General features: G+C 39.1%; 3 protein-coding genes across 3 annotated transcripts; all 3 read left to right on the forward strand.

Annotated features, from left to right (window-relative positions):
- Positions 1-11541: 11541 nt before the first annotated feature.
- SNX6 (sorting nexin 6) lies at positions 11542-41918 on the forward strand. The gene is made up of 14 exons (XM_083863299.1): positions 11542-11593; positions 11748-11795; positions 17278-17382; positions 19129-19239; positions 20792-20913; positions 22875-22998; positions 24215-24310; positions 25624-25729; positions 28186-28261; positions 29523-29562; positions 30694-30780; positions 31689-31848; positions 32877-32962; positions 40108-41918. Exons 1-14 carry the CDS (start codon positions 11588-11590, stop codon positions 40159-40161), a joined length of 1221 nt encoding a protein of 406 aa, XP_083719425.1. The 5' UTR covers positions 11542-11587; the 3' UTR covers positions 40162-41918.
- Positions 41919-42203: 285 nt separating this feature from the next.
- EAPP (E2F associated phosphoprotein) lies at positions 42204-47200 on the forward strand. Its single transcript, XM_083863300.1, has 6 exons — positions 42204-42308; positions 42758-42939; positions 43575-43673; positions 44004-44127; positions 44960-45079; positions 46575-47200. The coding sequence occupies exons 1-6, from the start codon at positions 42235-42237 to the stop codon at positions 46837-46839; spliced, it is 864 nt and encodes a 287-aa protein (XP_083719426.1). The 5' UTR covers positions 42204-42234; the 3' UTR covers positions 46840-47200.
- Positions 47201-51950: 4750 nt separating this feature from the next.
- SPTSSA (serine palmitoyltransferase small subunit A) lies at positions 51951-56595 on the forward strand. The gene is made up of 2 exons (XM_083863632.1): positions 51951-52107; positions 54754-56595. The coding sequence occupies exons 1-2, from the start codon at positions 52005-52007 to the stop codon at positions 54855-54857; spliced, it is 207 nt and encodes a 68-aa protein (XP_083719758.1). The 5' UTR covers positions 51951-52004; the 3' UTR covers positions 54858-56595.
- Positions 56596-71739: the final 15144 nt, after the last annotated feature.

Raw genomic sequence — 71739 nt, forward strand, 5'->3', positions numbered from 1 at the left:
ATCCCATCCCATGGAGCTTTAATTCCAATCACTGGCTTTGCCTGCAATCAAACCATATTGCCTTTCTTCTTCCACCCCTCTCTCAAATGTATCAAGTGCAACTTAATTTCTTTTTTTTCTAGTACTATGATGGAGATGATGTTTCAGAATCCTGCATTGATATCTTGAGGCCTTATTTTAATACTAGCCAAAATATATTCTTGGGCATTTTATTTTGTACCTGTATTGTTCTTTATTTAGAATAGCCTTTCCTTTCCCCACTTTTTTTTTTTATCCTCTGATGTTATATTCCCTTCTTTTATATGTTCCCACCAAGATATTTCTAGTAAGATAGCCTTCCTCATATCTTTCATTGATCTAGCAGCACCTCTTGGTACCTGGGCCAGTCTGAATCTCTCTTTTCCAGACACATTTGACCAGGCTTTAACACTACAGATTACGATGATATTAATGCATTGCTTTCTCTGCATCACAGGATCCTCTGCCTTCTTCCATAGAAGACTGGTTATATTGCATGACTAGTATATCTAATTCTTTTTTCTCCTCTGCTCTTACAGAAATTTCTTTTGGCCCCTTAAGATCATCACTTTGCATTATCTGCTAAAATTTCCATCCTATTTCTGTTACTGCAGTCCCCGAGGTCTTGAAGGTCATCCTGTGTGATACTCCAATCCTCTTCTCTATTACAAGTACCCTCCAGTTTTTTGTTTTAGCAGGTTTCACTTGCTCATTTACCTCCTATTTTTTATGCCAAGATCATTAATGAGAAGATTAAATAAGATTGTTCCCAAAGTGAATCTAGGAAACTCCATTAATAATTCTCCTTTCTCCTGAAAGAAGAATCCTCTCCAATCAGTTTCTTATATGCTTTACAGTTCATATGTTAATTTGGATTTTCATCTTAATGAATATTACACAAAATACCTTCAGGAGTCCAGCAAGATTAGGTCTAGAATCGATCTCTGTAAAGAACACAAAATCAAATTTATCAAATAAATATATCAAACAAGTTTAAGATAACTTATCTATGATAAGTGGTGTATTTTAGGGTTATCGTACTTTTATCGTACTTCTGATCATTCTTTATCTTTTATTATGCTTCCCTTCCAAATGTGTCATAAAATCCTGATCATTATTCAGCTCAGAGATACATGTTTTGGCAGCTGCCTAGTTAATTTTTTCTCTTTCTTGGTTAAATCGAAAAACTAATATTAAGAGATTTATATATCAATTTTATTGTTAATAAATTAAGCCCCAAATATTTGATATTTCATTCAAAATTAAAATGCTAAAATTAGAACCAATTATTTTCTAATATTTTGTTAATAATTATTAAAGTGTCTCAGAAATATACAAAGAGGAGAAATATGAAAACAATGAAACAACTATGTTATTGTGGATGGCATTTATAAATTCTGTGAACATCATATAGCCAAATTTCAATTAAGGGCCGTGCTGTTATCTCACTGTGGAGCCCTACATGAGACTGCCTTGTTTCCCAATATAAATCAATCAGACTCAACTGTGACATTGCACATCGTTAAAATGAATTTCAGCATTGATGTATTTTAGATTCAGGACCAGATGCAAACAGCAGGTGGCCCAAAGAGGAGGGGGTTAGAAGAATTTGTAGAACATTAGGATGGGACTTAACCTGAAAATGTGTAGATTTAACAAAGAGCCTTACTGAATCTGATTGAACCTTACTTGCTCTTGTGATTTGATTTAGTTCATCACAAAGTTTACAGGTCACACACAATCATATCTCAAGAGCAGCCAAACCATTTTATGACTCATGTGGAAACCAGAGAGCTGTGTACCTTAGGGCATTGGTTCAGGAGCATTGCAGAGGTAAGTGTCACCTCATGAATCACCAGTATGGCACATTTTAGTGTTCTTTCCCATTAGTCTGTCCCACAGCTACTGACTTGGTGTAACAGTTTTAGTTTGTCTGCAGGATTCAATACAATCTTGTACCACTACAGAATACTGGTGTGTTTTATGGATCAGAAATTAATGTACACACTGAGATAAAGTAATCATGATTAGGTAAAATTCTTAGCTGTTGGTGGCTCAGAGTTGATTTTGTGACTATATGCCCGGGATGCAGGATTACATGAAATCCAGAGCTAAGAAAAATCAGCCCAGACTGGAGGGGGAATCCATTGCCAGGACATATTACTGTAACTCCTCAGTCTGCAGTGCTACAGCTGGGTGATTATTTGAGATGTAAAAAAGGAAACACAGGAGGAAAAAAAAAATTGTGAGAAATGAAAGGCAAAATTTAACAAAGACCTTTATTAGGAGCATTTGCAATTGAACTTTACGCTGATTTGTAAAGGCCTACCTTTGTCCTAAGCACTGATTCTCTGGGTGGGGAGATTTCAAAGTTTGAATTCCAAAAATAGCACTGCCTTAAATGCTGGGAAATAAGCTGCATTGCAGGTTTGGTAAATCTGAAGGTTTTGTTCAGCCACTTAGTCATAGCTGCCCCCTCAAGCAAGACATAACAAAAGGATATTTTTTTTTTTGAGAAGGTGGGACTAGAACAAATATAATGACCTGAAACTGGATGGGTCCTTTGTATTTTATAAAAGAAGCAGAGGTAAAAGATTTCTTATTGTAGAGTATTATAAAATTACTAGAGCCAATAAACTGTACATAATGATTTTGACTTCATGTAATCAGCAAAGCTCCATTGACTTTAATTGAAAAACATTGATTTGCATTAGTAGAAAAGCTGAGTGGAAGGAGTTGCATTACTGATTGTCTTGTTAATGTGGATAATATTCCTGAAATAATTCTCAGAAATAGAGATTATTAAGGGTTTGTATTTCTTTTGTAGCTCCATTCTGCAGGTTCTTACACTTCCAGTGCCAAAGCTGACAAGGCTAACAGCACTACTGCACACAGTGCAAGGAACACATTCCAGAAAGGCCCCTGAATTTATTGTCTTCTTTTTCCTTTATCCCTGGCTTTGGCTACATGTAAAACTCTCAGTGAGACTGGTTCACCTGTTCACCATCAAATCCACCCACTTAGATGCAAAAATCCATAAGTCAAAAGGCATTAATGTGGAAAAAGAACAAAAGAAACTCAAAGCACCACTTCCTTACACATTACCACTTCCAATACACATTATCCAGCTGGGACAAAAAGCATCTGTGATACTACTCAGTTCTTCACTGAAGAGCAGATCCTGGACCTGCTCATGAACATTACAAATTTCTCTTCGTCTGACCACATGCAGCAGAGGTCAGGGGCTTAAATACCAAGCATTTCAGTTCCCCACATTGCAACAAAAGGCTTGTTTGTGCTCAAATACACAGTTATAGTTTTGACTTCTACATATAACCTCTCCTAGTGTCATATTATCTTTGCCTTGACCATGGGACCATTGCAAATTGATTAAGTGCTAATGGAAACCCAAATGTTATTTCATTAACTTTCATTCCAGATTATAGCCTGGCCTGGACAACATAATGAAGTTGTACTGGCTAGAGCCTGATGGACAAGTGCTTTTGTTATCTTTAGCCAGGCATGCTTTGTGCAGGCCTCCCTTGTCTATCCCAGCTATCCCAGCTGAGTTTGTGCTTAGATGGGCTCAGCGTGTTTGCCTGATGGCATGTCCTGTCCACCAGTGAAAACCTCTGCACTATTCTAAACCACCACAGCAGAAGACACTCAAATTTTTCCTGGTGTGCTTACTGGATTTTCACAGTAGGGAGCTTTACTGTAACATACCTGAAGTGCAGGATGAAGTAATGTATTAGGAATACCACAAGATGTTTCCTGATTGGTTTGAGCCAACCTAAAACTGCACTCCTGCTAAAAAGCATTGTGCTACTGCTGCTAAAAAGCATTGTGCTACCCTTAATACTCTCTCTATGTTCTTATTATGCTGGCCTAAGTGAAACTGCTCCTGCAAGAAAAACAGGTAAATTGGATCAGCTTCCTCATCTCTCTGCCCCTGGGGCTGCACTGAGGGAGCACTGGGACAGCAGAGAGAGTAGGGGCATGACATGGAGAGATGTGACTTCCCTTTTTGGTAGCAGCATGGCCTTTGATATGTGTTCTGGTTTCAGCTGAGATAGGGTGAATTTTCATCCTAGTAGCTGGTACAATGCTATGTTTCAGATTTGGTATGAGAATAATTTTGATTACATGGTGATATTTTAAATGTTGCCAAGTGGTGCTTGCCCCAAGTCAAGGACTATTTACTGTTTCATGCTCTGCCAGTGAGGAGGTACACAAAAAGAGGGGAGGGAGCATGGTCAGGACAACTGACCAAACTGGCCAAAGAGATGTTCCATACCACAGAACACCCATTATATAAAGTGGAGGAGGTACCTGGAAGGGCACCGAGTGCTTTTGGTGATGTGTTGGGCATTGGCCAGTGGGTAGTCAGGAATTATATTGTGCATCACTGGTTTTGTTTTGTTGTAGGTTTTTTTGTTTTGTTTTGGTTTTTTTTTTTTTAATTTGAGTTCTATTTCTCTCTCTTTTTTTGTTATCTACCTTTTTATTGCAATTATTATTATTATATTTTACTTTATTTCAAGTATTAAACTGCTCTTATCTCAACCCTGTGGTTTTACCTTTTTCCGATTCTCTTCTTGATCCCACTGGGGTGGGAAGCAGGGAGTAAGTGAGCAGCTGTGTGGTACTTAGTTGCCAGCTGGAGTTCAGTGATGACAATGAGATTAATCCAAACTGAATTCTTGGTTGTTTTACATTCAGCATCTCCAAATTGAGAGAACTGGCCTGTCTGGAAGCATGGGCTACAGCTCAAGTGCTGGTGGTCACACTGTGGGAATCAGTTATTCAGTGCAGCTATTATGATCAACCTGCACATCTTGGCTACTTGCAGTGATCACCATCAGTTGAGTCAAGCTGTCTCAGGAGATGTTAACCCAAAAGCAGACAGCTGGAAGTAAAACTGCAGTAAGCTAAACAGTGAGTGCTTTCTGTGGCTGTGCTTTAATCCATACCTCTTAATGCAACTGGCTGTCCAACACAATTTAAAATTAACAAGCATCTGCATGACCATAGCTGTTAAGTCAGAAAAAGAGAACCAAGAATGTGATTGGTTGGCCAGCCAATGTCTGTGTGGCCCAATTTTTTCTTTTCTGACTACTCCTCAAGTCCTAATGCCTTTGGCTCTGCAGATAGATAGATAGAAAGGAGCACATTTGGATGGAGCATAGAATTGTATTTTTTACTGGACCTCTGAGGAAGCAGGAGTTTGAGACCATAAATGAAACACAGGCTATATCTTAAGGCAGCTACTCCCATGCAACTGTGCTGTAATTTGAATGTCACAACAGATTTACCTGGAGATGGAAGCAGCTTTGGTTTTGAGTCAGTTATTGTCACATTTGAAGAGCTGTTCCTGGCTATTAAATCAGGCCTCAGATGATTGTTGGTTTAATGCTGCTTGATGCCATCTATCAAACTAAGCTTTTTTCTCTGGTAAACATATCAGAAATAACGTGTTTGGTTGTTTTTTTTTTTTCCTTTACTTATCTTTGATCATGTCAAATGAGACCACTTTGGTCAGAAAATCTTTAGAATGTTGATCAGGTAAGGCTCACCTGATATGAGCAGGAAGATAGAAGAGCACATCGTTGTCTTTGGCTGGCTTGTGAATGTTGCCTCAAGCAGAACATGTTAGTGGTCATCACATCCTCTCACACGGCAAGTGATGCCCTACTACTACTGGCATTCAGAGGAAGCACTGGGAGACGTCCAAGGTTTTCGGATGAGAACTCAGTTCAAGAGCACAACAGCAAAAAACAGTGACCACAAAGCCAGTGAGGAGCAGAATAGGAGAACAGAAGACTGAATCAAAGACTGATACTAAGAAGAGACAAAAATGGAATAAGCTGATTACACAGGGGACCTAAAGGTTTGGGAGTGAAGGGAAAATAGTAATTTTGCAATAAGCTGGAGAGAACAGACAGTTGCTCTCAGTCAAGACGAAAGGAAATTGGGGTATGGAATGGTGTGGTCCAACAAAGAGAAAGGAAGAGACAGATTGGAAGAAGAATAAAATATTAGGAAGGAAAAATGCTAAATATTAAAAAAGGCGGAAATAGTCAAAAAGAAAGCTAAAAAGTATTAGGATAAAATGAAATAAGATAACAGGGAGCAAAGGACTAGAAGTCCCCAACAATACTGATATATACTGAATTAGGCAGAAAGTGTCATTCAGTCTGTTCTGACAAAATAAGCAGCACTGTGCAGTCCCTCCTGATACCCACTATTGTACCAGTGACAAGACATGACAAGAGCTGCTTTGTCCTCCCTGCCTGGTGCTGCCCTGCTGGGGCAGAGCTGGCCTTTGAGGAATGGCGTGTATGAGGTCAGTCTTAGCAAATCTGCATTTTATCCTTCTTGGTCGCACTTTCATCAACAAGGCCTTATTTATACTGAGAGTTTTTTCTATTTTACTATTCCCTAGCTGTGACAAGCACTACTGTAAATGGTCTTCTGGTATTTTTACCTCAGATTCATCTCAACATCTGACACAAAAAGAGTAATAGCACTGCTTTGGAGAAGTCTCCCATAATGCTCTTACCATTGCAGTTACTGGCTGACAGAGCTGAGACTGCTGTGATGTTGATATCCCAAAGCATTCTTATTGCCCTCTACAGCGCATGATTAAACCAGGCAGCTCTAAAATTAAAAACCTGATAACCAACATAAGAAAACAATCTCATTTTTTAGCTGTCATGTCACTAAAAAGGTTTTTCTTTTTCTGTTATAGTAATACGTTTTGCTACAATAAAGAATTAAAGAATTTTGCACTATACTTGGTACAAGTAAAACCCTTAGTCTGGAGCAAAGGTGAGGCAGGAAATTCTGGCTTTCTCTCTAGAAAAAGACATTAAGAATCAGGAAGAATGATCAAAAAGGATTGTCTCAGAATGTTCTCTGAAGTACTCCATGTTTCAACTGGTTTATAAAGATGGAACTGGAGTTTAGGAAAAGAGATGAGTTCAACTGCTTTAAATCCCAAGTAGGTAGCTGTAATGTTGATCAGTCTGTAACTTGTTTATAAACATTTCATCCCTGTGAACCAAGGAGGAGAGAACTTCTTTATAGACTCCTTCCTAGACAATCCTATAGGAGCTCTGGGAGATGCAGTCTCCTTTTGCATCCATTTGTAATGAAGAATTTGTGCAGATCAGTGATGGCCTACAATCTGTTATAGAAATATGATAGGTTAATAACAGCATGAAATCCAAAGAAGAAAAAATATGTCAATATGTTCAGAGCTCAGAATAAGTGAATTGCCTGTGTGTACTGCATAATATATCCTTCCCCTTACAGCTTCTTGATGTTAGTTCATGGCACTGGTGGAAAAGGAGGCTTTAGATAGTTCAACTTTCTGCATCAGTGTAGCTGTATATGGACATTAAGGCATTCATGGCAGATAAGAACAGTGTCTATAATACCACGTAAATGGATTTAAAAAAGAAATTATTTGATTCTTTCCTAGGGAAGAAATGTGATGAATTGCATTACAATATATCTGTATACATACAGTCTGCATCTTGCACAAGGAGGCCAGGATTTTTAAAAGTGCAGAGCAAGCCTTTTCTGGGTCCCTGCAGTCTGAATAGAAACCCACATGTCCTTATTATTTGCATATGTCCCCATTATGCTATGGAATTCACAGAAGACTATTCCACACTGAGAAACAGATTTTTTTTCTTTTCTTATGGAAATTACTGTTCCTCAGAGTGTCTAGAAGTTACTGTGTGATACTAAGGCATGTTTCTCTTTCTTCTCTATAATATTATAAAATTTTCCCCGTCTGTTCTTTTAATCCTACATATCACACTCTCTTTGTATTTCTAAGGAAATATGATCAGTTTGATAGTAATTTTTTGCTGTAAAGTGATCTATCTCCATAACAGGTAAAAAGTATTGCTAACTGAGCTTTTTAGACAGGTTTTATAATAAGGTTTTGACCTTTTTCTCATTTGGCCTTAAACTTCTGAGAATATTACACTTAAACCCCTAGTTTTTCACAGAAATAAAAAGTGATAAATATTAATTAATTTTTTACAAAATCTAATTATCTGCTCTGTCACAAAAAAGAAAAAAAGCACCACCATAAAGCTTTAATGATATGGTTCCTTAATACAGTTTCAGTTAACATCAGTAGAGAAAATTTAAATGAAATACATAAGGGAATTTCATCTCAACGATAAAATAAAAGGAAGAATCAATCTGTTACTGAGATACAGGAAAGCTGGTCCTTACAACCACAGTTTGACTGTGAGATGCTGTATTTGAGCTTCACATGAACAGGAGTACATGAGGTAGTTTTAAGGAAACTTTTGAGTAATTAGGTTTAGAAAAGGAAGTCGAGAAACTTCTCAGAAAGAAAAAAGTGCATGAAGAATAGTTCCTCACAATTAAAAAAACCAAACCTCTCAGCTAATGAAACAGCAGAACTACAGTTCCTGCCTATATCAAACACTAGTATCCGTTGAATCACTCCATGATGAGTCATCTAGTGCAGACAGTGCTATATGACATGATGCCATGGAGTGGGAAGACTTAAGATCACCCCAGAGATCCTCTGATAAAAGCCAAATACTTCTTAAATTGTATGGCTTCTGATTTTCCAGGGTGCACACGTTCAAACACAAAGGAAATGTTATGAGTTGGATAAACCTCGGCCGAAAAGAATTCCGAAAAATACGGAAATAGCACCATCTACTGATATTATGGGTCTTTGCAGGGTAATGTTTTTTAAAAATCGGGAGACCTACTGGTTACAATAGCACAGCAGCGTTCCCCTAACTGCTACGGGATCGGTTCCTCTTTGTATTTACAGCTCTGTAAACTCAAGATAATGCTGATCCTTGTGTCAAGCATTTAGCAGCTGAAAATGAGACTAAGAAAACGTAGTATCTGAATGGAAAAAATGAGGAAAAAGGGAGGAAAATGAGACCAAAAATGAATAGCTGAGTAAATCGAAGTGTGTCCTGGACCTAAAGGAGGATGTTACTAGTAAAGGGAGTAAGTTCTCAAGACGTCATTTGAAAGCCCCAAGACTTTCCTTTCTTTTGGTTTTGAACTGCATTCTCCTTTGGGCCACCCACACAGTTTATCAGAGTCAGTGGAACTCAGTGTTAAAAGTTTCCCCTTCCTTTATCCCATGTGATTTTCCAGCTGGTGAGGCAGGTTGACAGGAGTAAGGGCCTGCTTGAAGACCAGAGTTGCTGTAGACAGCCAGGTGAGTGCAGGAGGGTAGGAATGCGGTCATACCAAAGGACTGTCAGATTGTCTCAGTTGCAACTTGTAATTTCATTCTTCCTCGGTTATATTTAGTACATTGACTTGATTTACTATTGTTACGTAGACATAGAAAAGAGTGTGCGAGCAGCCAAAATGGAAACTCGTTAGGTAGGGTGAGCTCAGCTCTCAAAGGAAACTGCTCCTGGAGCTGCAGAGCAGGTTTATTATGTTGAGTCTTGACAGGAGAGGAGTGAGAAGAGGTAATGCTCCTCTCCCACCTCCTAGGCAGGCTGTCCCCATGGCGTATATGATCTGTCTGGACTGCTGAAGCAGAAACAGCAGACAGCATGCATTGTGCTGCAAGCGGGGAGGAGCGTGGGGGAAAAAGTAGGGCAAGACATGGACCTGGCATAATCAGGGCAGGATGAAATTGATCAGGGCAGGATGAAAGATTAATCCTTTGGGTATCAACTTTTAGAGCCACAGCACTGCTGTTGATTTGGAATACCACAGAGTGACAGAATCACAGAATGGGCTGGATTGGAAAGGACCTTAAAGATCACCTAGTTTGAATGCATCTGCTGGGGACAGGGACACTTTTCACTAGACCAGGTCCCTTACAAGCCTCTGTGCCATCCAAAACATCACCAGACTGCTCCCAGAGCCACACTGGAAAGCTATATAACCTTATTTTTTTGTAGATGCAACTGAGATGGTCATCCTGCTAGATTCATACTCGTCAGGTGATATACTTAGCTCTCCCCTGTAAGAAAAAATTGTGTCATTATTCCTTGTGAAGCACTTCCTCAACTTTTTGACCTGGATTCTTTGGTCCTAATAAAATGTATCAGCAGTAAATAATAAATATTAAAAAATAAAACTCAATCTGTCACAAAATTTATTTTTTCCCACGGAAATAGATGTTTGCTGAGTGGAATAGTAGATGATACTGAACCCAGATCATGCAAAGAACAGGATACTAATGCACGTGAACCCCCAGAAATCAGTTTCCTGTGTGACTTTGTCTCTACTCCTTCAGAAGGACAAGTTGGTGTTTAACCAGAGGTCACATACTCTTTCTCTGTACTTCATAAAATATTTTTATTTCTCTCAACCTCAGCAGTAAGTATTTTGGGTGATGTTACACATGTCTGTATCAAGACAGAAAGAGGCCGCATACTTAAAAATTGTTTAAAGAACAGCTTTTAAAATTATTTACAAAATGCATACTCAAATACCTTTCTCCACACTAAGAACCATTTTCAAGAGATGATTTCCTTGTCTGAGTCCTAAAGCACCCTTCTAAGCAGTGCAGAGTTCAGAAAGCATTATCTTCACATATCTTGAGGCCACTTGAACACCATTTCTCAAGGTGCAGTTTCCTGATGGGTTTAATTCCACCTAAACACACGGTGCTGCTGTGGCAAGTGGTGCTCCTGTCCCAGAGGTGCTTGTGTACCTAACTCCGGACTCGGGTAGGGAGCCGGCTAGGGTGGGAACTGCACATTGCTGCAGTCTTCATTTGCAGGTGGGCTGGTGCTCTCCTGTGTGAGCGCAGGCCCACGGGTGCTGATGCCCACACCGGCCCACATCCTCCACCAGCACCGAGATTACAGTATGTTGATCACAAAGCCCCACCCTGAAGCTGCCTCTTGGCCATCCTAGCTCTGATTCGCACAAAAATGCAGTTTCAGGCACAGACTCCCTCCACGCTCACATCCGCTTTAGTGTGCTGACCTTTTCCACTTTCATTAGACAGAGAGCCATTTAAAAGCTCCACTCTTTAATGTGAAACGGGCAGTTGTCAAACTTTTATCACGTAACTGCCCAAACCCCAAAGCCATATTATTAGCCTATAAATTTCCCGCGCTGCCATGGCACAGTTTCACACCCCGGCTTGTACAAACGTGGTAAGCCCACACCGGGAGCAGCGCGGGGCGGCGCCAAGGCCGCGGCCTGCGGACGGACCCTGGGCACACCTCCGGGGGCCGCGTTCCACCGGACACCGCCGCTCCTCCCCACACGGGGCACGCCCGGCGCTCTCCACACCCGCCTCCCGGTCCCCGCCGGCCCCAGCACGCACGGGAGCGCCGCGCGGCCGCGACACGAGCCACCACCGCCCAGCCGGGCCCGGCCCCGCTCCCCGAGCCACCACCGCCCAACCGGGGCCGCCCCCGAAGCACCGCCCTGCCCTGCCCTCCCCTCCTCTCCTCGCCTCCCCTCAGCGGGCGCTCCCTCGCGAGAGGCGCCGCTGGCCGTCCGCCCCGCCCCGCGCTGCGCAGCCCCGCCCGGCCGCGGCCCCGGCGGGCGCAGAGCGCCGCGAGCAGCCATGATGGTGGGTCCGGGGCGGCCGCGGAGCCGGGCCGGGGCGGGGCGGGGCGGCCGGGCACTCGCTAACCTGTGCGCTTTGTCTCCTCTCGCCCTCCCTGCCGCCGGCCCTGCCCCGCCGTGCCCGCTGCCCGCGCCGCCGCCGCCTCGCCCCCGAGCAGGAAGGCTCGGACGACGGCCCAGATTTCCTCTCGGAGGAGGACCGAGGTGTAAGTGCCGCGGGGAGGCGTGGGGACCCCGGCGCCTGGGGCCGGGCGGGGAGAAACGGGCCCCTCTTGGGGGCCTCCGGGCGCTGCCGGCCCGGGCCCGCCGCGTGGGTGTCGGGGGAGGCGGGATGCTGGCGGCGAGCGGCCGGGCCGGCCGTCTGTGTGTCTGTGTGTCTGTGTGTCTGTCTGTCTGTCTGTCCGTCCGCCCGCCGGGGTCTGCTCTGGCACAGCCTCCCGCTGATACCGGCCTCCGTCTGCCTGTGCTGTTCGTTTTTCTGTCACCCGAGTTTTGGAAGGACATTTCTTTCCCGCTGTCGTTGGAATAGCTCGGGAGGGCGTTGTGGCCGGGGATGATGTTCTCCCCGCGGCCCCTGCCCGCTGCACACGCCCGGGGGCCGGTCCTGCCCTGGGGAGCGCCCGCCGGCCGGCCTGAGGCCTGGCTGATGCCGTCCTGCCCTCCCCTCTCCTTTCAGGCCCGAGGGCTTCTCCCATTGATAACAATGGGACATTTACATTGCAGGCAAATGTTGTGTAATAAACTCTGTATTGAACAGAAGTTCTGTTGTTGGGACAGAATGCCACAATTACGTTTCTTACTGAGAAAACCTTTTTCTCTGCCTTCCTGTTTCTAGCCTTAGTTTCTTTTCTGACTGCTGTATCCATCTTTCTTTAACTTGCCTTCCTTACTTAAGCAACCAACCAGCTAACCTAGTATAATTTAGTTAGACTGATTACCCCTGTCACTTAGTATCTTGAGAAAGACCAACTGTGAGCAAGGTGGGAGAGCAGCTTCAGGGTCGCTTCGGTTCTCTTGGCTGTTGGTGGTTATTGAAGTGCCTGTATACAGTATATTACTAAAAATACAAAAATCTGAGAAACACTGTGTTGGCATAATGTTTTATCATGCACACCATAGTCACATGTTAAATTCAGTGCATTTTATGTTCCAGTTTATCGCCAGAAATTTAGAAAGGTGTTCTAATATTGTATCAGACCAATTCTGGCCACTGTAAAGCTTTCGTTTTTAGGTACACAGCTGCTTTACTAAGAATATTGGATAAAAGAGAGAGGAGGTTTTTGTCTTTTGAGTGTCTTCAGAGCAATGACTGAAGAGCTTACTAACTGTGAAATTTTATTTACATAGGTATTTTGCATAAGTTGTCCCTGGTACTTAGGAACAGCCTTTGATGCACACAGTTAAGTTGCCCTTTATCTGAAGATGCAGGTAGAACATAACAATGCGGATCTGACCTCCTGTGACACTTGTCTGTTTGGCTGGTTATTAGTATTCCCTCTAAGGCTACAGGTCGTTAAGAGTTCACAAGGTAATTTGAAGACCTTAAGAAATCTCTTTGCAGTCTTGTTTGTGTGTTTGTACTGTTGTACAACTTACCATCTCAGTTGGCCAAATGCAGTCTTGTTTTTTCTCTCCCGCATCTTCATCCAGCGTTGAGAAATCAAATTGGAGTAGTAGCCTTCTCATTTCCCTATTTTTTTAGGGTTTCTTATTTTCAATCACCGATCACTGGGGAGGTTTAATTTTTTCTGTTCTGTGTAAGTGCTTGGGGTTAAAACAGAGGTTTGTTATCTGCATGATTTTGTTCGTGATACAGGAAATTAATCGGAACCAGTATGGCAGTCTATTCATGAATGAATTCTCTGTGCTTTAATCTTCAAAACTGTAATACTTTTTTTCTAAGTAGAAATAGTAAAAATAAACGTCTTTAATAAAGTGATTCCCTAGTTCTAATTTGTTTCCTTTATCTGCAATTAAATAATGAGTAGGTCAAGCCTTTATTTGAAAGCATGGATGGCAACTTCTGGTTGGAGTAATTGAGCTTTTAGTTTTGAAAATCAGTTCTCTTGCCTCTGTTGAATTCAGATATTGCTGTGACAACTGTACTTCTAATGCCGCAGGAACATGTTTGTTGGCCACAGTCACGTTAAGTTTAACCTTGGGGTGATGGGGTGAAAGAGGGCTGGAATTTGTGCTGATGCCACACAGAAGAGTAATTCTCAAACAATGGTGTTGCACCATATGGAGCCTTTTCTGGAGAACTGTAAAACAGAGCACTGAGAATCATCTTTGAGGAAGTAGCAGTGGGTGGTCTGTAGAAGGAACTTATTATAAATGGTCTGCATAAAATGAACTTGTGGGAATTGCTTTTCTGAATTTCACTTAGGAAATAGGATAGGATTGAGTTTGCTTGGTGTAACTTGGGTGCTGTTGGGATTTTTGTGCTCTCTCTAACATAAACAATACGTGCTTTGAAAAGTGGTGTAGTATTGCTCCATTAGTACTGCCTTGTGTATTTTATATCTATATAAAATCTTTAGCTGACTTGGCTAACACTCATTCAGGGGAAATGAGCTACCCTTTAGAACAGGTCCTCTGGAAACTTAATGCTGTGAAAACACTTCGAAAGCTTTGTCCCCTTGCTCTGTGTATTTATCTGCCTGTAAAGAACCAGCTGAAGAAAAGGTCCTTTTACTCTAACATTTTTGAAAGACCTTAGAGCAGGGAAGTTAGTGTTAATGGATGACATTACCTAGGAATGTAACACTTGGTTGTTTCCCTTGTCTGTACCAGATTCCTTCCATTATCATTTGAAGTGTAATTGATCCTTAAGCAAGAGCTTAGATGTTAAATCCTCTCCTTGTGTTGTGTTCTCGTTTAGTACTGTAACATCTAACATGGCTTGGCCTGGGTTTTGGCTTCTGGTGTTTCCTCGACCCTTTGAATACAATAGGGACTTTCTTGGTAAAGCATAAGAAACTGAAAAGTAATTAAATCAGGTTTTGCTTTGCAAGTTGTTCAGCAGGGTTATAGATTACATATGTAAGCAGGAAATTATTATGTGATGTTGTATGTGTTTGACTTGAAGGAGGGCAGGATAAAAAGGGACTATCCTATCTTTATTTCTCCATGCTTTAAGGTACTTTCACATCAGTTTTCATCTGTTTCAGACTTGGTTTATTTTTTCATTTTCTACTTCCTTTGTGACTAAAAAAAGATCCATTGGTAGCAGTTTTATTTTGGAAGTAGTGATGCAGAGTTTGTTTAAATTTGTGGTCTGTGGTGTTTGTGAATTCAATTTCCAGTAGTGCAATGTGAATCGTTGTGTCATATGAATACATTTAAAGTCCTTCAACTTTCTGATTGTCTTTGACACCTTTCATAAATGCTTCATTACCATTACAGATGAAAACATTCCCTGTTGGCAGTCAGGCTACATGGCATAATTTAACATGTAATTAAACTCTTCAAAACTGTTACAAACTTAACTCAGTATAAATCAAACAAATAGTCCTTCACAGCTGTATGTCATGAGTGAAGTTGTCATATTTAGTTCTTAATTTTCTCAGCACACATAGGACTTTTGTATCTGAAGTTGTGAATAGTGCACGTTATCAGGCTGCACTGCACTGGATATGCTCTAATGACAAACTTGATCAGCTGTTATACTGAATTCTAGAATTTTGTATAGTACTACTTAGAAAAATTAAAAAAAAAGGAGGTGCAGAAGTATTTTGGTAGAAATATTTGTGACCTGTGAAAGACTACAAAAATACCATTTAGATAATCCAGATTATTTGCTGAGATTACTCAGTCTGTTAATGTATTCTGGGGGGACCAGAGAAAAACAAACAGTACCCCAGACAGTGTAACCACAAAAACCTTTTTACACACTGAAAAATGTGGTGTCATGACATAAGGGAGACATTGGTATGTCATTATATTTTTCTTTCCTAAATTAGATGGTAAGCACATTGGAAACTCAGTAGGAGCTAGGAGATGCTGTCTCTGAGAAGTGATCTGCAAGGAACCATTGCATGATAATACTCCTTTGTGTGAGGTGGTGACCCTCTAAACCTTGGAGAAACAAAACAAAAGGCAGTGCCTGAATCACATGGTGTGAATATGTTACTGTGCAGTCATTTTAATGATTTCCAACTTCACTGTAAGGAAAAGCTATTACTACTTGTGTGAGAGCTATTGAACAGTTAACGTTTTGTTAGCCTTAGCAGAATATGCTAGACTGCATGATTCTGGTTTACTTTAATACATTAATTGTAAGATCCATGAGTCTGGTTGCTGCTAGAAAGGTAAGAGTTGTCCAGGCCTCAAGGTTAACAGCAAGACTAGAGTGGGATCTGACCATTGTGATTTAAGATAAAGGTAACTTATGGGAAGTGAGGTGTGGCAGTTGATGCTTCTGTTCTAGAGCTTTTCCAGTGTCTCACAGCATTATCTTCAAAATTTGCTCATGTGTACTCTATACCATGTGTTATGAATACTTAAAGCATTCTTGTACTCAAGTATTCCTTAGAAATGCAATCCTGAAAAAAAATTATGGAGAAAGAGTCCAAATCTCTGTATGGTAATGCATTTTTAATACTGTCGAATGGGATATTTATAGAAAAAATGCAACATCGAGAAAAATACCATGTCTGAGTGAAAATATGCTTTGTGAGCATGATGTTGAAATATTTTTTGACAATGTGATTGGAAAAGATTTCAGGGTAAGCCTTAGTGCTTGTAAAAGCATTCCAAATGATGATGAAATTGTCATGGGACAAATTCCTCTTGAACAACAAGGGTACAAGGGTGAGGGTACTTGAATTTCCAGTTGGGCTCTAGATGAGGTTGCACCAAGTACTGAAGTCTTGGTCCAGTTATGCCAAGTATTGTCGTTCTCAGATAATACTTCAGTTTTGCTGTATGTGATCATTGTCTCTCTTTTTGTTTTTTTTCAGTGTGACTGGAATTATTTTGTGAAAGAGTTCAGGTTTCATGTCTTGTAGAAAAAAAGATGTGTATTCCTTGCTCTTTTGCCATTTTTCGTGCTCATTTTGAAGACATTAAAGGGTTTTTTTTTTTGTTTGAGATTTTTGCTTTGGGATTTTTAGAAAAATATTTCCAAGACTTAGCTCTGTGGAGTTCAGGATATTCTTTGTAAGCTTTTTAATTATATGATGAGATATGTTGAACAGAAGAATAGTGTAAGACAGTGCGAGTAAATCAGGTCTATTTACTGCTATTGCTTCTTTGAAATATAGAACCACTTTTCTCCTTAAAAGTACCTTTCCAACTGTTAATGTCTTTATAATTACCTTTATCAGTATTTTTTACTTAGAGAGCAGCTTGTCAGTTCATAAGAGTGGGGACAATAAAGAGAAAAACCTACCAAACTTGTTGCTATCTGTAGAAGTACTTTGTCTTGAGCATCTCAATTACTAGCAAGTTAACAATCTACAGAAATGAAAATAGTGCACTAACAAGGAGTACTGTAGATTATTATTTGTGTGATTGTTTGTAAGGAGTACTACTGGAATTTCTTTTTCAGCTGGAAATAATCTTTTAATGTTGGGGGTTTTGTGATCTGTCTTCAGCATTACAGGATCAGGGTTCATTTCAAAGGAAGAATGGTGGAAATATAGTTTGTCTTTTTTTTATAAGCTAAATATATATTTCTTTCTTTAGCTTAGAGCAATAAATGTAGATCTCCAGACTGATGCTGCTCTGCAAGTGGATATCTCAGATGCACTAAGTGAGAGGGATAAAGTGAAATTCACAGTCCATACGAAGGTAAAAGCCTGGGTTTGTTCACGCAACACTTCTTAATTATGTACAAAAGAGAGTTTGCTCAAACTATTTATTGAAACAGCATGTAACACAATCCAGAGGAAATGAGAAAGTAAAATTATCTCATATTTAGGAGACTGTGTAGCTGCAGTGCATAAGAAAAAGATGACTAAGAGTTAAAAAACTGTTTAGAAGAAAGTTATGTTCATTTTTTTGTATTGATGTGTTGTCATACCATTCCCATTGTCATACCATGTCTATTAATTAGTCTATTTGCATGAATCTTAAATATACATGAATATACTTCAGTATAGTTTTTAAAATTCGATTAGGTCTTATTATAGTTTCAGATTCTAAAAGCATATTTTGTAATTGTATTACATTCATGGATCATTTTAAATTACCATTATTTATGGCTTTTTTTAGATTTCAATGTCTATCGATTGCAGAGTAACAGAATAATTAAAGTTGAATTAAATATCTGGACATCATTAATCCTATCTCCTCACTCACTCTCACCTTTAAATTAGAGTGCACGAGAACACATTGCTCAGGATTTGTCCCTTTGGGTTTCGATTATAGAATCATAGAATAACTTAGGTTGGAAAAAACTTCTAAGATTGAGTCCAACCATTTACTCCAGCACTGCTGAGTCCACCATTAAACCATGTCCCTAGGTGCCACATCTACATGTGTTTAAATACCTCCAGGGATGGTTGCTCAACCATTTCCCTGAGAAGCCCCTTCTAAAACTTGGCAACAATCCTTTTAGTGAAGAAATTTTTTTAATATCCAATATAAACCTCCCCTGGTGCAACTTGAGGCCATTTCCTCTTGTCCTGTCACCTGTTATGTGAGAGAAGAGACCAACCCCCACCTGGCTTCAGCCTCTTATCAGATACTTGTAGAGTGATAAGGTCAACCCCTGTTTTTTCTCCATACTAAACATCACCAGCTCCCTCACTACTCCTCATCAGATTTGTGCTTCAGAGCTGTCACCAGCTCTGTTACCCTTCTCTGGACAGGCTCCAGCACCTCAGTGTGTTTCCTGTCATGAGGGGCCCAGAACTAGACACAGTGGCCTCACCATTGTCTAGTGCAGTCACTTCCTTGGTCCTGCTGGCCGCATTATTTCTGATTCAGGTCAGGATGCCATTGGTCTTCTTGGCCACCTGGGCACATGCTGGATCGTGTCCAGCCACTGTTGACCATGTTCTTTTCCACTGGGCAGCTTTCTGGCTGCTCTGCCCCAGAGGCCTGTAGCACTGTCTGGGGTTGTGACCCAAGTGCAGACCTGGCTCCTCGCCTTGTTGAACCTCCTACAATTTGCCTCAGCCCATGGATCCAGCTGGTCCAGATCTCGCTGCAGATCCTTCCTGTCCTCCAGCAGATCAACACCTCCACCCAACTTGGTGTCATCTGCCAACTGACTTAGAGGCACTTGGTCCCCTCATCGAGATCATCAATAAAGATACTAGAGAGAACTCCAGGATTAAATTGATAAAGATATTAGACATGTCTGTGAGAGCAGACACTCCACAACCTCTTAAGGCAACCCATGCCAATTTATTGCTGCACTAATTAAGATGAGGGTAATTACTGTGGTATGAACTTTTTGGGGACATTTTTGTTGTTGCCTCAAGGTTTTTTCTCATGTAGTAATGAAAAAGCTTGTGTTTTTTTTTGTTGAGCTTTTCAGCCTCACTACCTTCTTCCTTGCCATAATTCTACCTCCTTTTACCCTTCTAGAGTTCCTTACCAAATTTCAAACAAAATGAATTTTCTGTTGTGCGGCAACATGAAGAGTTTATATGGCTTCATGATTCTTTTGTTGAGAATGAGGACTATGCTGGCTATATTGTAAGTACTGGTATTCTTTTGGTTTATATGTGCTGTTTTCTCTGGGTTGGATCAAAACTACTTGAGACTGCTTTTAAATGCAGTGGAAGCAGCAGGTGTTCATTCCTTACAAAATCAGATTAGCTTCTCTAACAATTTTACACAATTACACAAAACTAATGGTTGAAGCAAGCTTGGAAGAAAGCTGCAGCAGCTGTCATACTTTCTTGCCCTTTACTCCTAAGAAATGAGTAGTTTATTTTGACTCCAAGTGTATTTTTATGCCACTGTGTTAAAAGTGTGGGAGAGGGTTGAGCTATGTAGCTTGGTGGTATTGTTTTTGCAAGCTAATGTTTAACTTAGTTACAAGTTTCATGTTGCCTTTGTTTTAGCTGGAATGGCAGAGTGAAGTAATTAGACTTTTCGAATTCTTATTATAAAGATCTGAATCATTTTTCCATAAATGAGAGGAAAGGAAAAACTAATTTAAATGCCCTGTAGAACTAGAGGGAACCTCAATATATAATAACTTACAGTTTGAAGTTAATTTCAGGCCTTCCAGGAACAGAGGTCTCAAAACAGGCACCGTATGATGCTGCACATTAAAAATGGTGCTGCTCTTCATACATTAATTGCAAATAGGAATATTTGTCATCTTGGTGTGAAAGGTATTAGTTTTGTGTTTGGGGGGGTGTTTGTTGATTCAGAGGGTAAACAGATACTTCTGATTGATTAGTGGATATATTAAAATGAGTATAATTTGTGATGGTCATATCATTCTTGAGCTAGTCTTTTCTTAGTCAGAAAAGCTATTTGAAGTGACTAGACCTTCAGTGTGGTAATAACTAGTTTCAGATGGTTGACTCTTAAGAGGCTGGATTTTTCTTTTTTTTGTAGTGTGTTAATGCAATGGGCCAATATCAGTAAACTAAAATTTAAACATAGTTGGTTCTGTGTTTCTTTCCTGGCACCAATTCATGTTTAGATTGACTGATGTTTTCTCTTTCAGTGTTGATGTACTGTATTATAAAATTAACCTAGAGCCTTGTTTACTGAGGGCTTTGTTATTTCAACACATACATCTTTAATGTCAGCATGCTGTAAGAAAGAGCTAGTGCCTGCAAACAATAGGAATCGGTTTTCTTGATTTAAAGTTTTGGGGAATTAGAAATGGATGGTATGAAAACAGTTGAGGAATTTGTTTTTATTTTTTTCTTTTAAACAAGAAGTAATTCTTACCAAATAAGCTAAACCAAAACTAATTAAAGAATAATTATTTCAAGTTTTAAGTCATTGTCATGGGAAATGAAGTATTATTTGGTTTCTGTTGTAATTAAACAGAAGCCATTAGTTAATACTTCAGTAATCTTCAAGGACTCTTGACCAAAATTGGTATAGTAATGCAGCACGTATAACTCATGAATGAGAGACTTTATCCAGATATGCTGTAATGAATGATGAAAGAGAGAAATATGTATTAAAAAGCTGCAGGCAGTCTACAGTTCCTGTACTGTGAATGGGTGTTGTTTGACTGAGAAAATGAGAACTTAAAAAAAATTGGATTAAATTCCAGATTCCACCAGCACCACCCAGGCCTGACTTTGATGCCTCCAGGGAGAAACTGCAGAAACTTGGAGAAGGGGAAGGATCGATGACTAAAGAAGAATTCACCAAGATGAAACAAGAACTGGAAGCGTATGTAGATTTGATTACTACTTTATTAATTTATTTATATTCCAAAACTTTTAATGCTGTTTGCTGTCCCATGTTTCCAATTTCATTGTAATGGTTCTCTGTGAAACACAGACTTGAGAATCCAGTTGCTTTGTAACCAAGGTTTATCTTAGTGATCATGATCAGTGCCATTAGGAAAATTGTAGAAATAATTTCATGGAAGATCTTCTGAAACAGGAAATGAATCAGCTTGTTCTTGAGCATTCTTTTGTAAGAATAAAGTACTTAGGTCCTGTTCTTTACAGGACATCTGCAAAGGGAGGAGATAACTTCTATCTTTTTTAGTTCTGGTGTTCCACATTTTATAAGTGTTATTAGACTTTAGGGTAATACATGCAGTGACTGGGACTAGGGGGTTGTGCATGTGGTTGATGCTGTAGATGCCAACCTTCTGTTCCCCAAGAAATATGAAGATTACTTGAAAATTTCATTTTTGACACTTTTTAAAAAAAATTTTTGCACAAGGAGAATATACTTCCTGAAAATACTGATTTCCCGTACTATGAATTTAATTTATATTGAAATAACTGCTCTGAAGCTTCTTGTTCCATATGAGTTACACAGTGAAGTTTCTCCTTGCTTCGTCCATTTTCTTTATCATGCATTCACTTCTTTGATCTTTTTCCTGTCATTGGTTTCAGTTTTCAAGTGTATATTTACGCTGCTTCTAGACTGCTTCTATCAAGAGCTCTGAATTGGCAAGAAAAGTACATAGAACTCTTAGAACTGCTGCTTTCTCTCCGAACTTCAGCTGCTGTGAGCAAATGTCTTAAAAAGCTCTGTATTAGTGATATGTACAACATAATTTATAGCAGAGTAGATATACACTTCATATGCAGAAAACTGGAAATTAGCAGAACACTATAGATTTTAAAGAATCTGGTTTTCCAGCGGCCCTGATCATGATTCTCTTGTGGTCTGGTTAGGGGTTGGATAACACAGAAAACTTTGGGTTTCTTCTACTGCCACCTCCATCCTCTGCATCCTCCTTTTTTGTCTTCACTGAGTGACTACTACTCTCACTGAGATCAAACATCTCCCAACACTGGCTCTGCTGGTTTGCTGGTATGTAAATCTTAACCTCCTTGCACATAGTGGAAGGAAAAGCGTTGACTATAATTTCACTGTTTGACCTCAGAATGGGAAAAAGAGCCCTTTCCTCATTTTCAGATGAGTTGCATCTTACTCATTGAATTTGCAAAGCACAATGAATTCTAGCAAACGTCTGTTGATAAGAGTGCCTTCCTCTTAATTAAATTGCAAGTGAGTAATTGGTTTGAAGTTGAGTTGGCTGAACTGGGCAACTGTGTGATTGTTATGGTTAAATGTGTTTTTTTTTTGTTGTACCTACCAAATGCAGCTCTTAATTTCACTTTTAGAACCACTGTGATTTGAGACATCATTGTGAGCTTTGGCTCAAAAAGGTTAGGTGCTTTAACACGAAATAAAAGACTGTCTAAAGAGCTAACAAAACTACATGAACATATAAATAAGTAAGGAGGGTGCAAATGGGCAAGGGGATGGAGATGGGGAGGAAGGAATTTGCACATCAATACACAGTGCCAAGGGACTGTAGTCTGTACCTCAGTTTCTTGATTTTTGGGGTGCTGGGGAAAGGACAATGAAATGAGGTTACACTTTCAGCAAACCAGTGTCTGTTAAATTAGTGTATAAAATTAATGTATTTGTTGACTCTTCATTAAAGGTCTCTCTGTAATGTGTTCAGGCTTCAAATTTCTCCCTAGTATTAACATTGCAGTGCTTATTTATGTCTATATCAAACATTGGAGTGATAAACTCCATTATATTGGCTTGTAATTTTGTACCCTGACTGAGGATTTCTTAAAGCTGCTCACTAGGTTTATCTCAAACTTTATTGCTTCATATGGAATTCTTATGTCTGTCTTATTTCTTGTTTTTAGTGAATATTTGGCAATATTCAAGAAGACAGTTGCAATGCATGAAGTGTTTTTGTGTCGCGTGGCAGCACATCCTATTTTGAGAAAGGACTTAAATTTCCATGTATTCTTGGAATATAATCAGGATGTGAGTATTGAAAACTGAATTGCTGGTGAGAGAAATCAAGATGTACTTTTATGGTAGGATGGAAAATTGATTAAGAGGGAATTACCTCCTGGAGCAAATTACATCAACTCCTTCATGCCAGACATATTTGTATTGTAAAAGTTAGAAATTCATTTAGTCTGTAGGAGTTCATTTTCTGCCACCTGGGAAACCAAATGCACTATATGCTGTAACCTCAGCATCAAAAATAAAAATCCAGTATATTTTGGATTTAAAAGATGTGCTTTTGCTGGTGATTTCACTTGACAGTACTTAGTTTTTCACTCTGAATTTTTTTTTTTTTTTGCCTCAGGGAAGAATAATGCAACAAAATGGAGCACTAACTTTTAGGATTTGGAACTGTAGTGTAAATTCTCTTGCTAACAAAACTAGAGAGAATTTCTGATGAAATGTTCTGATAAGTAAAACCTTTTTGTAAATGATGTGAGTGAAAATGTGGTTAATTTTTTTCTGAGTATTGGTCTAGTGTAGCTATCCACATGTAACATACTGAATTGAGATAATAGAGAGTACTTTTGGATTCATAACTATTCAGTGTTGGAGACAGTGCTTGCTCCTATTCTGCAAAGAGTTTCAGTTACTTTTTAAAATTGCAGGAATCAACATTGAGTGGAAGAAATTAGTACAAAGACTGGCTCAGTTGCATGCATACTTAATTCAAAGTATGTTACAGAGATTCTCTGATGTAGAAATGCTTACAGGTTCAGGCACTCAGTTTACCTAAACTGGGCGAAGTTAGATGGACAGGAAGAGTGTGAGGAGGCTTAAATCAGCATTATCCTCTGGAGATCAAAGATCTGCTATTCACCAAAGTGAAACATGGTTATATTAACTCAACTATTGCTACATCAACTCAGCTATACTGTACATGATAAATACTGAGTTATTGATAACTGAAATGTACACTCTGTACATTTGGTACTATCTGCAGGTGCTAGAATGTTGCTGATTTTTTTTCCCCTAGAATGATATTTTAGGTGATAATCTAGTAAATGAGGTAGTCTTCATTCTGGATGTAAGGTGCCCTGTCCCCATTAGTGCAGAGTATAAGAATAAAGAGAGAACAGGAAAACTGTTTTAAGTGTAGCAAGTAGGGCTATGTAGTTCTATTTAATTTTTTTTTTTAAACTTGAATTGCCTCCAAAAAATTAATAAACCTGATAAATTTGTTTTTCAGTTGAGTGTTCGTGGGAAAAATAAGAAAGAAAAACTTGAAGACTTCTTCAAAAATATGGTTAAATCAGCAGATGGTGTCATTGTTTCAGGAGTAAAGGTGATTACTGTTTAACATAGCAAGATTTAAAATATATTAACATTGTTGTCGCCTTTTTAAAATGAATCTTATATAGGTACAAAAATGAGATTTTTACAATGATCTCTGACTTAAGAATTAGTGGCAGACCATGTGTGACAACTTGTGGCCTAGATGCAAAATAAGTAGAAGCTTTCTTGTGGGCTTTCAGTACTCTATGGATTTAAACACCTTTTTATACATAGATAATTAATAGTCTGGTTGCTGGTGGCTGGGTGGTTGGGGTGGGTTTTTTTTTTTTTTTTTTTTTTTTTTTTTTTTTTTTTTTTTTTTTTTGTTCAGACCTGCCATTTCATATAGTGGAAAGGAGAACTAGGTCTGGCAACTGCTTCTGTTCAGAAGTTACTAATGGAGTGAATTTTCCCAGTCTTGTAGAATCTGATCTGTCTGCTGTTTAAAGGAGCAGCAGTAGAGGTTATATGATTTTTCCCAGTAGATGTAAGAATGTAAATGAGGAAAAAAAAAAAAACAGTAATGAAAATTCCATTTAATTTTTCCTTTTCCAAAAGCTACAAGATTGCTTCTACAGCAAGCAGAAATTCTGCAGAGGATGATTTTTAATCTCTTTTCCTTCCATTTGGTAGCAGCTTTTACAAGAATTAAAAGTTTCTAGGTTTAAAATCTTGTTTTTTTGAAACTGCTGGAAAGTGGATATAACCATGGATTAATTATGACTTGGAGAAAAATAAGTCCAAATAATTTCCAGTTTCATAAGAACATTGTTCAAAGCCCATGTTGTAGGCTATTCCATGGTATTGAGCGTCTGTGTTGTCTTAGAGGGTTTTTAAAAATAAGTATAAACCAATTATCTCAAATTACAATGCAGACAATGTTAGCATTTACCTGTGCTTACCAGATTGAAAAATGTCTGTCATTAAGATTAGTGTTTTGAGCTAGAGTTCAAATCATCTTGTCTGAGCCCACAGTGTCTTGTGCTACTGGACGACTTTCACCCCTTCTCCCCTTTTTCTAGGTAGATTACGCATATTCTATTTTTCTGTCACCCTTGGTGACCCTTTGCTATTCCTTCATGTTTAGTTATATAGACCTTTAGGTTGCTTGTTGCAAATTCTTAATTCTTACTAAATTCTTAATAAAACTTAATACCATGATATAAGTGGAGAAGAAATCAGTTCATATCAATGGTGTTTTAGACAACAAAACCAGATGCATTTCCTATCACAGCAGCAGTGAAATGTACAAATTTACTCTGCAATTGCTCTGTGGAGACTGGGTGAAATCCTGGTTTTTTTAATTGTTCCCCTTTTTTGTAGGATGTGGATGACTTCTTTGAACATGAGAGAACATTCCTTGTAGAATATCACAACCGAGTCAAAGATGCCTCTGCCAAATCTGATAAAATGACAAGATCACATAAAAGTGAGTTTTTTTTCTAGGATGAAAATAGTACTAGTTAAAGTGTACAGAAGTTTTTCGTGAGGAGAAGTAATTTTTAGTTTTCTTTTTGCATGTGAAGAGTGAGTTCATTTCTCCAAGTGTAGCCTTCAGAGTCTTAAGAAGTTCAATCTGACTTTCTAAGTTGAGGCTTTGCTGCCGTAGACTAGATGGAGTAAGAACAGCCTGGTGCAACACTGAGGATATATTGATTATATTGATTCTTCACGCTGTCTGCTTGAAAAGAAATGGTCTTTGAGTATTAAATTTTTTTTGAAGTCTGACTTAATCATTTAGGTGTAGAGGTGGATAATATGGCAGTACATCTGATTTTACTCCAGGTGCAGTTGTTCTTTTGATTGGATGTGGTTGATTCCACCGAGTGCAATTCTAGGCAAACTGGGCATTGCATTACCTTGCTGACAAAGTTACTTTTTCCCGTAGCAAACTCCTATTTGGGCCATTAGTTCTAGATTAGGTTTCCATTTTTTAGCAGCTTAGGGTAGAGACTGGAATGTGGACATTCAGTAGCCTAGTTTGCAGGACCCCTTTTCTTACTGACACAAGATTTACCACTTGCCCGTTGATTTGTCTTTTTGAGCTGAGTGCTAGCTAATGTGATTTCAGAATGCTCTAAATAGTCTTCCCAAGTGCAGTTCTTTTATTTGAGGAAATGAAAATTTCCTTCCTTTGGGTTAGGACTACTGTGTTTGATTTAGGATTACTGTGTTTAGAGAAGTTCAGAAGAAATTGACCTGTGTTGCCCTTGATTTTAAGTTTTTCTGCCTAGATAAAACAAAATGGATCTTTCAGATTCTGTCTACTTCCTTGAAGTTTGGGTCTGATTTACAGTTACTGTCTTTGCTGTCTACAGTAATACAGTTCATACAAAACCAGCTCACAAACCTTTTATGAATCTCCATTGATAAGATCTCTAAAATGAATATTGGATGAGATGTTAAACTGAGAATTTTCTGAGTTCTTAAGATGCTTCTCTTGCTGTCGTATGAACACTGAGTCTTTTGTAGTTTTCGTATTTATGCTAGGAGATGGAAAGAGTCAGTTATGGCTCAGTCAGCTAAGGGGGCCTGTGTCTGCATTCAGTTCCACCTGAAGTGGTTTCTGGTGATTTTGGTTGCTTTCTTAAAATGAGAACTGAACTTCATTCATGGTAATGAAGTGCTAGGGTTTATTTACAGAGCGAGAAGGGCTTTTACGTTGGTTGTAGAACCGGGAAAATCCTTTGAAACGAGGTTGTAGAGAATCTGATGGGAAGGGATTGATCAAACTCATGACAAAGCTTCATTGGTTTCCAGGCTCAAATCACATACGATTTTTATTGACAATTTCTGCCAAACTGTGAACTGGGACGAATGGCTCCTTTTGAAATTCTGGCTAGAGGAGTAGAGCAGTGACCTGGGAAACCTGTGTTGGAAATGGGCAATCTATAGTTTATGGCTAACATGATCAAGAGAGAGCTGCAGGGCTTGCAAAGACACTGACTTGCTATTTCCAGCAGAAAATCCATTTGAATGTTGAAATGGGAGGAATAGAAGGGGAGATTAATTGCTTCCTAATACCATTCTTCACTGTAACCATCTGCATGGATGACGTATGGAGTGATGAATTACATGGAAGTTGACCCACTGAATCTGCTAAGGCTGCGCTATTAAGAAAAAATAATTATGCTTAAAAGCATATAAACTTCAAAAATAACAAACAGATGTATTTTCCTGTTCATTGCTTGGACCTGTTAGTTTTCATCATCCATTGAGTTAATATGTAAAGCTTTTTTAAAAAGCTCTGTGTGCAAAGATTTATTTTTTGTTGATTATATAGCAATACCTCACTAGTTAAATTATGCAGCCTTCTTACAAATATTGCTTCTGATTTCATTGTTTAAAACGATTTAACACTACTGCTACTTTAACCAGTGACTGCTTGTTGAGGAGGTAAGAGTTTCCTAAAACAAGGATGTGCTGGGAAAGGTGTTGTGTATATAGTGCTGTATTTTTGGTAGTTTGGGGTTTGTAGTTAATTAACTGCTCTCAAGCACACAGGCTTTTTGTTACTGTTAAACTGTGATTTTATTTTTTCCAAATAGTGTCAAGATAAAATTTAAATTCAGACTTTAACCATTAAGTTTGTACATCTTCCACCAAAATAAAACCAAAAGAAAATTGCACAATCAATTCACCTAGCAGATTCTGATTGCATAGAATACTCTAGGTAAATTACAGACTGCACAATTTGGTGAAAGCACTGTTTCTGTTGTGTAAAGTTATCCTTCCTGTTAAGTGATGCAATCGCAATTTTATTTCTACTTACGTGTTAAAGCATATCCTTTTAGAAAAATAACCTATTTTTGAAGAAAGGAATTTCAAAATTTTCAGAAAGAAGAGGAATGAAGTAGTAAAACAAGTGCTTGTTTGTTTTTCTAGATGTGGCGGATGACTATAATAGAATTGGTTCTTCATTATATGCATTAGGAACGCAGGACTCCACAGATATATGCAAGTAAGATATTGTTAATAACCTATGGGGTAATTTGCTCAGTCTTAATGGTGACCTGCTGAGATTGGTAGCTCTTCTTAGGAGAAAACCAGAATTTATTACAGCTGTATCACATTAAGACATTTTCTTCTCTAGTATTTAATTGCTTTAGCAGGCTGCATTTAACACTTTTGTTTTAATATTTTTCTGTTAAAAAATGCTACTTTCTACAGTCTGTAGAAAACTGCACAGTTGAGATGAAAAAGTCCTTATCAAATAGGGAAAACCCCACAATTCTTTCACCATTTTTAAAAAAAATGTTACAGATGCTTTGAACATATGCAGCAAGAATAGGTCTCAGTCTGTGGAATTTTTGAAGTGTAACAACATCTTGAAAAATAGTTCTGCTTTTCTGGCAAGTTTACTGCCCTTAGGAAAACAAAGGAATCTACAGAGATCCCTAAAACTTTAGAAGGGTGTCTTTACATACAGATGTTTGTCCTTCAATCTTTCAGTGATTTGCTTGAAGATAATGTCTGGTGTATCTGACAATAAAACTTAGTTAACTAGCTTAAAGATGTCAGTGCTTGTCAACATACAGACATAGTTAGTGTGATGGTGTTAGTGTGACAACAGGTAGGACATGAATATGAAAAATAGCTTTCTAATTTATCTGAATTGCAGTGATATACTTCCAAGTATGGTGATAGCTTATATACCAGATACTTTGATGATAGTATTGTTATTTGTTGGAGTCCATTAGGGTGTGTCAGAAATCACATCTGTCTTTTGTCAAAATAGTATAATTTGACTGTAATCCAGTCTGCTGTAAGACTGAAGCCGTGTATTGTCTCCTGCAATGGAGATGTTGCCACACTGTTGCTCAGCATCCCTGAATTCTAAGTAGGACATATATTGTGTTTAGTGTGTGAAGAAAAAATTATGTAAAGGACACTTGATAACAATGTAAGACCATTGACCAGGGTGCTGCTGTTTGGGGTTTAATTCACAGAAGCATAAAGAATCCTTGAGGAGCTGAACAATTATTCTTCACTTAAAAATATCCGTTATGCTTTGTGTGTCCGTTGCCTTTCTTACATTGCACAGTTCCCACACGTTTGAAGTTTGAAACTAGTATGCTCTCTGAGTTTTGTAAATTATAATTGTAAGCAATGCCTTTGCAATCTTTATTGCCAAACAGAGACTATTGTGTGAGTTCTAGAAAGTAATTATAATTAGACTGTTCAGAACAATGTTGTAATATGAGCTGTTTCCTTTTGCACAGGTTTTTTCTGAAGGTGTCGGAGTTATTTGACAAAACAAGGGTATGTACTATGAAATGGACATCATGTGTCAACAAGGCATTAATATGTGGATTAATATGGGTGCTTCTACATGGAGTGTTTAAGCAATGTGTAGTATGGAATGCGAAAGTGTAAATTTTCAGTCATGTTTTGTAAAATGAACCTTAGGACTCTTCAGTCTACTAAATATTTCTAGGCAGTCTGCTGTAATACCCTTGTAAAGCTGCTGTTCCACTAAAATGCATAGAGGTCTTCCATACTTGTTACTGAGAATCACAGAACTTGTTATGGATAAAAGAAATGAAGAAATGCAATCCTTAATCCGAAAAAAAAAAAATGGTGATCGTGCTGCTTTTTTTCTGGAGCCAAGGTCTGTTTCTGCAATTATTTGACTCAAAAGTAATGTTGCTTATGCTTTTAACCAGTTTTTCAAGTATCTTCTCTTTTGCCTTACTTGTTTGGCTTGGTAGATAGAAGATGTATGCTATGTATCAGGAAAACATCCAAATGAAAAATGTGTGCATTTCCTAAACTGATAATTATATCTGCATAAACAAATTTTTCTTTAAAGAAAATTAACAGAATTACTTACTTTGACTCAAAATGTTGCATTTCAGAAATAATTTTATTTAATTAGGGTTTAAAAATGTACTTGCAGACTCTATTTCTAATCTGTTTAAAATGCAAGCAAATTAGTTTATTGATTTTTTTTTTTTACCATTTAGTACATGCAGTTACACAATTAGTCTGCAATGGTGCCTTAAAAATTTGTTTTCCTTTGATTTCAACAGCATAAAACTGCTTGTGTAACTCAGTTTGTTTCTCTACATTTTTTGTAGCATATGACAAATATAATTGTTATTGGGAAAGAAAGCAGTTTTTAATATAGAAAGCCAGTTGTCAATTACTGCTTGCAGAGTAGCTTATTCCTTACATCTTAATACAAAGTCCTAATACTGCTTCTCATTTTGCATCTTTAAGTATCCTGTCATTAATGCCTGATCTTAGCTTTTGAAAAAGACCATCTGTTGTGTACTGTATATTTTCAATTGAATTTGTATAATACAAATGAATACCCAAAGTCTGGATATTTTTAAGTTGATACTTTTGCTTACTGTTTTTTTATTTGGTGGTGGTATTTTGTTTTTCCAGAAAATAGAGGCTCGGGTATCTGCTGATGAAGATCTTAAACTTTCTGATCTTCTGAAATACTACCTTAGGGAATCTCAAGCTGCTAAGGTGAATTTATGGGGTTTTGTTCAGTGAAATTGTGGTTTTTTAACATAAAAAAAAAAAGAGAAAGTGACCCATGGGATGATCAACTCACAATATAGATAGATTAAAATGCTGCAACCTCTAGCCTGCGGTTTTTCCCTTAGCTGTAAAACCTGTCTCTGTTGAATATAAGGAGTAATAAAGCAGTTGCTGATGTGGGACTGACTGTGTGGAACTGAGTGAGCCACTTGTCAAGGCCAAATCATGCAGTAACTGGAAACAGTGCAAGGGCTGTTTGTGTGTTTGGTGCTTGTAATTGCAAGCATTCTGCTTTTCTTTAAATATTAAAATTGGGTATTCCATATAATCTACTAGTGCTGATACAAAAACACATGGGCTGAATTTGATATTCTGTGCTTACAGAAAATTTCATTCTCACTTTTGTTTGATGTGAGATGATGAAATAACATCACAGAATGAGCAAGCATTTGACAGAGAATGTCTGTAGTTAGAAGATCATGAACTGTTGCACAAAAAAATGCTACTACTGTTTCTTGGGCTCTGTATGTATTTCAAATACATAATCTAAATGTAGTTTGTGTCTAATTTAAGAAGCTGTGAAATTTCCCATGGTTTGCCTTCTTTGGCTTTTTGGAGTTTGATCTAAGCCATCTGTTCCTAGCTCTGTCAGACAAGATGGAGAGCAAATAGTATAATGTGGATCTGATCTAGTATGGACATTCCTGTGACTTGCAGGATGAAGTAAAGTGAATGCAAATAATTTAGCAAAAATTGAAATACAGCAAGAAGGACTAACATTAATTTGACTTTTTAATTACTTGAAATATAATAAAAGCCTTGGGTAGAGTCTTAAAAACTCCAAAAACTCCTTACAACCTTTTTTTTTTTTTTTTTTTTTTTTTTTTTAATAGGATCTCCTATATAGAAGATCTAGGTCACTAGTGGATTATGAAAATGCTAATAAGGCATTGGATAAAGCAAGAGCAAAAAATAAAGATGTGCTGCAAGCTGAAACTACTCAGCAAATATGCTGTCAGAAATTTGAGAAAATTTCTGAATCAGCAAAACAAGGTATTTGGGTGGTCCTTGATCCTATGTTACTACTTGAAAATTAACATATTTTAGTATGTTATTTTGAGAATTAATGTAATTAATGAGAATAGATTTTTGTACTGTTTCTTAAGCAGGAATATGATACTTAATTTTTTTTTTTTTTAGAAAGTTCAAATTCTATTTTTCTTTGGCTTCTCATAGCTCTGATAGGTAGAGCAAAGTCTAGGTGCAAATTACTTATTAAACTTTTTTTTCACATATGTAAGCTAGGATACAAAATGATAATTGTTAGCAGTAATAGCAAACAAGTATTTTAATGTTGTTAAAATTCCCCTTTTGGTTTTATGCTTTCTTCTGTGAAGGCAACAATCTGTCACAGATATGATACTACATTAGAGAAGGGAGAAATAATGAAAGGAGATTTCACTGAATTACAGAGTTAATAGAGGAAAAGGAACCTTATTTGCATGTTTTTTTTCCTCTGGAAGCTTACTTAGGTTAATACTTCAGTGAGTTAGTAGGTATCTGACTCATCATTTGTGGCAGATCTGTTCAAGGTTTAAACACCATGCTCTCCTCGTTTTATCATTAAAGACTTGTTTGAGCCTGTAAATCTGGTTAATGATTCCTATAAATGAGACAATAGAGAATGAGTGATCCTGTTAGCCACAAAGGTATCTGCCGAAGGCATACTGTTGTTCATCTTAGTTTTAGTTTAGTATATTCCCTGAAGACTTTCAAGTATCAGCCTTGAAAGAACAGTGCAGATGGAATAAGAGAAATAAAAGCATCCACTTGGCAGTCCTTTTCTCAAAAGAGCTTTGTGTCCACAAAAGGTTATCTAGAGGTGAGGAACTGCAGTGATGGTTTGCTTTCTTCTACTGAGTTGCAGTATTTTTGAGCCGAGAATATGCTGAGATTAAACATGAGGTTTTTCTTTTTTTCCTTCTCTCACCCTTTACCTCTTCCATCCTAAAGGAATGTCTGTTAATAGCTGAGGTCACTAACAGGGATTCTGTTAATGAGTAAATTTTTATTTTCTATAGAACTGATAGACTTTAAGACAAGAAGAGTTGCAGCATTCAGAAAAAATCTGGTGGAACTAGCAGAACTGGAATTAAAGCATGCTAAGGTAACTGTGATCCTTTTTGGCCTATATTTCAAGTGATTATGAATATCATATGCTTGGTTAACCAGGATGATGATACACACTTCACATTCAGGAAGGTAAAGTTTAAGTTAAGCATTGTCCAGAAAGATGAACTTTCTTTAGAACAGAGAAAATGAAGTATAGGTGAAGTGTCTTTGAGAGATTGGTATGCTTGAGGTGCCTTTACAAAACTCATATCCTGGAAGACAATTTTGCCTTCAGTTTTATGTTCATTTGGCTGTTTGATATTTGCAGCTGCAGAATTTGAAAACACTACCTATTTTTAAAAACTTCATCTCACCATTTCATTATGAGATAGGAAGCAGTTTTTTCTGTTAGCCAGAATTTGGGACTTGATGTATAGGATATAAAGCATGAGATCACACTGGCCCATCTGGTATGATAAGTATGCTTTTTGAACCTTTTTGCCTTTAAACTTTAAATCATTAACAAAAGAGGTGTGTTGCATTATTTTTCAGGAAAATAATTTTTTGTGGGAAAAGAACTTCAAGAGGCCTGTGTTGTCCTTAAATTTTGCAATGTATTTGATTTCATGGACGACTACAACAGTCTCTTACTTGAACAATCTTGTACCTGGAGGCAGCCTTCTTTTAAAAATCAGTTCTTTAGCATTTCTCTTCAAATCTGAAACTGCATTGGTTAGGAAGCTGTGAATTAACTCAATATATCTCTTGAAAGGACTTGTTAAGAGGTGTATTGCTGCTTTACACTTTTCAGTAGAGTTGATGGTGTCATTCTTCGTTCTGCTAAACCCATTGCTTGTAAAACCAATGCACTGTAAAAAGGCTTGTTTGGGGGACTTTTTTTAAAGAGATCTTCATAGGTGTAAGTTCAACTTAATGCAATATTTATATATTGCTGGTAAAGCAATGAGTAAGGTATGGAACACATGACTCCTTTTTCAGATGAACAGTCCTTACTTTAAATAGTCCTAACAGTCTTACTTGGACTACTTTTTATTGATTTGCCATATTGTGCTTTAGTAAGGGAATGCTTCGGTCCTGCTTCAGTCATTGACTCTTCATCATCTCTTATAACTGACTCTTGCTGAAGTCTCCACATGCCTTGAAGTGGAATGCTTAGACAATGTCTCTGTCTTCTAAACAATCCTTAAAGAATCACTTCTTTTACCTATGCAAGTCACAATGTGGGAGTAATATTCTCTTGAATTTTGACAGCTAATAACTGTGGAATGCAAGGGGAAGATGCTTAATTTCTGTAGCTTTCAATTTCATATGTGCTTCCTGTGTATACCTGGAAGTGCTTAAAGATTTTTAGCTTTACTTTGTTGCCACAGCTTGTGTTTAACATGCATTCCTTTGAATAGTCTGTCTGTGACTTACCTTGTCGTAGTAAATTTACTAACAAGGAGTCCATGAAGCTGTAATAGATGCTTTGAATTGTAGTTCTGCTTTTGAAGATGAATTCTTTTTGCTGACCCTTTTCACCTACTTCATCATGGAGCACAACATTCACTAGACAGTTTTGAATCTTTTAAGCTTTACAATAATAAAAGGTCCTTTTGTAAGAATGATAAATCTTGAAACATTAGCAAATACTGTAACCTGTTGAATGAAAGGGTGTTTCATTTCTCACTGATTTGAAAGTTCTCTTTTTTCAATGCCAGTGTTTAATATTTAAAACAAGCTAAGCTACTACAGATGGATCAGTTTGGTTGCTGTGTTTTTCTTTCTGTGAATGCTGGGTTTGATTATTACAGAATTTGCAAGTACAGTAGATTGTATTTTTCAACATTATATAATGGGGAATGTTCTTATTAATGCAGTAACCATATTTGAAGAGAGTCTTATGGATAGGTTTTTAGTTGGTATGGAGTACTGAAGGATGAAATGGTTTGGTGGATGCTTTCTAGGTTAGTTCCATAAAAGGAAGAAGGAAGATATTAATAGACTTGTTTGTTGGGTTTTTTTCTGATGTAATATTGTGCCCTGATGTGGGAAGAGCAATGCTAAAGGAATATGACTGAAATGCAAATCATGAACAATGTTTCCATTTCAAGGACTAGATAGCCTTGTTTTTGACTGGGCTAAGCTGGGCTGTTTCTAGACACCTAATTCCTCTTGAAGTACAGCTAGAAGAGGACTAATAGAAGCATAAAAGAAAGCTATGTTTTTCATGTAGGCAGTCAATTAATTACATCAGATCAAAACCTAAGTTTCCAGGTTCTTGGCAAAATACTTCGCCTGATGCTGGCAGCCTCTGTGCTTTTGCACCTGCTGGGGGCAGGCATGTGAAGTTTTAGTAGCAACAAAATGGCAATTGCTTGGTCAGTCGGGTGTGAAGCACAGCACTGACAAACTTTGCAACATGACCTGTTACCCAATTTGCTTCCAGCAAAAATGCTAAGAATGGAAGAGGTGTGGAACAGGCTATCCACTGCCACAGCCTTTTCTTAGAAGTCTTCTATTATGGGTGTTCTTTTTCAGTAGTGAGTGTCTCCAGACTAGATGCCATGCAGATGCATCTGTTTCTGAATCAGTCTAGCCATGTGTCTTCTGGACTTGGAGCCACTTCCCACAAAAAACATGGAGGTGAAATAGGATGTAGCAGTGAGTGCTGAACTCACCTGAGAGGTTGTTTTGGAGGAATTCAGACACAATGAAGGCTGCTGCTTGACTTGCTGTTTATAATTACTTCCTCTGTGTGGAAGTAAAAACACAAATCCCAAAATACAGAGGTTGCTGCACAGAAGAAGTCAGAGTGACCAGAGAATTGAGAGAAGGTTCTGAGGCACAGCTTGCATTTTGCGAGCTATACCTGCCGGTGTAAGAACATCCGTGGACAGCAGGGAGAAGGAACTCTGCTGACCTGAGATATTCTAGAAACACCTGGCTTTATTGCAAGGGTCGTGGGTAAAAAGGGCTTTGCCTTCAGCCACCAGCCTGGGCTGGAGGGAAACCCCAAAGAGAGAGGAAGAGAGAGAGGGTATGAGGTAAGAGAGATCGCAGGGATAAGGGAGGTAAGAGAGCTAAGAGGGGTAAGAGCGGTAAGAGAGTGAGCACTTTATTACAATACATTATATCTCCTTTTGTGTTGAATATTCTAATTTACAGTGACCAACTGGTGTGAGGTACAAAACTCAGAAACTTTGCATGCAGCCTATGAGAACTACTATATTACCATTTCATCCTATATTCTAAACTCTAAAGTCTACTTTTCTTATCTACTTTTTCCCTGATACCTTGGCAGGGCGGAGAGGGGCTACACCCTTGGGTCCTTTTGTTTTCTATCCCTCAACCTATCTCCAGCTAATCACCGTCTTCTTGCCTGCTATGATCACATCTCAAAGCTGGCTTTCATTTCTATTTCACTCACAGGTTTTACATCTCCAGTATTTCTTGCCAGGCAATCATATCTGCAAGCTTTTCCTGTCCCATCTTTCCCAACATGCCTGTACCTCTAGAAGACTTGAGGGCCACAGGGAAATAAACTCAGTAAATCAGAGACACTCTATATACAAATTCTAAGTAAACCCTCTCTGCCCAATTATGTTCATACTACTTCTCTCTAACATACTTCTTGGAAGTATTGTAAATATTCTCTTATCCTTTTGAATTACAACTCAAGACTTTTAAAAAAGCTGGAAATCAGACTGTGAGTGAGTTTGTGTTATGCTGATGAAAGGGCAGAATGCTGCTAGGAAGGATGATGATGCCTGACTCTTCCTTTCCCTTATGTTGGCACAATTATGTGTGCAGCTGCATAGTAAGAAGGCACTGAAGGTTGCTTTGGGTTTTCCTAAGCTTTACTTTGTTTTGTTTTCACAACCTCCCTTATATCAGAACACACAGTTTTGGCTGGGAGGGTCTGGCAATAAAAGAGAGCTGCTGCCTTAGCAGCAGCTTGTACCCTAGATTTATTTAGAATAACTGCCAAACTGGAGCTTTAAGATTATCATTGCTGAGTTACCTAGTCTAAACATACTGATGTTTCTTTTTCTGTGGCCATTATGGCTGATTATCCCCCTAGGTAGTGCTTAGCTTCTGTTTTGCTGGCTCTGTGTTTTCTTCATGACTTAATGCAGCAGTAATGTAAGACCTGAATAAATGTTTGGCCGTTTTGGTGCAAAAGCTACAATTTGTGTACTGTTCAGTATTTTAAATGGTTGGATTTTGAGATATTCCTGTGTTGGACTTCATGTTCAGGAAGAGAGGTTTGATAGCTGGTGAAACTGCTAAGGTTATAATCATATACTTAGAACATTCATAGCCTTGGCTGTACATTTAGAGTCTTTTGACATGTGAATTGTAACTGAGTAAGACAGCCACTTCTTTTACATAAATAATCAGAAATGTATATTTTCCACAAATAATAATATGTACACTCTTGCCTCTCTGGGATTTTTGGAAAAAAAAATTCTTGTGTTACTAGCAACAGATGTCTGTTTGGAACTGACAGTAAAAGGAAGTAAGCAAAATGCAGTGCTAAAAGATTTGCTGAAATGTTTTGTCAGTAGTTCTTTCTTTCCTGAAAAGGATGTTTCTGTCACTGTGGTTCTGACAATAATTTTAATATCTACACCTTAGGAGCGTGAGCTGGCAAGAAACACTTTTCTGAATCTGAATGTTTTGGACTTTCTCTAGCTGTGATGATGTGATTCAAGTATGTCAGATACCGCAGCCACAAAGAGAAATGCCTCACAGCTTCTATTGTCCTTGATTTATTATAATTTAAATAAGGTGGTTCTTGTGAACTTTGTAAATTTGATCTAATGAAAATGAATTATGTGCCTATTTGGAAAATTTTAGTAGACTGGCTGGCTTAGTCTGGAAATGACTTAGATATAAAGGATGTTGTGATGGTTTAACCTCAGCTGGCAACTCAGAAAAGTGAGAAAACTCCTGGGTTGAGTTAAAGACAGTTTAACAGGGAAAGCAAAAACTGTGCACACAAGCAAAGCTAAACAAGGACTTTATTCACTGCTTCCCATGGGCAGGCAGGTGTTCAGATGTTTCTGGGAGAGCAGGGCCCCATTATGTGTGACAGTGACTTGAGAAGACAACAAACAGTCTGAATGCCCCACTCTTCCTTCTTATTTCCCCCACCTTATATACTGAGCATGATGTCATAAGGTCTGGAATGTCACTCGGGGTCAGCTGCCCTAGCTGTGTCCCCTCCCAACTCCCGTGCAGCCCCAGCCACTTTTCCAGCTTGCCAGTACAAGAAGCAGAAAAAGCAGAGTAAGAGCTGCTTGGCAATAATGATGTCATCTCTCTGTTATCAACACCATTTTCAGCACAAATCTGAAACATACTCCCATATTAGTCACTGAGAAGAAAACTCTACCCCAGCCAAAACCACCACAGATGTCTTGGTAACTTTTTTTTCTTTTTTGAGTGCTACACAATGGTCTGTAAATTACAAATATACTTCATTCTTCTGTAATAAGATGGCCAAAAGATTATTGTTACACTTCAGTTACAGGTAATGTGTGCAGTCCATAAGTTTATTTAAGATTGAATTCCATTTGAAGACCGAAGACTGAAGTATTCCTTTCAATTCATTAGTTCATTACAGTCAATAATCAGTCTTTCAGTAACAGAGACCTTAAATTTCTGAATCCTGTACACCACAAAGATGCGCCACCAAGTCCCCATGTATTTTGCTTTTATAGAACTTGTTCGTATCACCAAATAACAAGCCTTCTGAAAAATAGCTTGTGACTGTCCTCTGCCAGTACAGACATAAAGAGACAAAAAAGCAACTGAAATTGCTGCCTTCTGGGTAAGACTGAGAAGGATTTAGTAGGCATAACTGGGAATCTGCTTTCAAGCCTTTAAATCAGTTAATTGCTTAATCTGGATTATAAGAACCTGAAGGGAGCATCAAATTATGATTTACCTTTTCGGGCTGAGGATTGAATGTCTTGCTTATCTATCACAAGTCACTTGTAGTGCTTTTAACTATAAAAGCAATGACAAATTTTTAAGGACTTCTGTGTACTGTTTATAAAAGGCATGTAAATCAGATACTTACATGCTTTTGTGTGTCTGAAGTTTTCTTTACCTGTTTCTTTTTTGATTAAAAAAGTTTTTAGAAGTCAGCAGTTTCTTCCAGGTTCATAACTGGACATTCAGACTGCTTTGTTCCTGCATTTTATCTGAACCTGATAGGAATTACTCTTAACACTGTCAACAGCTCAACAATTTTTTCTTACATTTCATAGACATTTCAGATTTGGGAACAAATGTAGTACAGTTATTTCAAAGCAAATAGCTAGTAGTTTAAAGTGATACAAACATAAATGAATGCACATATGAATACTGGGTTGTTTTGGTGGGTTTTTTTTCCTGCAAAGTAAATTCTGGCTTGTCAATCACATTTGCTTAATTCACAAAGGTATCAGTTCTCTAAATTCATTCAGATACCTGAAAATCAGCCTGTATATTTTTATGGTAGAGCCAGAATGCTTTAAATAAGATTAAAAACTGTGTCTGGAAAGAAGGCCAGAGCTTGGCTTAGAGTTAAGATGAGTTAATGTTCTGATAATCTGTTCTGTAGCTCCAGCTGTAATGGCTAAACTCAGTTTGATGGCTAAATCACCTGGCTAAGCTTGTAAATCAGTCTGCTGTCTTTCTTACACTGCTTTTCTTTCTCCTCCTTGAACAGAGCTGTCAGCTCAAATGGCTGCTCTAAGCAAGGAGATCCTGAGTGCTATGAATTGTTTAATATTTGTTGATGAATACAGTATTCACTGTAACACATGAATGCTTGTACTTTGGGAATCTCATTCTAGAGACAGAGCAATGGTCCTGCTATGTAAAATATTTTAAACTTTGCAACTGTGAATTTCATTGCTGAGAGAGTGCTCCACAGTGAATATTTTTTGTGGCCAGACTAGACCTCAAAGAAGAAACATGAAAGGGTATAAAGTGCTTATTTTTGAATCTCAAATTTATTTACATGATACTATATTCCTACATTCCAAAAAACTTTTAATACAAAAGTTAAACATATTTTTCCATTAGTTTAAAAACTGTCTATTCTTCTTTAATGGTGTCATTGCTATTTAAAAAAAACATTGTTCTGTCACAAGCTTTAAAGAAAGAAGACAAATGTGGTGATATTTTTCTTTATTTTTACAGGGTAACTTACAGCTTCTGCAGAGCTGCCTGGCAGTGTTAAATGGTGACACATAAGCTACGTTCCGTCCTCCCACTAACAAGGGCTGCCCTCCTCTGGATTTTGTTTTCATGACTTTAAATAGGCATTTACAGTTCCCTGGAGAAAACTTTTGACAAAGTGCACATAAGCAAGCTTCTTCTTTCAAAAGAATTAAACACCTGAAAGTAGCTCCAGACTATATGAGCCGCATACTTGTTATACATACATATTCATGTTTATTTAATCATTATACGCTTTCATTGTTCAGAAACCAAATGCTCGGGTTTTGTGAAAATAGCCAATATAATAATGTTCATGTTATGAATACTACGATACGGCTGCAATCTTATTTACCTTTGTAAGTAATTTCTGAAGATCACCATTTGAAACATGTTGTTCAAATGGTCTAAGTATTACCATTAGATATTTGAATATTGTTACTATAATGGCATTGTATACACTGTCTTAGTTTTTTTTTTTCCATGTACTTATATCAAAAAACTTATCTTTTTTTTCAATTGTGAACATTTCTTAGAAATTTTGGAGAACTTTGTGTAACCTTTATAACTATGATTTAAAAAGAAAAGCAGATGCATTAGTATGTTTGCCTTAACTTGTAGACTAATCCAATTATTGTAAAATAAACCATGAAATCAGTGATTTTTCTAAAATGATGCAGACACTATCATCTATAAGCTTAGTATTTTCTAGTAAATTAGTTTTTTTTTTCTCTATTCATCGTGTAAAAACCATTGACTAAGTATTAGATCAGTCTGACACTACTCGCCCAGTACTTTTTCACTTGCATTCTCAGGTTTTATCTGTTTGTGACCTTCCTATCCAGTGTACTTAAATTGTTTTGAGCTTGGTGGCTGACTCTGCAATTTCTTCGGCAGAAGTGCATTTGAGAGAACTTCCTGGCTTTCTTCCAAGAAAGGGGAAATGAAGTAGCAGAACAAAATTCAGAAAGTGCATAAAATATCAGTGAGAACTAATACTGTCCCACCGTGATACAGATAAAATGTTTTGCTCCAGGAAAATAGCCAAGGTAGCCTCTATAAAAGAATGTGTGAAAATAATCTCATTCTGTTAACTGGACTTAAGACTTAGAGCGATGAATCCAGTATTGTTAGTTGTATTGATTGGTCTCCCCTTCTTGAATTATGACTCTTTTCCAAGAGGTGCTGCTATGTTGTGTAATTTCAAGATGTCATTAAATTAGGTTTTACTTGATGCACTGCTCTTCCCAGTGGGATTGCTGCTTTATAAGCAATATATATTTGTAGGCCTTCAGAGGAGCAGTGAAGTTTGGGTTGAACGGTACGGTTGGAAATGCAGATCAGTGTGAGTCAATGTCTCTGTGACTGCAGATGTCCTGTATTGCTGCACAGAGGAGTGTGGTTTTTGTTGTTTTTCTCAGATAGGGTGAATTGCACTTACCCTGATGCCTTGCACATCAAAACATTGCCAAGGCAGAGAAGTTTGCATTGTGCTTTGATTCATGTACCCATCACCTCAGGCTTCGATGAGCAGTGCCCGGTGGGTCTTGGCAACATACCCAGTACAGAGAGCATTCCCAGCAATGCCCACTACACTAATACTGTGCTCTTCATCTTCGAAATACAACAAGTATAATTCCTAAGGAACTCATCTATAAATAGACTACAAGGGACAACGATGACAATGTATATATACTTAACAATATTGTAAATATTTTAAGTAGGATATGGGAACAGTTTTTAGCTTAGTCCTCGCTGTTGAGTGTTACTAGCTCATTAAATTTTTTCCAAGCCTCTTGGTATTGGGTGTGTCTCTTAAAGCTCTAACTCTGGCTCGGTAATTCTGGAAAAAAGTGCTTAAAACGTGACCCGAGGATTTGCGACTCCAAGGAGAAAAGGCAAAAGCCCCGCCTGCCCAATCCTGGCGGCGGGGCGGCCCTGGAGGCGCCGGGGCCCGGCTCGGGGCTGGCGGCGGGGGCGGCTTTCCCCGGCGGGCGGGGCGGGGCGGGGCTCGGCCGCCGGAAGCGCCGGGGAAAGCCCGGAAGGGGCCGGGCCGGGCCGGGCCTGGCGGCGGCTGCGGGCGGGCAGCGGGCGGGCGGTGCTGCCGCCATGAGCCGTCTGCAGGAGGAGGACGATCCGTACGTGGTGGAGGAGCCCAGCGACGAGGAGCGAGCGCTCAGCAGGTGCCCGGAGCTGCCGGCCGGGGGGGTGGGCTCGGGCCCCGCCTGGCGTGTCCCGGCGGTGCCGAGCCGTGAGCCCCGGGGCTCTGGCCCGGCGCTGCGTGTCCCCCCCGGGCTGCCCGCGGAGTGCGGGAGGATCGGCCTCACATCAGCCGCAGCCATTTCCTTGAAACCGGCGTGTTTATATTTGTGAGCGCACGGCTCCCTGCGCGGAGCGAGAGCTGCGGGGGCATTGTGACAGGCCGCACGCAGGCGGCCAAAGCGCCTTCACGTTTAAACCAGAATTTTAACACCCTTAAGCTAATAAAGCGTTTTAATGTGTACATTGCCCATAAACATAGGAGTAAGTGCTTTCCAGTGCACTCACACAGTTCAGACGTTCGTTCTCCAAGTGACCGTCCCCGTTGTAGCCTATTTGTACTAATGAGGTGTGTACCATTTCAATGTTGTAGCTCAGAGGATGAGGTGGATGTGCTCCTACACGGCACTCCTGACCAGAAGCGGAAGCTGATCCGGGAGTGCCTGACTGGCGAGAGCGAGTCCTCCAGTGAGGATGAATTCCAAAAGGAGATGGAAGCAGAACTGAACACCACCATGAAGACTATGGAAGGCAAATGGACATCACCCGAAATGGGTAAATCACGCTTAACGTCTCTCTGTGTATGAAATCGTGAATTATGTTTTAGTGGCCAAATCATCTTTTGGTTTTGGTTGTATAGTTAAGAATATGTAACGATATTTACATCACCACATCCATACAGTGCAGAATAGGAATTTTGGTGCAGAGTGGCTGTGACTGCTTTGCAGTTCATGTAGGTCTTTTTTGAACTTCTTTGGCCCTGAAATTTTGAGGGACTTTTTAAAGTGAATTTTATTGTAATCAGTATTTGTGAAACAATGTGCCACACCTGTATTTCTTTCACATGACTGAAGATGTCTTGCGTGTATTATGTAGGGCAGAGACAGGCATATTTGATGTGCCCTCTGTGTCTAAAGGGAGTGTTGGGAGAAACTTTCCTTCAAATGGTACCTGAGGTTCATCTTTGCAGGAGAGGGAGCAGCTTTGCTCTGAGAATGGCTGTAAATGAAGTAACACAAGTGATGTGAATGATAAGAGTGTGAGAATAAACTGGGAGAGCTGATACTTAACACACCCAGGTAGAACAGAACGCTGTGGACAGAGTAACTTGAAAGTAAAGGTCTTTTCTGGGCTAGATACTTGCTGTTGTTTTAGTGGGGTGTTATTACCACTTCTAATTTCACCTGTAGGTACTTCCTCAAGTACTGGGCTCACTGGATCTTCCAGCACTTCAAAATACTATGATGACATTTACTTCGATTCTGATTCAGAGGATGAAGATAAAAAAGGTAAATGACAAAGACAAGAGGAGGGCATCTTTATAGTACCACTCACTCTCTCAGATCCTGTAAAGTCCTCTTGGGGGAATCTAGAGGCTGTGTCTGAAGGCAGCGTTTTTGAGGGGAATTACCAGCCTGTGTCATCACAGTGTAGTTCCTGCAATTTTATGATGTATCCCAATGTAATGCTTTGGGGTCATGCACTTGGAGGAGAGATGAGCCAGGTATTTAAGTTTCAGTTTAAATTTATTGCAAAGATGGAAAATGAAAATTCAAAATTGTATATTTTGATAATTTGTGTCTGATGAATGTAACATATTCTTGCACAAATTTTTCCAGATACACAGGATGCCCGGAAAAACAGAAAACATCAGCAACGTCGGATTCTCTCCAATGATGAGCTGCTCTATGACCCAGAACAAGACAGTAAAGACCAGGAGTGGGTAGATTCACAGAGGAGAGGGTAAGCAGCCATAAATATTTGAATCGTAAGGTGCTTAACATCAACTGAAAATTTTAAGTGAAAATGGTAAATGTGGATAAGAAAGCAGATGCTGTCAAATCCATGCAATTAAACTTTTTTTTATATGTAAACTTAAGGCATAAGAAACTTAAAAGCCTGTAAAATGTTTTTACGTGTATGTATTGGAAGTTGAGTCTTCAAAACTACACAAAACTTTTAAATTTTTTAAAATCAAGATTTCCAAATTCTGTAAGCCACTTTTGTCTGTAGATCTCATCTAGACAACCATGCTGCAAATTAAAATGTTGCAAGATAATTTGACTGCTGATTAATGTTTGTTCCTGATAAATACTGTATTTCTAGTTTTGGAAAACTTTGAATTTAGCAAGCCATGAAATGTTCAGAGAAAACAGGAACAATACAAAGCCACTTTAATGGGGTTTTTTTTGAAGGTTGAAGTAGAAAAATGGCCATTGCAGCAGAAGTAAAATATACTCTTAAATCTGTTGAATAAGATAATGAATGTTGCCTGCAGAGATCGCACTTAAGATACCTGCTTTGTCAGAGGAGAGGGTCATTAGGCACAAATTCTCATGCCAGATGTATTTGTCTCACCAAATGGAAATACTCTGTAAATCAAAAGGTACTGGTATGTGTTTTCCCCTCAGCTTCTCGTTTATGTTGACTTAATGCAAAAGGTGTCCAGAAGGAGCCAAGTATTAATTGGTGTATTTTAATGCAAAGAAAGGTTTGACACTGAATTGATATGACCAACATCAGGGGCATGTAATTTCACTTTTTTTCTCCTCTTCCTCCTCACTTGAATTGGTAGGTACCGTAACCAGAGAAGAGCACCACAGCAGCGGCGAGCAAAAACTGCAGCTGTTCCAAATAGTGATGCTGTTCTGAACTGCCCTGCTTGCATGACAACGCTATGCCTGGACTGCCAGAGGTAACAACAGTGAACAATACAGGGTCTTCTTGTAATTCCATTCCTTTGGTCAATAGTATTGTTAGTATATTCAGTTTGATCTATGGATTTTTATCAACTCTGTCTTGTAAGGTAGCCCTAATAAAGAGAAGGCAGGTAGATGTGAGTCAGATTTAGAGTTCAGTGCTGGCTTGTAGGAATGACTAGCAGTGTAACCTGCATTGTGGAGATGTGGAAGAATAGGGCAGAACACTGGCATGGTGGAGAAGGTGAAATTTTTTTAAAAAAACCACGGAGACTCAACAGGCATTTCAGGCAGATTTTGGGTTTTAGAGATACTTATCTATATATATTTTGGCTTGATGTTTAGAGGCATAAAACTATTCCAGGTTATTTTTGTCTAAAAATGCTGTGTTAAAGGAGGATTAATCAAAATAAAGATAGTACTTGGTTTGAGTCTTAGCAGTTATGGTTTTGAGTGTAGTTACATTTAAACGTGCCAGGAAGGTATTTATGGAGAATCCACAGTGTGTTTTGCCACTCTTCAGTATCTGACTGCATTGCAAGCCTAGTAAGTGCTGCTAACACATGCTATGGAAAGGACTCTAGAACTGGGAGTAAAGTAGAAAGAAGTCTTCTGAAATGAGGAATGAAATACCTGTCATTTATTGAGTATTTCTGGTGATTGAAGATGAAATTCCACAGCAGCCTAAAATCATCTAAGTACTGGGTCCTGGTTTTCTCTGTTTTTGCTTTGTTGGCTCTGGTACTCCTTGACCTTGTTCTGTAGTTAAGTATTTCAGTTTGCTATGCTGACAAAAAACTATAATTGTCAGACTGGTCTTTCCTGGGTTTTATCCACTGAAATAGCTCAACACAGTGTCATACAAGCAATAAGCCAGCAGAATTCGAGATTGGACTTCTGCAGCCATTGTTGTGTTCATCAAGGCTGCTGTAAAATTGCAGCCTGAGGGACACTGTGTTAAATTGAACTACAGTGCTGAATTTTGCTACATACTCCAGATACACAGTTGTTAAGACTGATGACAGCTGAAATTTTGTTTAACGTTTTATTATAGACATGCTGCTTCTAGTGTGACATGTCAATGATATTATTTATCAATAAGGAATTTGAGACTTGCACACATTTTAGGATGTCAGTGCCAGCAGTTGAGTCATTCACACTCACAGCTTCCTGATCTTTTGCCTATTATGAGCTGTATGCACTATTATGTAGCAGTGCATAATGCTGCAGTACCAAATACCATTGTACTCCAGGGTGTTTCTTTCAGCAATAGACAGTACTTTTAAAAAATGCCTTAAAAAAACAACAGATGGCTGCAATTCTATGTTTTTATTATTTTTGTAGCTGTGACTTCTGTTTATAAAATCCCTATTTATTTGGCTTTCAGCCCTTTGGCATGTTATTTCCTATCTTTAATCCCACTTTTAGTGATGGTAACAGATTTCTTGGAAGCAGAGTTGTATGACTTGCATTTTCTCCCCCTCTCCATAGACATGAATCTTACAAAACGCAGTACAGAGCAATGTTCGTGATGAACTGTGTTGTTAACAAAGAGGAAATACTGAAATACAAAAAGAAGGTAAAGAGAAGACCTAAAAAAATGAAGAACAGCAAAGAAACCAGTTCTATAGAATCAAATCAAGAAGAAGAGGAAATATATCATCCAGTATTATGTACGGAATGCTCAACTGAAGTAGCAGTAATGGATAAAGATGAAGTTTTTCACTTCTTCAATGTTCTGGCCAGCCACTCCTAATGTGCAAATGCAGGGGGAAAAAGTCCTGTGCTGTTTTTAAGAGTGTGGGAAGTCTTAGAAATGCAGGCACATTCACCTTTTTTAAAATGTTGTCTTATAAATGAACATTTTCATCTGAGAACTTTATAATGGTTGGACTTTTTGCAAAGTTTATAAAAGGCATACAGTTAACTGCGTGTATATGAGAGCAATACTCCTTCCCACCATCAGGCGGTTGTATCATTGGAGATTAAATATTTTGTAAATACAAATACCATGTAAGATCTGTATATTGCAATCATTCCCTGTATATATACTATCCATTCATTATCTCAGTGTGTATTAGAATGTCTTCTTGGAATAAATACTTTATAGTAACTGATTTTCCGTAGCTGCATTGGTTATATTTATAGTAAGGGATAAACGACATTCAGTCAGAATGTTTGATATCATTAGGCCGTAGATTTGCACATGTGGTCTGTGTTATGGTTTTAGCCCAGGTGGCAAGTAGGCCACACAACTGCTTGCTCACTCTCCCCACCCCCTCCCCCAGTGGGGAGGAAAATTTGGACCTGCAAACCCATGGCAAGAAGAGCCCACACTAGAGCAGGTGTTCTGATAGAGCTTGTGACCCTGATGGCAGATCTGTGTTGGAGCAGGCTGTGCTGGAAGGACTGCACTCTGGAAAAATGACTCATATAGGAACAGTTTGGGAAGAGCTGTTGCCTATGGGATGGACTCATATTAGAGAGGTACTGTCTCCTGTCTCCCACACTGGAGCAGGGGAAGGACTTCTCCTGGAGCAGTGGCAGGAACAGTGGGTGATGAAGTGACCATTCTCCGTCTCCCTGCACTTCTGGTGGGGGAGGAAGTAGAGCCCAAGAAGGAGGGAGAGTTTGGGGAAAGTATTTTTAAGATTATTATACTTCTCATCCTGCTTTGATTTTGTTAGTAATAAATTCAAATAATATCTCTGAGTTCAGTGTGCTTTGCCCATGATGGTATTTGGTGAGTGAGATCTCCCAGTACTTCACTCATGGACCTTTTTCTGTGTTTCCCCTGCTATTTGCAGAGGGCAGTGATAGAGCAGCTTTGGTGGGTGCCTAGTGTCCAGCCAGGGTCAACCCCCCACAACAACACAACTGCTTGTCACTGAACAGTGATCATCTGCCTTCCAGGTAACTCCCCCAGTTTATATACTGGGCATGATATTCTAGGGCATGGAATATTCCTTTGGCCAATTCAGTCACTTGTACTGGCCATGCTCCCTCCCAGTTTTTTATGGAGCTCCTCACTGGCAAAGCATGAGACACTGAAAGGTCCCTGACTTTATCCTAAAGTACCACTTAGTGTTTTGCCAGTGAGCAGGGTCAGAGACACAGACACAAACAGACACCAACTTAAGGAACAGTGTAATTTACTATAATGCAAGACTGCAAAGAATCACAAAAGGATAATGCACGTAATGTACAATGTACATAATCCTTAGCAAAGAATTACAAAATGATAGGATAAACAATTTTTTTACAATTGCACCTAATTGTTACTGCAAAAGAATGCCTACAGTTACTAAGAAAGCTACATCACTCATTACCTTAATATTTGACCATCATCCAAGTCCTCAAAACACCAACTGCAGGGGGAGCTGTTACAGCAAAGGACTGGAGAACCATGCCTGGTAGTGGAACTCCAGTGGTGTGTCCACCTTGCAGGCCACGAGACTCCCCTGACTTTGCTGTGACAGTAGCCCAGATTTTATACTGTTAAAAAAACAAGCTGACATAATTTCTAATTTCATTCTATTGGCTTTTTTCTAAAGCCTCACCAGGGCTTCAGGAGGAACCAAGGGAGTTGTCTTTGATCTTATACTCCCCTAAAAACACGTTACCAGATTTCTAGATATGTTTTGCCAGTAAATGAATACCTATAACAATAGTTCATTAATGAGTGAATATATACATAACATTTGGTTGGAGTGTTCATTTAGAGGTTAACTTTGGCTCAGGGCCTGTTGTTAGGGCCTTACTATTTAACTTAGCAACAACCAAAACATGACAGTGTTTGTGAGAACATTATTCTCAGACTAAATCCAAGCTACTGACAAGAATATGAACCCGATTCCAGCCAAAAACCAGGACACTGATAAAGAAGGAATTGTCATGATGTTTGGATTTTTGGTTCATTAAGATCTCAAAAAATTGAAACCTTTCTTTATACAGAGTGAAAGATGAGTTTATATTGGTTTTGCTGACAAAAAGGTTCTGCCACTGATCATGTAAATCAACATGCCTAGTAATACCTAGTAATACAGCTAAATGTTGTTCATGTAAATACGTATATGAAGAAAGTGCTGGATTTTATTGTCCTTTTTCCTTATGATGACACATTTTAAGAAGAAATTTATAGTCAGATCTGTTACTATAGAACTAGTTTCTATGCTTTTTCTGTTTCTTTAGTACATTTACAGCTTCTTTATGGAAGCACAAAGAGCTTCTGCTACTTGGTATTTGTGAAGCCACTGTATAGTTAGTTCTGGATCCTTCCCTGTCTTCATTCAGGTGTGTGCTCAAGAGGCAAACTCTTGCTTTTTATTAGTAATTAACCTCTCCTATAGCCTGATATTTTTTAACTGTACCTTGAACAAGGGTCTGTCTGAAGAAAAAATTATCTCATCTTTGTATTTTGTCTTGTATTAGTACTAGGAATAACTAGTTATATGTGCTTTAAGGAATTGTCAGAAATATTTGAACTTAGGAGGTAGAAACGTAAATAACATCTTTTGAGCCTTAGATTATAATAAAATCTTGTAACTCTTTGGTTACCTTTTGTAGTCCCTGGTGTGATGTTTTACTGATCTACACACACTCATTCTGTGCTGTTATGTGAGACTAGGAAGAAATAAACATGCTGGTTCTTCTGTCAGGATTACATAAGAAAAGCACTGAATTACTGTTTTCAAATCACCAGAAACTTAAACTCTGCTTGATGAAGCAGAGATGCCGCTGCTGAACACATGGGTGGTCAGTATGATGTGCCTTCCTCTGCATGTGAAATCTACAAACAAAATGGAGCTCTACTGGTTCTAAGGCGTGGGATATGCGTGAGACAAGATTTCAATCTCATCTTTGCTGCCTACGTTCAGACTCATTAGTGAAGTATCTAACTTGCAGTATCAGATAGCTGTGGGTTCATGTGAAGTGGGACAAATTCTTACTGTGTGCCAGGAGCCAAGAGGCGTACACAGGAAATTTTGAATGTATGAAGAAATGTTTCTTGGTAGAAGTGTGGAGGAACACATGTAATAGGCATAATGGTCTGTGCTCTAGAACATGCTGGGCTCAATTTACCTCCCTTCACATTCCAGGTGAAACACAAAGGCTCTCTGTAGTGTCAGGTTAACGATGTTTGCATTAACCTGCTGGAAACGTGAGCACGTGAGAATGCAGTTCAAGAGCTCAAGTGTCAATGCAGGTGGGATCAGGAAAAACAATTACATGATGACAGTCCCTAAGTGGGTGTAGAATGGAGCTGGTGAAGGAGGGCAAACTGTACAGAGGAATAATGTCCATTTCCATAAGGGGCTAACTAGCAAAAAACCTCTCATGAGTATGCACCATACCAAAAAAGTGTTAAGGGGCCACCTGCCTGGTGGGTTAGGAGATTTTGAAGCTGGTATGCCTCTAGGTATTACCTTTCCTTTCATCCCAGGTCCTTTCTTGCTGCTACATTTTGCTTGCCTTACCGTAACTTGAATTGCACAGTGTCTTGTTAGGAATCATAGGAACAGAGGAGACTGGACCTGTTCCACATTGACACTGTTCCTGCAGCTTTGAATGGGAGTAATGCTTTAGCTGTGCATACCTCACTTGTCCTTGAACTTTGGACAGAAAGGCACTTTTCATGATTACTGCTGTTTACTCAAACAGCAGCACCAACACAGGACTCCTCCAGCAGCAGTTGCAACAAGCAACAGAGACTTGGATAGTGGCAACAGCTCCCATAGGCAGTTATGTCAGGGTATTAATTGTGTGAATGCTCTCGTTTTTCCTTGTGTTCAAATAAATCTGCATAGGTAAGGTGTGTCTAAATGTCTTCAGGGTGAATCAAATCCCGTTTCAAATTCCTGCCACACAAAATAGTACAGTCTTAAGGTTTTTTTGCTAGCTGCTTTTCTTTATCAGTTATCTCCTGTCCTGTAGTTGTATTTTGCAGCTGCATAAGTAACTCAAATGTGCATTCTCCTGTGGGTTGTATTTCCTTATTTTTCATTGTATAAATAGCCCAGGTAAAGGTAGAGGTGGGATGGCTACAAGGACAGAATCACATTGCTCAGTGACATAATTGCAAATTGATTTACTAAGCAGAGTAAGTATAGTGGGTCAATTCCAGTTTCTAATCTACGCTGTGCACACTTGGAATGCATGGTCTGGACTAATGGCCTGGAAGTCGCAACACATGCTCTGCTCATTTAGGGTGCCCGATGATTTTGTACATCCCCTTCTAGCAGGCTTTCAACAAGGGCTTTCTACAGTGCCAGCACAAACTGCCAAGGGCTTTCCTAATCAGGTTCTGGGAATTTGTCTTGGCCAAAGGGAAGCCAGGGCAGGGCAGGAGTGTCCCACACCCTCTGGTTTCTGCCTTTGGGTAGTGCAACGTTAGAACAGTCACAGTAAACAGCTGATTCATCACCTCTTGGTTTTTTTCTATTCATATGGATTAATCTCGCCACAGCTGGCCCATCTTAAGGTCGCATTTATCTAAGCCCCGTTTTTGGGTGGGCTTTACCCTCTGACAACCGAACGAAGCTGAAGACTAGTGCAGATCATTTTTAACACGTCTCTCTTAGGCCCTGCCACGCACAGGCTTTGGCTCTTTTCTGATTCCCAGAACGTCAATTCAGATTAAACAGGATGAGAGAAAGCAGGTTGCAGCAGCAGCTCCTCGGTGTGACTCGGGCCGGGAGGTTACCGGGTTCAGGGGTAAATTAATCAGGTCGGGCCCGGAGTGGGCGTTCAGCGGGAGGGCGGGGAATAGCCGTGTCACCCCGCTGTTCTCCTCGGCTGTGGGAGCGCCCCGGGCCGGCTCCACAGGCCGCGGCGCCTCCCCGGCACAGGGCGGGCCCGGGAGGGCGGTCCCGGCGCGCCGCCCCCGTCTCCGCTCGGCCTGGGCCCGGCGCGGGGAGCGCCATGGCGCTGGGCTCGGCCTGGAAGCAGATGTCGTGGCTGTACTACCAGTACCTGCTGGTCACCGCGCTCTACATGCTGGAGCCCTGGGAGCGCACCGTCTTCAGTATCCTTCTGCCGGTGGGGCCTGGCGGGCGGGGGTGTGTGCGGGGCCGGGGCTGCCCCGAGGCCGCCGGGCGGGGCGGGTGTGGCGGCTCCGCGGGCCCTGCGCGGTGCTCGGGCGGTTCCCGGGCCATGGTCGTGCTGAGGGCCGGGCCGGCTGGGCTGGAGGAGACCCGGGCCGGGAGGGGAGCGGGGCCGGGCCGGGGCAGCCGGAGGAGCGGCATCTCCACTCGGGACCGAGGCTTGACCCCTCCTCGCTGGCAGCTCCTCACCCCTCCACACTAACATCCTGCCCGGGCTGGGTGTAATCCTCACTCCGCTGTGTCCCGGCGTCTGGCAGCCTGGTCCGCTCCTCCTCCGGCATAAGTTTATATCTTTGGAGTTACGGTAGTTCTGTCTTTGGCACTGAAATCTCGAGCTTTCTGTTAAGGTTAAGCGTCTTTAGTGATTTCTTTTTATTTTTGCCTAGAGGAGAGTAAATGCGCACGCTGCAAAACCTTGCCAGCCTGGGCTTTCATCTGCTTTGTCACATGGCTTTTATTACACGGGTATTTAATCCTCGAGCTGGCAAGTTTGCTGGGCTGTTTCAGAGCGGGAGAACTTGATAGATGGTCATGTAAAGGCATCTCTATAAAGGTTATTTATAGGTTTGCTTCTTTACCTGGCCCTTTCATAGAGGCAGTGCGTTTTCTTAAGTATTGCTGTGGCATCACAAGTATTTTTCTCTGAAGTGTGACTATTTTGATCTTGACTTTAACTGGTGTCTCAGTACGAGTGACCCTGAGCCATCTTCAGTTAATACTGAGAGACAGAGAGAGAAATTAACATAAAGAAGGGTGTAAGCAGTAGCAAGAAGCTGCTTTTACTGAGATTCTGCTCAGTTTTGTAAAGAAAATCACATTTGTTATGTATAAGTGGTTGCCCAAGTTACAGCGGTGTGATAATTTTTTTTTCCTGTATCAAGTCAGTAGAAATGGAGATTATTGGAAAAGAGAAGTAGTAAGTTTTTATAGACTTACAGACTGTGCACAATTGTTCAGGTAGGGGTTCTTATGTTGTATTCCTTGTTAATGTATCTTCTTCCTTTTATGCCATGCCTGTATCACTGAGGAAACCTAAGTTTTGTTTTCCCTGCAGTTTATTTCCCTGCACAGTATTTTTTTCCTTTTTACCTTGTGCAAAATATTTAAGTAAATAAAAGTGTGTGCATGTTTACTTTCATAAACTATTCGTATTGCAATTGCCACATAACGTACAAATGTAAGGAGTGGCAGAAGCATGGCTTCTGATCTCAGATCAGCAAAGATGTTTTTTGTCCTCAGACTGGATGCTTTGGCTGTAGGTGGGTCGTGTCTGCTGGGTGCTGTGTGGAGGCAGTGCGGACACAGTGGCCTTGGGAACTAATGGTGTGTGCCCGTGCTCTGGTATCAGAAGTGAGCACTGACATGGAAATGTGGATTTATGAGTTGACCTTCATTTTAGTATCTCTTACTGTATAATCCTCTGGGACTATAAATACACCAAGCAGCTCTAATAGGTGCACCTCATACCTCTGCTGTGCCGTGGGCGGGTCGGTGACAGAGCGCTTGTCCTGTCTGTGCTGTGGAGACTTGATTTCAGGAGAGCGCAGAGCACGCACGGCTCCTCTGGTTTCACCTGTGGAAACTGAGTACTGCTGCCTGGCCTTATCACGCTTGTTAATCTGCAGTGTGTTTTACAGTGTTTCGGGCTAAGTTTACTGAATCTCTGCAGGTAGTTGGGTGGAATTAACAGCTTTTTATTAGTTTTGTGTACTTTTGAATTTCTGAAATCTTAAGCTTTCTGAACCCATAATCTTTTGGTAATCTGATGCCAGAATTTGTTTAGATACAGCTTCAAAAGCTCTAGAGCTTGACAAAAGTCCAATTGTATGTGTACTTTATAAGCTATTGTCTCAGTTTTCTATATAAGTTTTACAAATGTTTCCTGTTAGAAACTCGGCTAATAAAGTGGTCATCTGCAGATTTTTTAGCCGATAGCTTCACATGAAGTTTATTTTGCAGTGTAATCTCCTGTAGTAAAGTACTAATAAGTGTGTTTATTTGAGTACACACCTTGACTCAAAGCTATGCTGATGTTCTGAGACTTTGCGAGTGAAATAGTTAGAAAACATTTAATTCTGTTTGCTTGAAAAGGAGGTCATCCACAAGTAAGAACGGTGTTATTCAGTAAAGCTGCTCAAATTACTATAGTTTTGTTTCAGTTCGGATTTTTGGGGTGGCTGACTTCTTTCTGCTTGGCCGAATGGGGCTGGCTTTTGCAAGACTTGCTCAACATCTGAGAAGATGAACATGAAAACATCTCTTTTCTCAGTGCCCATTTTCTGTTCTGCATCACACTTCCCATGCTCTGGCCTGTCCTCTTGTGTCACTGCCAAGGCAGTGGATAACTTGCAAGGCATCCTTTGCAGTTCAGCTGATTATTCTACTGACATTCTGGTTTTCAGTGTTCAGTAGGTTTTTCTGTGGCTTGTAATTGCTGAATACGGCTGATCATGTCCTTTTCAGAAACGTAATGTTAGAAGATAGTAAACACTGAAGTTTTAATGCTATAGTTTGTGATGTCTTGTGTGGTTTCTATTCAAATGCTTTTTTCCTCAACTGTAATTCAGATTCCATGCTAGTTTCCATTGTTGGAATGGCACTGTACACAGGCTATGTGTTCATGCCTCAGCACATCATGGCAATATTGCACTACTTTGAAATTGTGCAGTGATGAAGAACGTATTTTCAAGAAGTAACTGGGCTTTGAAATCTGGTCTACAAAGAAGAATGAACCTCTTAGTTTTACCGAGATTTCTACTGATGTCCGAAAGACACAATTATGACTCTGAAGACTAGGAAATGAGATATGTAGAGCAGGGACATGAGATGGTCCCCTATGTTGTGTTCATTCCTTTTAATTTTACAAGATATGCCCTTGTATAGTAGTTTTGTCTACTTTAACATTGTGATTGTACTTTGATATCAGTATTTTCTTAACTTTGTGACAGTTTCAATATTGCACTGTGAAAGCTTTTCTTAATTGTAATTTTGAGTAAATCTTAATTGCCTTCTATTTTTAATCAGAAAGTCATCTTATTAAATGGGGCTTAAAGCTTTTGCTATTGTATGGTATGTATTTGCCTGGATATTTCTATTAATGCATTTTGTAAGAAAATACATCTAGATTCATATTAGAGACATGGATATATTCGTTTAATGCTATTTACAAAAGTTAGTTTGTATGACTGAACTCAGGTGTACTGTTTGCTGTCCAGACTTTGTTCAATGGTATATTTGTGCATATCACCTAAATTTGGAATTAGTAATTATCTCAAGTTTCTGTATTCTACCTGTTGGAGGAGGGAGGGGGAGATGAGGCATTGAAGCAGAGTGAAGACTGTGTTCGTTATGTTTGAAGTAGTGCTGTGGTTCTGGGCTCTGTCTGGGTGGAGGGGAAATGGACTTTTCTTTACTGGCATTGGCCCACATATGGCTTTGGGATAGTACTTTAAATCAACCCTGTTTTTCTAGCTACCAATTCACTTTTACAGGATGCTTTATTATGTTCCAATGGCCATGGTTTCTGCTGATTTTCACACAACAGTGTAACTATGTCTAGGTTTTCAAGGGGTTTTTTATTGCTGCTAGTGTTCCAAACATGTTTTCGCTACAAATGACCAAAACATAGGGATTTCAAGGGACTTGAGTTACAACTACAGCAATAAGTAGCTGAATACTTGGCTGAAGTCCTGTCTTTTTTTTAATAGGGATTTTTTTCAGTTTTGTATTCTGAAATGTAAGATGGTAACAACTTAACTTTCCTAAGTGGACAATTTTTGTTGTTGTTGCTTAAAAAATAAAAGTTAAAAAGAAAAGCTTTGATGCAAACTTTCTTGGAGAAGTTAATGTGTTTCCGAGTGCTTCTTGCTTTTCTCAGAACTTTTCAAAAGTGATACTCGACCAAAGAACTGTGATTTTAATGGCCCATTAGTAATTGGTACTGTTACATCTTTTATGCAATGTCAGTTGACATCAGAAATCATAGATGTACAGTATCTATAGAGATATTGTCTTTCAGATTTATTTCATTTTCTCAAATGTGTACTCATGAGAAGAGAGTGTTTTTCCCTGTATTTAAATCTTCATATGTATTTGATTAAAACCCCAATTGTTTTGGGAGTTGAAAACAGTGAGCCTTAAAATTAGATGAACCTGAGCTTTACTGAAGTTGGTAGGAGTCTCCCTCTAATTCAGTGCTTTCACTTCTTAATAAGTGGCTGACAAAACATGGATAGGTTTCTGGGATTATGTTTTTTGTTATTTTTTGTGATGTTTTATCGTGGTTTTATTTAAATGTATCCAGAGTTGTATGTGAGCATTTTAAATGTATAGATGGAGATAATGACAAATTAATGTATTCTTTTTGAAGTAACATAGCATAAATCCAGTCTCTGTGTGGATTAAATTGATACTTGATTGTGATGTTTCTTTGCAAACTACTGCCATGATTGATAACCTTGTTTTCAGCAGTAGATATGTTATTTGTGTGAGGGTGAGAAAATCCCTTCTGTGTGGTGGCATTAGGAATGTTAAGTGTGATTTTTAATTGTGAAATATTTTATAAAAGGCCTTTGATATACTGACTTTTACTAGCTGTCTGCTTTTTGTTGAGAAAAGAGTAACCATTAATTTCCAATTATTTGTGTTATTTTGGCTTGATTGATACCATACTTGAAGTCAATTTGCGAATTTGAGTACAGTGTTTTTCAGTAGTTCTTTTAGTATAAATCAAGAATCTATTATTCTTGGACAGTTCTTTTTAGATTCGGAATACTTTCTTAAATGGAGTAATTTCATTAATAAAATATGATGTGTTTACTGAAGTTTAAACTTCTAGAAGAATGTTTTTGCAGTGTGTCATTTTGTTTAGGTTGAGCTAGTGAAGAAATGGTTCAAGTGGTGATAATTACAAAGCAGAGCTTTCTTTTTTAAAGTAGGGGTATTGGTAAGGATTTAATTAATCATTACATTTGGATAATAATAAATGAATCAGAAAGCTACCAAGTTGTTTCCTCACTGCAGTCTGCTTTATTGTCTATCAGTTGGGGGATCATATCCTCTGTGACAGAGCCATAAACTTCTTCTGTGCAAGCTGGAGGTCCGAGGCAGTTCAAATAGCATTTGGAGGCTGCTGGTCAATTATGTTGTTCAAACATGTTGTTAACAATTGAGGCATTAATAATTTAGATAAAATTGGAACAAAAATTTGTGAGGAATGAGAAAAAAATTACCTGAGAGACCTGCAAGTGTCTGTATGTTAATGTTTTAATAGTAATAGCTGTTGGGGTTTAGATTGTATCATTAGAAACAAGCATTTTAAGATGCATTAGGTGTGTCATATAGTATGACTGATAATTCCAGTTCATGAGGCAGGCAGACTGAGCCAGGGCGACTCACTGTGCTGGAGGCCCTGGGGCTCCCAGAACCAGCTCTGCAGAGGCTCCTTGGCTGCCTCCAGGGCTGGGTACTGTAGAATTATTTATTAAAAACCTTTGCAGAAGGAGCTGCTCTAACCAAAACAGGCATTGTATTGCAGGACCTCAGGCTGGAGCCAGGAACAGATCCAGGTACTGTGTAGTGTATGTATGGCTTGAATCAGTTGTATCTTTTTATATACATATATATGCACAAACTCTGTTTTTTTCAGTATGTGTGTAGATATATATATATATATATATATATATATATATATAAATACTCTTTATTTCTTGTCAAAAATTATTACATAGCAATTAGTTTGGAGACAGAGGCTGTGGGATTTCTTTTTTTGGTTTCTTTCCCATGAAGGAAAACGCCAGAGAATCCTGAAGTGAGACTTCCTTTATGAAATTTTGCAAGAAATATATTTGTATATCCATCAATATTAAAAAGAAATAGGTGTGAAAGGAGCTGTAAAGAGGAATCTTGGGTGGTAGATGGGTATTGTGTTACTGCAGACTGATGCAGCTGGCGTGTAAAGTGTTGCCTTGTTCCATTCAGGTGAAGGAATGAAGAGTGCGTTATAAATGCTGAAGAAGGGGTACTTGCTTTTGACTAACAACAAATAAAGGTTATATTGAGGTGCAAAGACACAACTTGAAGAGATTGGGTACCATGGGCTCTGCACAAAGGTGTGGACAGAGCAGCTATCCTGTAAAATACCATAGCTGTGGACTCTGGAACGGGCACCCCAATAAAAGTTTCCAGTGCCAGAAGTTCCTTGCACTGCTTATTTGGTCATGTTTTCTAGAACTGCTATTGTAGGAAGACAGTTTTTCTACACTTGCTGACATGTTTTCCTGATACCAGTGTGGTGCTTTTGTCCTTTTTTTTTTTTTTTTTCCCCCGACAAAAGAAAACCAAAACCTGTATGTATTGTTTCTCTGTTTGATCTGTTAGGTCAGCCTTAAACAGTAGTCATCACTGAACACAACAGCTGCTGTCTTTTCTGCCTTTTGTTTGTGTAGTGATGACTTAAGAATAAAATCTGGCATCATAGTCCAGAGCTGGATCTGCCCTCTCCTTGTAATGGAGAGAGGTGAATATCTAGGTCTGATCTAGATTCCAGTGTAAAATTTGGGCAGAAATCCCTCTGCTTTTCATAACCTTCAGTGCATCACCACAAGATCCTCAATCCATCTTAACTAGCACTGCATGATGGAATAATAAGAAGTTATGAAGGTATGAAGAACTCTTCCTGAGAGTTTAGCTGGATAAGAGTTGAACAGGCCTTGATGTAAACCTTAGTCAAACAGTGATCCGATTTCTAAAGTAAAAGATCTATCACATTGTTGGAACTAATAGGTGATCAACACTTTACTGATCATGTCTGATATATCTGTTTTTTATTTATGCCTGTATCTGCAGGTAGAATTGTCTCAGCATGTCTTTCATTTTGTGTTCTCTGTAATTTGAAATGGATAACATATCTCAGGCCCAGATTTTATGACAAAAAGAAGATGCACTATATAACCCCCAAAAGAACGTTGGGAAAAAAAAACTGTCATGGCAATGATTGATATTCTTTATCTTTTCTGTGAAAATTGTTTGTGTCTACTGAGGCAGAAAAGTCAAATAGCTATCACATTGGAATTTAAACAAAAAATCTTCAGGCCAAAGTTTTTGTTCCTTTCCTGCCTCTGTAATGATTGGCTGTTGTCCTCTCTTCCTTCAAGATGTTCTTACGGCCCATCTTCAAAAAGAAAGAAATGAATGCTTCAGAACACATTGCTCTGTGTTGCTATTTAATACAGACTGGTAAGGTTACCAAATTCTGGAAGATGTCTTTGAATAATATTCTTGCTGGAATAATAGGATTATCCTATTAGCTCATCTGAGGAGTGATCCAGAGACATGCATGCACTCTGACATTGAATATCTAATTACCATCTAGGTGCTAGACTACTGACAGCTTATTATTTTGCTCATGTTATGTTACCAGCTTAAAGTAAGAATTTTGAGAGAAAGCCTCCTATGCCACATCTCAGGATCTGAGAAATTTATATAGTTAAGTAATGCTTCCTGAATTTTAATCAGAATTAGCAAATAGTTCCCAAACTCAGGATAGAATTAGTGGGTGATTATAAGAAGAGGGATAGGTTTTGTTATTAGACTTGTTTAAAAAAAAAACAACCTTGAAAACCCTTTCTGTGTTGAAGAGTATTTCAGTTGGACAAAAAAGTGCTCAGCTCAGTGTGACTGAGGATAAAATGTACAGTCTGTTGTCTTAGACCACAAACAGGGACCATTGAACTCTTGATTTTCTAATCAAATGGAAAGGTGAACTTCACTGGAAAAGGATCAAGGGGCTACCTGTACCCAGAGAATAAGTGACGACTTCTGTGGGTGTGAGGTTTTCTGGGTCAGGACATAGCTGCAGGGGCTGCCTGCACAATGTGATGATACCTAATGCTGAGATCAGAAGTACCCAGCAGATGGACTTGAGCCACTTCTCTGCATTTCCTTGGAAAGAGAGTTATATTAAGCTATGCTTACATTGAAGAAATTTCAAGTGTTTGTGAAGAATCATGAAGAAGTTGAAGTAAAGCATGGCAGCTTTGGTCTCTGCTTTGTGCTGTGTGGTGTGAGGCATACAGCCTGTAGGTATCTGTATGATATCTTGGGTTTCCATACTGCCTCTGCTCAATGTCATGTGCACATGTGAGCACAAATGTTCTATCCTGTGCCTTTTGAAAAATCTTAAGGCTTGTTCAGAAGAGTGACAAGTGTAGTTCAAGTCTTACTCCTTTCCTGATCTGAGGAGCAGGTGCAATTACAGTGCTTGGTAGTCTCTAATTTGATAGATAGTGACTCATTCCTTTTGAAGCCAATGTATATACATCCCATGATATGCCAATGATATGGATATCTCTACTTGCTGCAAGAAGCAGTCTTGCTGGAAAACCCTCTTTTGTCTGACATTTCAGCAACATTGGAACTCTCCATAAAACTACTGATAAATCCTTTGCATTGTGCATTAGACTGGTTTCAACCATTGTATGCTTTCTTAAATAGTGTCAGGCCTAGACAAGACAGTAGACATGTTGAGGAGACAGGGGTAAGAGAAACAGAAATCCATCCATGTCCATTTTATTTCACCTGCTGAGTTATCAGATGTGTTTTGACATTTGGAGACTGGAGTTACCAAAGGTAAAGCACTGAATTACATTAGCAAAAGAAAACAAGATCTGAGAAGTATCAGTTGTGATACTGTGGTGAGCGTCTGCTCAGACATCTGGCCTGTGAGGGTGGATTCTTTCATTTTTTTTAAGGCTTACTTAATATAAGCAAGGTGCTTGTTAGTGAACTAGGAGACCAAAAAAGAAGTGGAAATAAGTAGGGAGAGGCTACTGTGATGGAGATGTGTAAAAGCATTGCTTAGGCAACCAGATGGCCTTATAAGATTAAGTGACTTGTGGTGTCAGCAAGGGCAGTGGTGGATATTTTCATATGTTGACTTTAGAATGGCTTCTGACACACTCTCCCACAGTGTCTGCATGTGGACCAGAGGAACTATGAGTAACATGAATGGACTGTTTGGTGGTTTGAAGTGGATGGGTCACTGTACTCGGATCAGTTACTCAATCTTAATTTGTAAAGAGGATTACCCTGTAAGGTGATACTGCGCTGATGGTCAGTATTTTCATGCTGACCCTAATTATTAGTTAGTGTTCCTCTATGAGGGAAAGAATTAATATGCTGCAAGATAGAGCCTGGATTCAGAATTTGGCTGGCAGAAACCTAAAGCTGGTTGACAAGGAAATTCTCAGCTTTGCTGAGAGAGATCCTCAGAATTGGTGGTGTGTGCTGAGCATGAGCCAGCAGTGAATCCACAATACAATTATGGCAGCCTGCATGCTAGCCTATGGTAGGAGAATGTGGGCACCAAACTGAGAAAAATTTTTGTCCTCATCATGCTGCTGAAGCAGCTGCTGAAATGCTGTGTCTGATTTTGGGCTCTTTTTTTCCAGAAGGATGGTAAGAAACTATCCAGAAGAGACTATAAAGATAGTTAGGAGGTGGGAACAAGTTTCCTAGGGCAGTTGTGAAACCTTTCACCTTGAAGGTTTTCAAGACTTCTCTGGACAAAGCCATGACTAACGTGATTAGAACTAGAGTTGGCATTAGTCCTGCTTTCAGTGGGAGGCTGGACTAGGTGATCCCAGGAAGCACTTTTGAAAGACCTTCTTTAAAGACCAAGGAAGAAGTCAGGTGAAGGAGTGTGAGAAAAGTATTTACATGGATCATAACAGCAACTGAAGCAGTAGGCGCTAGGAGAATGATACAGAATCCAAAGTGTTAGAAAATCATAGGATGACACACTGAAAGTATAGGGAAGGTGCTGAGATAACAGCGGTGACATGATTCCAATATGATCTTTACAGCAACACTGCATTTCCCTCGATGCTATTTTTAGTCAACAAAACATTGTAAGACTGCAACTAACAGAAGTTTAGTTTCTGCTGTTTTCTGAGCTTGAAATAAAAAAAAAAAAATCAAGAGAGGCATCTACTGCCATATTTTGCAAGTATACTTCCTATAAAATTGAACAGCTTGCAAGCTGAGCAGTTTTTTACCCTCTCATGAGTTCTGTTTTCAGAACAGGTGTCTCATGGACTTGCCCTGTACTTTGTTATTTTTGCCTTGGAATATGTGTCCTGAGTTGTCTTCTGGGCTTAAACATTGATTCATTCTTACTCACATTTGAGGACTTTTATATTTGTGACTTAACATGTCATAGTCTTGAATGACTCTGCTGTTAAGAAATCAAAATATTTCCTTTCATTTTCTGTAAAGTATTGTTTCTGGAAGAGAACAAAAAGAAGAATCTAATTCCCACTCATTCAGTTTGAAGCTGTTCTGCTTGGAACTTGAAAATAGCTTATTTTTGGGAGCTCGTTCTTCTCATGAAAGGCCCAAAACTGTAAACCGAGGAAAACAAACTTGTTTTTGCAGTAAGTATTTATGGAATAATTTTTTCTTTCCTTTTGGTTATTATTAAAAAATCACTGTTAATGTTCTTTTGTGAATTCCTGAATGATATGTCGTTAAGAATTGTTAAAAATGAATGTTCCGTTGTCTCCTGGCCCTGGATCTTTCTTAGGAAGAAAAAAAGCACCTTGTGAAGAATTTTTTTATTGTAGGGATCAGAACACACTAAAAATGCCACCTAGATGCCTTCTGTCAGAGAGTAGTCCTTTATTTTTTGGCCTTTTGTGGTAGATGAAAAGAGAGAGCTTTTTTCCTGGCTAGAGCTGATTTTTAGTTTCCTTGGACTATAAGGTCTCTGAGATCTTGGTAAACATGAAGATCCCTGTGTAAGGAATAAGAGCTTGACTCAGCCAATATATTAAGCAACAATTAATTTATTAATTCAAATGATAAAATATGAGCAAAGCAGTGCACTGGGTGCAGTGGGGGTTTCCCCTCCAGCTGCACGCCGAATGCTGATTTTTGCTGGTATTTATTGAGCATCTTCATAAAGCACTTCTCAGCAGTTTTTTTTTTTTTTTTTGTGTGGTTTTCTCCTAGTTTCTATTTGTGACATCCAATTTCTATACCCCATTGTGATTGGTTCCTATAGGTGGCATCATATTTCTATACCCTAAGGTTGTAAATTAGTGATGGTGATTTCCAGTTTCTTTTTCTGCAATCATACGTCAGTGATGGTGAGGCCCAGCTTCTTTACATCTGTAATGGTGAGGTCCAGTTTTCCTTTCCAGGATTGTAAATTAGTGAGGGTGATGTCTAGCTTCTCTTACCAGGATCATGCATCTGTGATGATGGGGTCCAGTTTTCCTTTCCAGGATCCTCAATTTTTTTAGCTTAAGATAAGCTCACTTTCTTCTTTTATTTAGGTGATTACCATTCCTTTTATATTCTAAAGCTGTAGTTCAAAACCTCTTATTACAAAGCAGCTCAGTGCTTATAATAATTTTATTTCAAAACAAATAATATAACTTATGCATTCTTCTATCCTACATGCTAAAGGCCTATAAAAAAACCCCAAAACATAAAACTGATATTGTGAAAACTTTAAAACTCACATTATTCACTTATAAGCGTGCAAAATATTTGTCTAAAAAGCCTCTTTCCATGCTTTTTCTGTTTGTTTATTAAAATTCATTTTTATGACTGTCCTGTGGCCTCATTCCACACATTTCACAACAACTACACAGGCCATCTTTTGGTTTTTTTACCTGACATGAAACACAGCCCCACATTTCACACCTGTAACTTAAATTCCTCTTGTCTTTATGTCCAGTCTAATGGGTACAGGATGTGGTTACTCTTTCTAGCTGAAGGTAATGTCAGCTTTAACTTAGGTAGCTAAAAAAAAAGTAGTGTGGTCACTCACCTGGGGGAAACCCAGCTTCAAGTCATTGCTTTCACATCCAAATAAATCTAGGAGAGTATCAGGGAGACTGTAGCATCCTTCTTAGCATGTGTCCAGTCTAGGTATCCCTTGACCATGCTGTGTGTTTGCCCTCAAGTACATTAGCTTAGAGTTTTTCTTTACATCTTGATTGAAGATTTCACTCTGGGAATGAGACAGATTTTGCATTGACAACTCAATTGATATACCTCAGGCACCTTCACCTGATCCCTGCAATTCCCCTGGCCACAACTCTAAATTCAGTGACTTGTTTTGAATGACAGCAGTCAAGGAATTGGGGCTCACCTCTACAGTGTGGAGTGAAGCTTGTGAAAATAGTCCCTGTTCTCCGTTTAATTAGCCTGTTTGTCATACCATCTTGATGTACTGGTATAACAAGCCAGGATGTCAAGTGGATTAAAAACATCAAACTGCTATGCTTCTAAATGAGCTGTAAGTCTAAGGTTTCTAGTCAAAACAACCTTCTCCCAAAGCCATCAGCAAATGACAACCCTGCGAGAATTGCTCTTTAGCAAGGATGCTGTCAAGTGAGCCATGGGGTTTACACTAGTGAAAAGGAAATGGCACCTGTCTGTCTGCAAGTGGCTGATTCCCCAGCTGCTCCCAGTTGTGTGATTTTGCAGAGCTCTGTTCCAATTAGAGATTCATTTTGGGGACTGCTAGCCCAGCAACATGAAGTGCATGGTTTTGAAGAGAAGGAATTTTCATGATCAGTGGGGATCTTCTGTAGTTTTGGAAGGTCAAAAGTGGTCTGCTTGTTCTTGTCCCTATGTGCCTTTTCAGGATGCTCTTTGTATGTGTCATATGCTTGTACAAACAAAGAAACAAACCAGGTAATCTCTAGTGGGGTGGGGCTACTACCCTTCCAGTTATAACGATTTTCCTTGTTTCTAACCATAATCCTGCTTTTCTTTAAGCCTGTCCTACCATGTGCAAAGATGTGTGATTGTTCTTTTGCAACAAGTCTTTATATACTTCAAGGCAGGAGGGATAAAGGAGGGAATTAATAATCTTCCATACACTGCCTCAAGTATTTTCTGAAACTGGATGTCACCTCATCCGAGGCCTTATCAGTGCCAACTGAAATAGACAAATTGTATCCTGAAACCCAGGTGAAATAAATCTGTTCATACAATGTTTCTCTTTTCATGATAGTGTTATATTGTCTTGCCTTTTGCTTGGTACCCACTGCCTTCCTCTCTCCTAAGAGCTGCTACCTTGACAGCCATTTCCTGTTCCAATGTCATTAAATTGGGGGTTATTATGAAAACACAGTGTTTGACATAAGTTCCTGCTTGGTTTGTGACCTTTTTCCTTGTCCCAACTGCTTTACACTTTGTTTCTATTGAATTCTGTTTGCCATCCAGTATACTTGCAACTCTCCCTGCTTTCTCATGTGCAGACTTAATAAGGTTGTTTATTCCAAATTCCAAATATTCCAAATTATTAGTGAAAGCACTGAATGAAGCACTGAAGTGGTGCAGTTACACATGAAATATCCACCTCAATGCATTTTCTTTTTTTTGAAAGAGAACCTTAGGAGTAGTGTCTGATGACTTCTGGAGGCATCCTATGGTGGTTTGATCTATTTTTGGTTTTTTCAGCTTACTTAGAAGTTTGTCATACTGGGTAATGTCAAAGGCCTTTACTGAAATTGAGCTTTGACATTGATTTCTTCTTCCCTATCCACAATGCCTGTTGGTCTGTTGTGGAAGGAAATTAGATTGGTTTGGTATGATTTGTTCCCTACCATTCATCTGGTTTAGTAACCTTTGGTGGGTTTACAGATGGTGTGATTTATTCTGGTAGTTTTCTGATAATTGAACATGACAGGTTTTTAATTTCCAACTCCTCTTTTTTTCTCCCCTTGTTAGAGATGTGCTGTAGATCTTCTGCCTTTTAGAAACTGCCTATGGATTCTTCAGGATGACTACTGACTTCCTCTAGGATTTTTGGTGTTTGTTTTTTTGGTGTGTGTTTTTCTGTTTGTTTGTGTTTATGGGGTTTTTTATTATTATTATCCTAGAACAGAAAACATCATATGAAACCAATATTTTCATATTTACCAATATGAAAAAAGATGGCCAAGTTATCATAACCTATTATTCTTACTGGGGATTTTGGGTTAAAATTTCAAGCAATCTGTGAATCTTCTTTCATTTTATTACTTTATTTTAAAGAATTTTTCTTGGAATTATTTAAGCAGCAGTGTCATATTTAATCTTTTACCTTTTTTTGGTTTTGATATAAATTCTGTTAACGATCTGCATAGTGATGATGTTTCTAGTGAAGGCTCTTCTGTGATGATATTAAGTGTTGTGGACTTGTGTCATTTTTAAATATTTTTCTTTTTTGAATTCCTAAGCTCAATTTCCTATTTTTCTAGTTGCCAAAGTGTATATGTTAATGTTCCTTCTTAGCTGCATCTCACTTTGTATTACCATTCCTATTTTGTATCTAGGCTCTCTTACTATTCTTTTACATTCATCTTTAATAGTAAGACCTAGATTGTTTTCTGTATACTTACCTTTTTTTATATCTGAGGTGAATAAAGAGCTTTTATGCAATTTCTTTGAGGAACAGGCACCCTAATTCCTCCTTTATTTATTATTATTTTATTTCCTAAATACAGAATGAGTTTTTAACAGGCATCTTTCTTTAAATTTACCTTGTATTGAAGGTAATTTTCTTAATCCCTTTTACTCAGTCTTCAGAAGGATCAGTCAGTCTGTCATTCCTTGGTTGCCGTCACCTTTGCTTTCCCAGGTGATCCCTTGTTACATGTTGGCACCGAGACAAGGCTTCCTCCCCTTCCTGTACTTTCCATATCAGTGAGGATTTTTGTTATCACCATCCACAGGGCTGTGTCCTGCTGTGCTCCTCTCCCACGGTGATATGGCTGGTTCTCCATTCTCTGAAATGGAGAGCACAGCTTTGTGTACTGAAGCTGGGAAAATCATCAGTATATTGTCATCAAAACTTGAAAACCCAACAAATTCCACAGAAACCCTGGGTGGTGTTCTGATGCTCACGCTGCAAGGAGACAGGGCCTCTGGTTGTCTTGAGCCAATGCTCTTGTTTCTCTTTTTCTGCCCAGTTTCCGAGGTGTGTTCAGATAGAGCAGGGCTTAGGTAACTCTGCTGTTAGGGTAGCAAGTAGCTTGGCCAAAAGGCTGAGGAACCCCAGCCCTGTTCAAGTCCGTGGGATTGGTATTTAATCTTGGTGAGTCTGGACTGTTTGGAGATACCGTGTTACCTTGCTGTATTGAATGCTGAGTGCAGTGTATTTAGCACTTATTTATTCTCCATTTGTAAATGGTTACTTAAAACTCAAACCTTCAGCCAACTAAATCCATTGAAGTGAAGCTGAATATTTGTGAGAAATAAGTGAAAGTCTATTCTCAAAGCATTAACACTATAATTTCCTTGCATTCATTGTAAATGCTTCTGTAAAGTGAAGGTAACACTGGTGAAAGGTGCCAGTTTGAGCGCTTTAAAGCTGGAGATCTCTATCCTTCGGGCAAATCAACTGGGAACTTCTTGGCTTAACAGTTCAGCTCTGCACAGGGCTAATAGCCTGAGCTGACTACAGTATAGCAAATAGTTCAGTCTGTGGCAGCACAGAGCAGTTCCATGAGATTTTTTGCATTATTTCTTATAGATAGGCACACTGAACTTCAGTGAAGAATAAAATTAAAATATGCTTTCTGGTGAGAGTCTGATTTGCTGTACTTCATAAAGAGTATATCTCTGGCAAACTGCCTAAAAAGCTTCTCTCAGTTTGGATTGCACTTCAGGTTGTGCTTAGGGAGTTGTGTGGAAAAGGTTTCTTGCCTTCCTTGGGATGGTGTTCAAGTAGGGCTTGCTTCCATAAGCCTTGTGATACTGCTTGAGACCTCTCAAAGTCATGAAACTCCACCTTATCCTACTTAATGCTTTACCCTTACTTGGGCATTTATTGCACTGCCACCTCCATGCGCCACTGGTGATGTTGCTACCCATGTGCACCCTGCAGCACGTCCCAAATGTGAGGGGTGGGACTGGGCTGTACCCTGGAAAACTGGGGATGAAGATTCCTACTGCTCATCTTCTGCACATTGATTTCCACTAGTTTTAACACAGAGCTTGGCAGCAGCTGAGAAAATAGAAGGTAATCAGGGTTAACTGAGAAGAAAAAAAATCAGATTTTTAATTCCTGCAGACCTATAGTGGTGCTAAACACAATCTCTTTTGACATAATGAAGGGCCAAAGATTGGGTAATCCAAATTAATTCCATACCTTTTTCTCTGCTTCTGGTCAGGTAATAGGATGATTCAACCCTGATCTGAAGTATGGGCTGTTTTATGTGATACGATATTGAAAAACTGATGATAATCTGAAAGATGGGATTACCTGGTATTGAACGTTTCTGTCTTCCTGAATGGAAGCTCATAGTTATGACAGTAACACTAGAAATTATTTCAAGATTTTGGTCATTGAATACTCTTTTCATTTTGAGCCACTATATATATGTATACCATTGATAATTGCAACGATTATCTGTGTCTGAGATCAACAGTTCCTGTTCACAAAGTGTTTCTGAGGGGAGATGGAGCCTTCCAGAAGGCAATACTGAATCCTTTTTCACAGAAGTCCCTTCTGAAGGCCATGACCAATGGGTAGCTGAGGAAATTGGTTAACTGGCTGTGCTGAGTTAGAGCCAACACGGTGCTGGCCAGTTTCTGCTGAAGCGTTTGTGGATTGTTCACAGTGGTCTGACTTGTGCTGGGAACAGAAGGGACTGACTTTCTGTTTTATATTGACTTATCCCAAACTCGGTGTCTATTTTGTTTTTCACTATGGTAATTTTTGCATTCTGTGATCATAGTATTTCTATGCTGTATTCTACCATATACACATTTGCTGCCACATGCTGGCTGTCTTAGGTCTCTTCTTATGCACAAGAAGCTGAAATAATCTTTTTTCCAGGATCTTCTTAGCCACCACCACCTTGCTGTTCCTGGCAAGCCTCAAGTCCTTTTTTGTTTTCTGGAATTGGCTTCAGAGAATCTTTGGGGACTGTGGAGCATGGGGTTGGTGACTGTGCCAGCACTGCAGGTGAGAACTGATGGGGCTCAGAGCCAGACCTGTTGTGATGTGTTTCTGAGACCTTTGAAGGGTGGGAGATGTTTTACATAACAGGAAGATGACTTAAAGTTCTTTTTATTATGGTACTATGTTTTTGTGGTCAAGCTCGAGCAAGTAGGCAGTAACAAGGACCTAGGTGACGAAACAAATGTGTGGAAGTGTGTAGCATTGCTTGGTAAGGAAGGGTATTGATGTCAGGAGTAGATATCCAGGCTTCTGGACTGTAAGTTCAGGCAGATGGTATTTGTACACTGCCTTGAACTGTGCTTTTATCACAGTCAGCGAAACCTCAGCAGGAGAATATGGAGCCCAGTAAAGGTCTGTGCTCTGAGGATGGTGGCCCCGAGTGAGGATGGCCTGTGCCCACAAATGCACTCAGCTTTAGAGCAGTGCCAGAAGCACATGCTGTGTGTGTTTTAATCTTTGTGATACACAGAGACCAGAAAGGTTATGATTATTTTATGGCTTATGAGTTTAATGAAAGCTTTGATAAACCTGGTCCTTTTTATCCTCACTTAAAGCTGACTTTAAGTCATTTTTTGTTTGAAAAGCAGATCTGAATTGAAAACCTGTTACAGGGGAACGAACCTGTACTTTTAGGTGGTTTATGTTTCAAGTCAAATCTGGACGTAGCTGCAGTGCTTAAATGGTAGGTCCGAAACTAAGTTAAACATGGTATTCTTTCACATCTTTCTCCTTTTCTTGACCTGCCATGCATAAAAGGGAGACACGAGAATGACTATGCCTAGGCACAGCACAGAAGAAAACACTCTGATCTCATCACCATCTCCATTTTGCAAATACATCCAGAGCACAGTAGTGACAAACTCCTATTTATCTTGTTCCTAATTCCCCTTTGAAATGTGTTACATGCCAAAGTTTATCTGGAGTCTCCAGTGCCTCATTTTAAGTCCAAACAGACATTAATTAGAGACATTAAGCTCTCTGCTGCTCCTAAGCTTTTCATGCATCACAGCTGGAGTTTGTTTGTATTGCAACTCAGTGCTGAACAAGGCACACTCAAGTGCAGGCTCTGCGCAGGCAAAATCTTTAATAAACAAACTGAGGTTTAGCCTGTTCATTATTAAAAAAAAAAAAAAAAAAAAAAAAAAAAAAAAAAAAGGAGGGGAGGTGAAGTCTTTTCAGTCTTGAAATCCTGCAGGTTTTTTGTTTGTTTGTTTGAGTTTTGTTGTTTTTAATTTAGTGATGTTTTGGAGACAGAATTCCTATTTTTATGAAGATGAAAGTTGGCAAGACTGCTCTTTCTGTTGTTCTTCTGCTTATGTTTTGCTGTTGGCCCTCTCCCCTCTTTGCTCACTGTTTTCACTTTCAGTTTCCATGCTATTTTAAATTTGTGCTCTTTCTGATTGTATTGAAAGTCCATTTCCTAATTCATCCCATTTTCTAAGTTCTTGACTGGTTATATTTTTCCTTGTTTTAAGGCTATTGAGACAAGGATAGTAAATCTGGATATCATCTCCATATTTATTACCCTGCTGTTCTGGTTTTATTTGGTCTGATTTTTAGCATTCCCTGCAACAAATAAAGCCTTTTTTAAAAAGACTTTTAGCTTTCTCAACGTTTTGATTTACACTTGTGTTATGTTTGTAGCTGTAGATATTTTTGTTAGGAAAGAGCTGTGGACTGCTAGTTACAGATTATTTAGGAGCTCCCCTGGTGAGCCAAGCCATATGTTGTTTTGGCTTGGTCTGCCATAAAATTACTCCTGATAATTACTTAGTACCTTCTCCCAGCCACAGCTTCCAGATATTAACAGAGGTCTAATTAATATTAATTGATATTAGTAATTATAATTAATAATTGTGAGGGGAATTTGAATTAATAATTGGGAATTGTCAGGGAAGGCTTGTACAACCAGGTTGCTGGCTAATTTTATCAGAAGCATTTGGTATGGGGAAGGAACAAATACCTGCTTTTGTAGTTAACAAAAGTCCATATAATTCTTGCCTGCATGGTGAAATGTGGCAGAAGTAGGTGGTTTTACAGTGTCAGATGTGTTTGCTGGCCACCAACAATGCGGGTCTGGCCTGGGTATGCTGCTAACCACACCTCTAATTGCAGTGTGGTTTTATGTCTACTCTGGAAGGTATTTTACCTGACTGCTTGATCTGAAGCATTTCAGCTTCTCTCCACATTATTTATTGCAGACGGGACCAGTGTGTGATGCTGTTCCAGCCTGTGCTTTGGTGCTGAGGTGACCTTGAGCAGACTGGCCAGTGCAGTCCCCTTTAATTACCTTTTTTCAGACAGCATAATGATCGGCTTGCTAAGGGTCAGAGTTAGTCTGATGTAAGGGGGAGGCAACTCTCACTTCTCAGCACATTTGTGGGTTTTTAAGTCAATAAGAGGTTTGTTTTGATGAACAGACAAAAAGAGCAAGGCAACGTTAGGATAGCAAAATCTGAGTTCCACAGAAAAAATTATGCTGGCCATGGCTTTGGTCATGTCCCATCCAAGTGCAGGACCAGCTGTGCAGATCAGCAGCATCTGTGTTGAACTAGATTCCTGTCTAACCTGAGACATCACCAGT

The sequence above is a fragment of the Zosterops lateralis genome (assembly GCF_965231275.1).
Source record: "Zosterops lateralis genome assembly, chromosome: 6".
In the NCBI taxonomy this organism is placed as follows: Eukaryota; Metazoa; Chordata; class Aves; order Passeriformes; family Zosteropidae; genus Zosterops; species Zosterops lateralis.

Coding starts and splice junctions, on each gene's coding strand:
- EAPP (XM_083863300.1), top strand. CDS start 42,235: ATGAGCCGTCTGCAGGAGGAGGACGATCCGTACGTGGTGGAGGAGCCC. Junction 43,674..44,003: donor AGAGGATGAAGATAAAAAAG/GTAAATGACAAA, acceptor AAATTTTTCCAG/ATACACAGGATGCCCGGAAA. Junction 44,128..44,959: donor GTAGATTCACAGAGGAGAGG/GTAAGCAGCCAT, acceptor TTGAATTGGTAG/GTACCGTAACCAGAGAAGAG.
- SPTSSA (XM_083863632.1), top strand. CDS start 52,005: ATGGCGCTGGGCTCGGCCTGGAAGCAGATGTCGTGGCTGTACTACCAG. Junction 52,108..54,753: donor CTGGGAGCGCACCGTCTTCA/GTATCCTTCTGC, acceptor ACTGTAATTCAG/ATTCCATGCTAGTTTCCATT.
- SNX6 (XM_083863299.1), top strand. Junction 19,240..20,791: donor AGGACTATGCTGGCTATATT/GTAAGTACTGGT, acceptor ATTAAATTCCAG/ATTCCACCAGCACCACCCAG. Junction 22,999..24,214: donor TCTTGGAATATAATCAGGAT/GTGAGTATTGAA, acceptor TTTGTTTTTCAG/TTGAGTGTTCGTGGGAAAAA.